At 32.1% G+C, this 72089-nt stretch overlaps 2 protein-coding genes across 2 annotated transcripts in view; one reads left to right on the top strand and one right to left on the bottom strand.

Annotated features, from left to right (window-relative positions):
• Positions 1–41331: 41331 nt before the first annotated feature.
• Positions 41332–43860, bottom strand: LOC108478635 (uncharacterized). Its single transcript, XM_017781105.2, has one exon. The coding sequence runs from the start codon at positions 43422–43424 to the stop codon at positions 41517–41519; it is 1908 nt and encodes a 635-aa protein (XP_017636594.2). The 5' UTR covers positions 43425–43860; the 3' UTR covers positions 41332–41516.
• A 27530-nt stretch (positions 43861–71390) lies between these two features.
• The window catches only part of LOC108477971 (uncharacterized), a 993-nt gene continuing 294 nt past the window's right edge, over positions 71391–72089 (top strand). The window contains exons 1-2 of the mRNA XM_017780425.1: positions 71391–71516; positions 71640–72089. The exon at positions 71640–72089 is cut by the window's right edge and continues 294 nt beyond it. Of these exons, the coding sequence (XP_017635914.1) occupies positions 71391–71516; positions 71640–72089 (576 nt within the window). The remainder of the gene's footprint in view (positions 71517–71639) is intronic.

Here is a 72089-nt window from a genome sequence, read left to right as displayed (position 1 = left end):
GATATCATTGATCTCTTTGGCATAATATCCATTCTCCCAATATGATTTTATTTTATCTCATGGTAACCATTATATCCCCTTTCATGAAAAGTCAATCACTATCAAATAGTTATCAAGTCATCCATCACAAAGACGAATGACATGTGGCCACGTTTACTTTTCATCAACCATGTAATGTCTATGGGAGGATATCATTTACGCATATCTCAGGCTATAAATTCCACTATTGTGATTGATGCTAAAAACTAAAAAAATAGTACACCTAATGCACCAACTTTCGGCTCCTTATCTATTTGAACTCAAGCTTTTACTTACATCAAAGTGTACGAGTCAAACATACATAGTCTGCCATCCACTTAGGATTTAAGTATGCCACATTATAAACGTCACAAGTGAATAAATCCATAAACGAATTCAAAATTTATTCTTCTTAGGTCTTGTCCAATGTACTGTCAGTCCAGTTAGTCACATCTATGTCTTTATCTTCTGGGAGTCATCTGCTCTAATGCCCAAGACAAGGCATCTCACGAATTGGACTCAATAGATGACATATTAGTCTTTCAATTGGTTTGCTCATTTTCAATTAGACTAAGGACATGTTTAGATTCTTCTACTAATACAAGTTATCTTTCTGTACTACGATTCAACCACATAATACCACTTAGTATTAGTTTAAACAATAGACAACCAATGAACAACATTTTCTTCTATTTTGCTTTGCGTGCAAAATCCATTTGAGGACAACAATACAAAGTATATTAATTTTAATAAATGAATTTGTTTTATTAACCAATCTATTCAAAAAAATTAAAAGTTTACAAATGAATATACTACACTCAGGGCACTAGATCTAACCGTCATGACATCAAAGAATGAGTGCGCTACATTGAAGGCAGTAGCATGGTGTCACAACTTCATTTGGGGTGAGTAGAAGCCATGAAGATAGGAACTTGACGTCATGACTTCAACAGGGAAATGTTGCGACCTAAAAGTGTAGCACCCCAAACCCGGCCCAGAAGTTATGGCCGGATCCGGCATGCCACATCAAAACGTAAAAAAAAATTTCCATTCTAAGTCCAGAAAATCGTACTTGATGTTCAAAAGATTAATTCATTAAGGGTTAAAGTGAATGGAAGTGCACCGGTAGGAAACCGGAAAAGAGGTGGTGAGTCCATCGGATCGCTAATACCAAGCTCCCTTCGGATCCAATCCTAGACATGCATACGCCATTGCCACACCTTAACGTCATGGATATTTCTAGAAACCGATTTGATTAAGTCATTTTAGGAAAAGTGATTAATTTTGGAAAATACTTTCATTCGGAAGCTTTGCTTGTTGTCGTGTTATTTTGAAATCAACTGTTGTTTTTGAAAACGCGCCTAAAGCTATCCAGTTTCAACAGTTAAAATAAGTAATACCTATCTTAGTAATACATATTAAAACCATCAAAAATAAATAAGCGGCCTTATTACATTTAAAAGCCCAAAACCTCAAACGTAATTAAAAGGATGTCCAGTTCACGAAGAAAATCAAACTTTCGAGCGGGTGGCCACTCAATTCCCTCACACTCCAAGCCCACTATGGGTAAGGGATTTCCTGCGTGGATGAAAATAAAAGGGGTGAGTTTGGGGAAACTCAGTGTGTAAGGAAAACCCATTCAAAGCCCAAGTCAGCTCAAGCCCATTGGGCCTAAGCCCATTCAGTAATAAATGATCTTGGGCGAGCCCTTTTCAAATTACAATAAACCGGGCCTTAGCCCCTTATTCAGATAATGATGGCCCATAGGCCCATTTCAAAATACATGCAACATCAAGAAACATATGCAAGCCCATTTGGGAGACTACTCAACCCACCAACCACTACACTCCCCGTACCAGCCATACACTCCATGTGGGAATAGCTCAACCCACCCATTTAACACTCCACACAGCTTGACCTTTCACGTCGATTATCGATAAATTGAGGCAAAGCCTCCAAGACGTAGACAAGCCACTTTCAAGACTTCCTCCGTCAATATCCGGTCCCATGCATCGATAATAACAACATGGCATGCAATAAATAACAACAATCAAACATGCATTTAAGTCAATTTAACCCTAGGGTATTTGGAATTATCTACTAGGGGTAAAGCGTAAATTTTCCACTTTTAAAGGTATTTCAATAATTTATCTATTTTAGGGTTTTTCATGGATATTCCTACTTTTCACGTACTAACAGAATTACGTACCGAGGGTTCTTACCAAATTGGGCCCGTTGGCCCATCATTCCAATTTTGGCCCATTAAGCCCAAAAATATCGAGGGCACAGAAATCATGCACTTTGCAGTCCAAATTTTGCAGTTTACCAAAAACATTAATCGATTTACCTCACGAGCATTCGCACACTCGCAAATCTACAAAATACCGATTTTCGGCATTTCGCTTTTCGACTTTTGCCGATCCGACTAAGAAAGAGGGTGTTAGTTACACACACATTTGCGACGATATCTTGTGAGATCCACACACGAACTGCCTACAATTGGATTACTAACACATTAATCTAACTATTCAAATACGAACTACGATTAACCCCTTACAATATTCGGCCAACCACACCTACAGATCATAGTAAGCTTATAAGAAAATAATAAGTAACTCATTAACAATTTTTTGTCAATGTTTACCACATAATCATAATTTCACTGCAAGCTGTCTTCCTGAGCAACAGTCACTAAATTATTTATAACTGGAGCTACGAAACTCCAAATCAAGTGCCGTTAATTTTCCTTGAAAATAGACTCATATATCTTCTATCCATAAAATTTTCATAATTTTTGGTATGGCCAATCAATACCAGATTTTTCTTAAAGTTTCCCATGTTTCATTGTTTGACTAATCTGACAACTCTTCATTACGAATCAAATTTCTCATTGTACAAAATTCAAAATATTTTCTCGTTTATTCCATTTAAAACTAGACTCATTAAGCTTTAATTACATAATTTATTCAGCTTCTAATTCATCTCCCACAATTTATGGTGATTTTCCAAAGTCACGTTACTGCTGCTGTCCCAAGCAGATTTATTACCAAATCACTCTTTCACACCTAACTTGCATGCTTTTTATTTAAACATGTATATCACCAATCAATCATCACATATCTATGATTTTACTTAAGTATAATCTCCATTTCATCATTTTAAAGCACAACATGTTAGCTGATTTTTCCTTTAACATCTAAGGCACATGCATGCTCATTTGTTTGGCTCAACTTCACCTATCTTCCATTTTTCATCAAAAGGACATGAAACAACAACCATTTCCTTCATTTTAATTCATGACTAAATGCTCACAACACAACTAAAATCAAAATATACTTCAAGAGTTAAGGTAGAATCAAGAAGAACTCATGAACCTCAAAATAGAAGCAAGGTACCAAGAACTTACCTTCAATTTTCCTCCTCCTAATGACCGAATACTCAAGAGCTTTCTCCTCTCCTTTCTCTTCTCTATCTTTCAGCTATGATGAACAAAGATGGACAAAACTTTGTTCTTTTCACCCTTTTCTTTTAATAAAACTTCATATTTCATCCATTTAATTCTTTAATACAAAAGACATGATATTCTTATCATGAAACATTTACCTAACCCATTATCATGAAACATTTACCTAACCCATTATCATGGAACATTTACCTAACCTATTATCATGAAACATTTACCTAACCCATTATCATGGAACATTTACCTAGCCTATTATCAATTTGTATCAATTTGTACCATAAATTATGGATATCAAGTGTACATTTTGTCTACAACAACATGATGGTTGGCCACTTCATGTAAAATGGGAGGTTTATCATGCAAATCCTCCTATTTTGCACTCCTATTTATTTGGCCACTTCAATTTAGCCTATAGCATTTTCAAACATTTTCACATAGGTCCTATTTCATAATTTCACTCACAAATGACAAAATCAAAGCATGAAATTTTGTCAACATTCACAGAATTCCTGAAAATTGGGGCGTTACAAAAAGGCAGAGGGTTTAATGTCGTGACACTAATAGGGGGTTGTCGTGACTATGAAGATAATTCCCTTAATTTTTGCATCATTTTCCTTAAACTTGCTATGATCAATATCCAAATGGTCTAAATGACCCAAAAGCTCATCTTAACACATTATATGCAATACCACAAATGTCAAATTAACATTCTTAGCATATCAAACATCTATCAATACATGATTACAAGTATACATACGCGTTCAATTACTTGGCATGTAACACCCCAACCCTTATCTTTCGTCGGAACCGGGTTACGGAGCATTACAGGAGTTTACAAATCAAACAAACAGAAATTTCAAGCATTTCATATCATCAAAACAAGTTATCAAAGCATCATTTTAATCCAAATTATAAACATACCAAATCCAAATCAATTTGCCTAACTCATGAGCACTTAAACATAAAATTAAATTTACATGCACCTATCTAGATTTAGTTCAATTTATCATGCCATAATATGGCTTCAAAAAGAAACACATATTTATATGTATAAAACCAACCAAAATTAAACTTACAACCTCTTTTACAATCAAACAACAAAATAACTATTATTTAGACACTCTAGGTACATGACGACACAAAGGATAAACATCACCACATTTGAGTTCGGGATCGTTGTTGGATGCTGAATCGACGATCAAACTTAAGTACCTAACCTGCGCATGGAAAACAAATCATACATTGAGTAAAAACTCAGTGGTATTTCTATAATCTGAATATTTAAAGATAAGAAATTTCAAATATGCTATTGAAATATAAACACATATTAATATTTAATTATTTCAACAACCATATCATATTCCATTTGTTTTACAAATATCTCAATTCTCATACTTGCTATATAAATAGTTTTTCACAATTTATTTCACATTTCATTATACAATTGCATTATCCTTTCCATATTCATTTCATGAGTATATAACTCAAATATTCCATATATTTGTAACATATTTCACATTTTATTTTCAATTCACTATTTCACTTCCATTTCGCATACCATACCATTTCAATATCAATTATAAAACTTTATTATTCATTTACCCCTATTAACACGACTCGGACTCGGACGGATACATGGATCCAACCAAAACACACCAGTTTGGTACCCAATACCTCATCAGATAATTCGAAGTAATAATTTGACACCCAGTGTCTCATCGGCTAAACCGAAGTAAATTGGCACCCAGTGCCTCATCTAATTAATCCGAAGTAATAAATTGACACCCAGTGTCTCATTAACTCGAAGTCGAAGAAATCCCTGAACTCTTCCAATCCTATGGCATGCCATCTATATCCGACTCAGTCCGATACAGTTAATAGGGTTTAAATTTCACAATTCAATAACAATTAATATCCAATGTCAATTTTTCATATTATCACATAATTACACATATAATCATTTCAATTCAAACATCAATCCATTCAATACATATATTTATCTACCAATTCAAATCATTCAATCAATTATTAAAATATCAATTACTCACCTCAACGTTTACCATAGACATTAAATCAAAATACAACAATTAAAAACTAAGTTCGGATTATAGAAATACAAACTAAGAATTCCGAGCTATTCCACGTCGACTTTATCTTTCCCCTTTTTAGTCGAGGATTCCCGGTACAACTTAACTACGAAATTAAAACAATTAAAATTTATTAATACGATATAATTTAAATTTCATATTGAATATTTCAACTTTTTACTCAACATTTGTCTAAATTTCAATTTAGTTCCTAAACTGAGACTAATTTTATTTCTTCACAATCAATTCTATATTTTTATTCAATTTCCACTTTAAACTAGATTTAACTCTCTAATTTTAATTAAATCCCTAAATTTCAACACAATTTAGTCTCTATTACTCAAAATTTACAATTTATTCTACAATTCAATTCATTTTTCATTTCTAACTTGAAAATCTATCAATTTAGTCCCTAATACTAAAATTATTCAACATTAACAACACCTAAAAACTCAATGATTTCTAAAATTTTGACATGGGTTGGGTAGTTTTTAATACTGAGATTTTAAAAACATAAAAATCACAAGAAAATAGACTAAATTGACTAATCAATTAAGCTTTGAACCCTTAAAACTCTAATTCTCCTTCTTTCTCCTTTTCTTTTCTTTTTCTTTCTTTCCTTCTCTGTTTCGTTCTATCTTTCTCATTTTCTATTTCTATTTATTTTTCTTTTATTATTATAATATAATATAATATAATATAATATAATATAATATAATATAATATACTTAAACATTAAGGTTTATTGTTATAATATTATATTTTTTTTTAACTTTAAATTCTATAAACATCTTCATCCTTATGCCGCCTCATTTAATGCCAATGGCTAATTGCTTATTGAGTCCCTTAAATTTTTCTTTAATCTATAATTCAACCTTCACCTTATATGTAATTTAGTCCTTATACCTAATTACTTTTAATTCAAGCAAATTCACTTAATCAAAACCTAATTAACTATACAACTAGCTTCGTAAATATTTATTAAAAATATTTACGAGTCTGATTTACGGGAATGGAGTCCCAGGAATGAATATTATTTTAATTTGGTCCTTTTTAATTAATTAACCATCGAAACATTAAAATTTCTTAACGAAACTTTATATCACCTTAATGACACTCCGTAAATATTTATAAAAATATTTACGGCTTGGTTTATAAAAATAAGGTCCCAATACCTTATTTTCTAAAACCACTTGAACTTAATAAATCACTTATATAACATAAATTATCAAATAAAAAACTTTTTAAAAAATCACACTTGTCTTGTAAATATTAAATAATAATATTTACGAACTTTCTCATTGGATTTGGTGGCCCTGGAACCACTATTTCTGACACCACTGAAAAACGGGCTGTTACATGGCATGTAAGAAATATCTCAATCACAAGCATAATATGAACAAATGGAAAACAAACAATTAATTCACTAGGTTAATACATATACATGCCACCAACGTAAATGATCATATTCAAAATATAAACATTTTCTACTGCATGGACTACAATAATACTTGGAATACCAAGCTGCATGCAACCAAGAACATGGGAAGTTGGCAACCTGGGCAGTTGAGAAATATGGAATTAAAGACTTCCAATGGCCACAGCCACCCCTTAGGGGCAACCTCTCTAAGACCGTTAAGTTTACAAACCAATTGCAAGCTATCAACAAAAACGAAAAGCAAGCTATATTAAGAGAGGACAACATTCGAGCACATCTTGAATATACGGTGCAGGATATTGCCTACATCAAGCCAATTGCGAAACACTATGCTAGGAGGTACGACATACAAACTACTTCATGGATGACACCATACCCACAACCAGTCAACAACACAACTGCCAATGGGAACACAACAACCCAAATGAAGAGTGTAATTAAAAGATCAACATCGAGCGGTAAGTATACTACAAGGCAAGGCAATGTTACTAGAGATAATAACCGGAAGGAAGCAAAAATAAGGAAGCAAAACAATTGCGTATCGACTCCAAACAAAACCAATAAAAGCGATCATGACAAGCAAAAGAAGAGGAGACTTTGGAAGTTAGTAGAGGAGCCAGAATCTGAGTCCGATTAATTCTGAACATTTTTATATATTTGGATTTTGTACTTTATTTTTGGTATGGTTATCTAATTTAGTTTTAGTTTTTAATTAGTTAGGACTAGTATTTTATATATATATTTGTGTCTTTTAAGTTTTCTTTGTAGGAACCCCGCAATTTTTTACGACACTACCATTGCGAGCCAAAACCGAAAGGAGGAGTAGCCCCACCAATTGCGATGCACTTATCATGCCAATTGGGTAACCTCTTTCCTTTATATTTTTAGTTGCACATTAGGGACAATATGCCAAATAAAGTATGGGGTGACTTTGGAAATTTTTAATTTTTTTTTAGTTATTTTATTTGTTTTAAATTTTTAATTGCATGTTTTTGCTTGAGCATTGGTTAGGAGCATATACCTAGGTTGTTTGTTTAAATTGTAAACTTAACCTGAAATTAAATAATTTAGATTGTTTATAGAGACTAATTAGCTCAGTATATTAGAATGTAAATAGATACAATAGATTAAAAATATTCCCAGTGATAAAGGTAGATATGAATAGGTAATTATATTTGTAGAAATATAGAATGTCCTGTAACACCCCCTAACTCTTATCCGTCGCTAGAACAGGGTTACAAAGTATTACCAAACTTTTCAGATCATCTACGAATATTTCATACCATTTAACAAAAAAATTGTAAATAAATCATATTTTCCCTTTAATGAGCTTCGAGGCCCAAAATATGTATTAGAAACAAATCGGGACTAAACTGGGTAGTCAAAGAAAATTTGTTCGAAACATCAAAAATTTTCATAAAAATAAGGGACACACGCCCGTGTGGCCAGGTCGTGTGACTCACTTGGTCAAGAGACACTCCTATGTCTTAGGCCATGTGGGCATTTCGAAATAGGGGCACACGGTCGTGTCCCAGCCTATGTCCAAATTAAGGTGTATTTTGACTTAAGTCACACGCCCGTATCTGTGCCCGTGTAAAAATACTTAAGCATTCTGTTTTGAAAATTTTAAGTTGCAGAGGACACATGGCCAAACCACACACCCATGTGTTAGCTATGTAGATTCTAAATGAACCTTAAACATCAAGTTTACCATTCCCTACAATCGTTTCTACCAGCAGCAGCCATGGTTAAGGTTGGTGCTCCCTAGCCCCGTTTTTAAATTATTGCTAGAATAAACATCGATTGTAAGTGCTCCCTAGCCCCGTTTTTAAAGTTCTTTACAGTTTTGAAATCTCGGTAACTTGGTTGAGCTTATTCTAGCAATAATTTAACCTAGGGTTTATATTTGGAAAAATACCCATAGGTGAAATGTGTTTATTTTGATGTTTTATGGTAGAATATGAAGCTTGAAATTATGTTAAACAACTTTTACTAAGCGATTTTACGTGAAAACGAGTAAAACGACATAATCAATAAAAATACCTAATGTTCATAAGTACATGTTAGAGTGTGAATTTGATGTTGCTATAGAAGGAAAAAAATGATCAGCATATCATAAAATATAAGAAAATAGGATGAAGTTTAATTTACGATCTAGGGGAAAAATGTAATTTTGACAAAGTTTAGGGGGAAAATTGTATTTTTCAAAAATATGATTTTGGGTTAATTTGAATAATGTGAGTCCTAATTAGGCTATATTTGAAATGATAGAGTAAGGAAAAATTGACATTCGGGCTAAAATTGAAAAATATCAAGTTGTGGATAAAATGGTAAAAATGGCCATTTTCGCATACGAGGTAAGTTCATATGATTTTTAATAATGCAATGTGTAATTTATGTTATTGCCTTGATATTAAATGAGATGTAATTTCATGTGTAAATGTTGATGACATAATTGTCATTTTAAGTAATTTAATGTTATTTATATGATATGAAGATTATTATTATGAAATATTATGCTTTGTGGTTATTATTGAGTAATATGCAAAATTATGTGAATTACTTGATAAATATGAAATGCTACCAAGTATCGGTTCCAACATTCCATGGAAGACGACAAAGATGTGTGATCGAGGAAAATCCTATTTGAACCTTAGGAATAGATTAGGATACAAGTGACATGTCACTAGGATATTTGAGTTCTGAACTCGTTAAGTTGAGTCCGAGTTCGTGAGATGTAACTAGGCATCCGAACTCGTTGAGTTGAGTCTGAGTTCACTTATGGATGTGAACGCCTAAGCTCGTTGAGTTGAGTCTGAGTTCACTTATGGGCGGGTTACATGGTAGCTTGGCTACATAATTTCCGCAGGCTATTGAGTTTGTCTAGTTGCGGGTATGGCACTTATGTGCATGCATTCCGTGTATCTGATTATATTCCGAGTGTTCAACGGATAATTTAGCGAAGTATTCGTTGATGATCCCAATGAGATAAGTCATTGGTGAGTATGTCTTTGAGTTATGTTACAAGTTGTACAAGTATGTACACTAAACTTATGTGTGATGCCTTGACATGTGATGATCTATGATGTATATAGTATTTGGTGAATATTATGAAAATGACATGATTTGGAATAAGTCCTTGATACTTGATGACATTGAGATTATGGATTTATGCTTACGAAGCATAATTATGTGTTCTTACCATTATGAATGAAATGATATTGTATGGATTTGGTGAATAATAGTAATGAATGAGTAAATTTAGCCTTGGCAGTTTTGGGTTACTGCAGTGGTGCAAATTTGGAAATTCACCATAAACTGTGGACATTAAATTAGGGTCTGAATAAAATATGAGGTTAAAGCTAAATGAGTCTAGTTTCACATAGAAGAAATGATATATGCAATCGAAATTTATATTATGAGATATTTAAATTGTTGTGAGACAGAGTCTGAATGACTTCGTGATCCCCTATTCCAATTTGAGAAAATCATTAAAAATTGTATAAAAATAATTATGGGTTGTAATTTATATTATTAAAATCCTTAATGAGTCTATTCTCTAGAAAGATAAATGAGAGCATTATCTGAATTCTGTACTATAAGAAAAATAATTTTTAGTGAAGAGAGGTCAGAACTATTGGACAGTAAAACAGGGGAAAGTTTAATGAATAAACTATGCTAATTGGCTAAACAAAAAATTCTAGAAATTTTATGGGAGAAAGGTATAGAGTCTAGTTTCAAGGAAAATTAATGAAACTTAATTTGGAGTCTTGTAGCTCCAGATATAAATGAATTAGTAATAGTAACTTGGTAAAATAGCTTAACCTGAACAAGGGTAAATTGTACGATTATGATGTTTTACCTAAAAAAAATGTGGGTAATTGCTTATTAACTTCATATGGACTTACTAAGCGTAAAGCTTACCCCTCCTCTCTACTTCTTCAGTTTTGGCAGGTCGGCTCGGGGTTGGAGATCGTTGGAGGCAAAATCACACTATCAAGCTATCATTTTTGGGAGAATTAATTCAAATAATAGAAATATCAAGTGAGTGGCATGTATAGGGCACCAAACAACTCAAAAACCAATTGTTCAACCAATTCAAAACACAATCAAATACATTTCAAACATGTCAAAACAATCAACCTAGGTATCTAACCAATGTACCCTCAAAGGTACTACAATTGTATTATCAAAACTAGTCATTAAAACATACATATAATTCATATTTTAAACCTACCCAATTCAATCAATATTTACCTAACTTATGAACATTAATACACTAAATGAAAACATGTCATTCCATAATTTTGACATAAAAACATATATTTATATATAATCAACCAATATTAACTTATATTCTTATTTACAATCCATACACAAAGTAGTTAACATTTAGACGCCCTAGGTACACGCCGACACAAAAAGAAATATACATCACCACGTTTGAGATCGGGATCGTTGTGGATGCTAAATTGACGATCAACCCTTAAGTACTTAACCTGTAACACCCCTATCCCGTAACCGTCGCCGGAATAGGATGAGACATTACCAGAAATTAGGAATCAGATCAGAACAGTAAAATTTTGAACCTTTTCTTAAATAAAAGATTATTTATTTATATAACTAATAGACACAAACAAGGATCGAATTTAAAACTTATAAAAGTAAACTTCCATAAGATGCCATATTCGCATGGCTTATATGCAATAGTCAAAATATCATTCTATTTATAGTCTATCCTATACATGCCATAAGCTAAGTCCAAATCACATGATTACTACAATAGTAGATAGTGTGACGAAGTCTTGACGATCCACGAGCTAATAGTAAGAGTCAACGATCTACAAAAATAAACAGAGAAACATAACATTCAAAGTAAGCTTTCATAAGCTTAGTAAGTCTTAAGCAATTTAAACAGTTGAACTTAAAAACAAACCAAATGTTCGAAAGGACATAACACTTTCTGAGTACAATACTATTTGGCTGATTATGCACAAACACATATCATTTTACTCCGTTTATACTCAAACTCATATAAACATAGTATTTACAAGCTTCCGGATTAACTTTAATTCTTTCAAATTTCACTAGTGTATCATTTCTTACCCACACTTACTTTCAACATTCATAGATAAATAGCATATCGAAAACTATCTTTGTAACTTTGCATAATAACTGAATGCACACATATACAAATATACATATGAATTTACAACATCTTTTCATATGCTTCTTATTACACATTCTTAATTCCCGTCAGATCAATCTCACATATAATATATATATATATATATATATATATATATATATCACATACCTGAATCACTTAATGTGTAATATGAGTTCAATTTATCATCTTAGCATAGGATCTCATAGTCATATACTTTATCAAATTCACTAACACTTGGCCTGCGAGGTATAAAACCCAAACATAACACCAGCACGAAGCCTACGGGACTTTAAACTCAGGTATAATACCAGCACTAGGCCTTCGGGATTTAACCGGATATATTACCAAAGACGAAGCTCGGGATTTAACCGGATATAATTCCAAAGATATAGCTCATGGGTCTTTAAGCCCGAATACACATCAATATCATGCATATTTAATCATATATTAATACATCTCATTCAACATATCACATTAGTAGTCATTTGCTACATTCGGATATAAGCTCCATATGAACACCATTATTTACATTTCGGTTCAAAAGTCATACATAAATATCACATATCCATTTCGCCATTCAAACTTAACCCATAGTGACCATTCGACTATAAGTCATATACATAAATTATTTATCGCACAACTTAATTCAAGTAGAACCAAACAATTCACCTAATATATACATATTGCTCACCGATTCGTACACAACCTTTCAAATTAACAATTTTAAGTTGGTTCCGCACATAGCCCATCCTTATCGATAATTTACGATGGTTTTACCCTTACTCACATATATGACATAGGCATTTTTACCTATGCTTCTCAATTCACATTCATGATTCAATTCCAATCGATTTAACATGCATAAGTACATATCGCATACCTGACCAACTTAATGTATTGAACGAAATTGATTGTCGATTTAACACAAGGTCTCATAGTTGAACATAAACATGAAACCATTTCTTATATGTTCGATTCACATCAATCATCAAATTCATTTAATTCACATATACTTAATTAGGTTATTCGTACCTAAATAATTTACTTTACGGAACGAATCCACATATCGTATTAGCCCATAGTCTTAAAGCACCACACTTTTAATAGTTTACCTCATCGAAGTTCACATTTAATTGGCTACCACAAAGGACTAATAATAATAATTTTATACACATCATGGTTTCCTTTAGATATTTAATAATCACAAATCGTGATATCTCTACCAACACATATACGGCATAGTTTACTCATTGTAACACTCATTTAGTGCATCAAATTTCCAAATCCAATTCAACTTAAGCATAATAGCCATAATCGGGTTATAGCCTTAAATCATTACATATTCGGCACATTAACTAAATAAAATTTACATTCTCTTTGCCATATTAATTTAACTCTTAGGCATATAAAAAGGAATCAAGCTTAAACACTTAAGAACTTACCTTGAATGTTGCCGAACGATTACAACGGCTATTCGATTACTTTCTCTTTTCCCTTATCCGAATTTGTCCCTTTATGCTCTTGAGCTTAATCTATACATTCTCCAGCCGAATGTCTTAACTCCCTTTTTCTTTTCTTTTCTTTATGGTTTCGGCAAAATGAAAGAAAGGATCATGTAGCTTTGTTTTTATCACCATTTACTATTATAAATTCATTATTTCACAATATAAAAATCATTTTATAATAAAAATGATTATTTCTATATTAATTATATATATAATTCCCACCAATTAAAATAAAAACAATAGGACCCATGATTACATGCATGTTGGCCGGCCATTTACATTCAAAATTGGTCCATTTGACATGCAAGTCCCCCATAATACTAAAACATAAAATGTTTGGCTACTACACATTTGCCTATCCCATTTTCAAGGTTTCTCAACTAAGTCCTTTCAAGTAAAATTCCCATTCATAAGACTAAATTAAAACATCAAATTTTTCACACATGCACTATCACACATAGAAGTTATGCAAATAAATTTTAAATAAATTTTTGACTCGGTTTTGTGGTCCCGAAACCACATTCCGACTAGGGTCAAATTAGGGCTGTCACATAACCTGCGCACGGAAAACAAACCGTACGCTGAATATAAACTCAATGGTATTTCTATAATCTGAATATTTAAAAATAAAATTAATATAACATGCACGTTTAATCATTCAATAATAATAGCCATTCAATTAATCATTTTATAAAAAATCATTCATAACTTAGTCATTACTCATCACTTGTTATCTCCAATAAATTTTCACCAGTCATATTTCTCATTTCCATTTTGCATTCAATGCTTTCAATATCAATCATAGTATCATTTCATTTAGTTACCCCTATTAACACGACTCAGACTCTGACGGATACACGGATCCAACCAAAACGCATCAGTTTGGTACCTAGTACCTCATTGGATAATTCGAAGTAATAAGTTGACACCCAGTGTCTCATCGACTAAACCGAAGTAAATTGGCACCAATGCCTCATCGAATTAATCCGAAGTAATAGATTGACACCTAATGCTCATCGACTCGAGGTCAAAGAATCGCTGAACTCTTCCAATCCTATGGCATGCCATCTATATCCGACTCAGCCTGATACAGTTAATAGAGTTTCAATTCATTTTCTAAGTGCATCAAAATCCAATATTCAATTTCCACATTAATCACATATACATACAAATTCAATTCAATATCAAGATGCTAACACTAACTTTAATTACTTACCATAAACATTTAAATCAAAATACAACAATTAATAATTAAATTCGGATTATAGAAATACAAACCAGAACTTCTGAGCTACTCCTCGTCAACTTTATCTTTTCCTTTCTTAGCCGAATTTTCAGGCACAACGTTAGCTACGGAAATTAAACAATTAAAATTCATCAATACAACACAATTCAATTTTTATTCAACATTTGCCTAAATTCTAATTTAGTCCCTATACCAAGACTAACTTTATTTCTTCATAATTGATTCTATATTTTCATTCAATTCACACTTTAAACTAGTTTTAACTCTCTAATTTCACTTAAATCCATAAATTTTGAAATTTTTATAATTTAGTCCCTAATGCTCAAAACTTATAATTTATTCTACAATTCAATCTTTTTTCATTTCTAGCTAAAAAACTATCAATTTAGTCCCTAATACTCTAATTATTCAACATAGGAAACATCTAAAAACTCAATAATTTCTAAAATTTTGACATAGATTGGGTAATATTTAATTCTAGGATTCTAAAATATAAAAATGACAAGAAAAGGGACTAAATTAACTTACCAATTAAGCTTTGAACCCTTGAAAACCCTAATTTTTCTCCTTTTCCTTCTTTCTTTTCTTTCGTTTTATTTCTCTGTTTTATTCATTTTTATATTTCATTTCTTTTATTTATTTGCTTATTCTTTTATTTATTATAATAATATATTATATTATAATATATTATTATATGCTTAAATATTAAGTATGAATTATTACATAAGGCTTAATTGCTTATTTAGTCACTTTACTTTTTCTTTAATCAATAATTAAACTTTCACCCATTATGCAATTTAGTCCTTATATCTAATTACCCTTAATTCAAGCTAATTCACCTAACCAGAACCTAATTAACTACTCAGTTGACTTCGTAAATATTTTTAATAAATATTTACTAGTCTATTTTACTAAAACGGAGACCCGAATATACACTTTCCCATTATCTGTGACTATCGGGTCGTTACATGTTCAAATTAGAAAGAAAATACTCGATAAAATCCATGGTTATTGAAATAGTGCAATATGACTAGTATAACCCTTATAAAAAGTGCCCAAGAAAAATATTGATCGTATTGGCACAAATAAAAAAAATTAAATCATAGGAGTTACCGGGAAAATATTACTGCATTAGAGTTTAAAGAATGGAAAAAATAAACTTAGTAGAAAAAAAATATATCCATACTTACTATACTCTACAAAAATAAGTATTATATTTGCATATACATTTTGATGGAAATCTATATTTAACTTTCTTTGACTTCTTTACTTTGCAATTTATTGAACTAATCTGTTTAAGTATAAATAACTTTGAATTGTTTAAATTTCTAGCTAGAGTTATATTTTTAGACAAATCTTCAAAGTGTTGGTGCCCCAATCCAATCCCATATATCCAAGCTAGCTCAAGTACATATTATTTTTTTTCATGTTTATTTACTATTTTCAGTTTTAATTTGTTTTCGATTTTTATTTTGTTTTTGGGTAGTTTGCTTGAGAACAAGTAAAGACTTAAGTGTGGGGGTATTTGACCTGCTATCAAATGTAGTAGTTAATTCGGGTCAATTCCACGCTTAAGGAGTTTGTTTTCTAAGTAATTTAGTATTTTGTATTATGTTTTCAATACTTAGGCCTTAAGATTAGAAGCTAATAAAAATAAATATTTTTAACACATTTTTATAGGTGTTGTGACCTAATAGATTAACACGGGCCTTAGGTTGTGCTAATATGTTCAATTGAGTGTGTAGGATGAAGATATAAAGGTCCAATAATGTGGAAACAAGGGTCGAGTGATGCATAAGCTTCCTGGGATGTCAAATCACAAAACAAACAACACAAGGTAGATTTCTGGTGTGGTGTGACACATCGATGTGCTGCCGAAGTTTATAAAGGTTATTTTCGTCCGCGTAATCAAACCTATACGAAGACCTAGTACGTGCTAAGACCTAATTTGGGCTACCAACACCTCTGTAAATAAGATATTAGGGGTTCGATGTAACCAAGTCATCCTAGACACTTTCAAAAACCCTAGTAGTTTAGGAGTAGATTTAGATTGTTTTCTTTTCAGATTTTTATAACTTTCTTATTTTCCTCTTGAAATCAATTTTGGTTCAAGAGATTATTTATATTATCAAAGTATTTCAACTTACTTGTTCTTGCATCGATTTATTTCTTTATTCCAATCAAGAGATTTACTACTCTGTTCGTCATTTGATATTACATCCACAATTATTCAAATATCCTTTTTTGAATTGATCGTATTCTTCACATGATTTATACAATTAAGAGAGAGATTATGAATAACATGAGTAGTTAAATCCCTGAAAGGAAATTAACAAGTGGATAAGGATGTAGTTAACGGAGGATTTAGGGTTTCTTGAAAAGGATTAGTTTATAAGAATTACATGTGCTTAAACCACTTGGGTTGACAACCTTAGGAAGTTATCATAGGCAATACGAGGTCGGGAGATAAGTCGAACTGAGTAAATCGTAATTTATTCTAGTTGAAAAAGTGAGGTCGAGAGATAAGAGAGTATCAACTAATCGATTAGTTAATTAGATTTTAGGAGGTAATAATTGGTTAATTGATAGCTAATCCACCCTAAAACCCTAATTCGAAGTTGATCGCAAACTCTGAAGCGAGTTAATCTTCCTAATTGGTTTATTGATTTATTTCGTTTGTTTAGTTTTCTTTATTTATTTCTTTTTGTTACTTATTTATTTATTTTTACTCATTTAATCTATTTTATGGTTCATCGTAATATAGGAAATAATTAGTACTACTTAGACTTGTTATTGCGTGTTTTCATTATTTATTCCATCCTCCATTGGGTACGATCTTTAGAATACTTCCAAATTTATAGGCGATCACCCGACCCAAATTTATATATTAATTATTTTTAATTTTTTAGGTGTACACTCTATCTCCCGTCCCTTCCCACTTATTCCCAAATTTCAATTCCCAAATCAATTCCAAAACAAAAATTCGTAGCCTTAAGAGGATGTTTGGTTAACTGTAATACTAATACATTATAGTTGAATTCAGTGGGCCCATCACTAAGCCATTGTTTGGTTGGCTGTAATGAGCTATTACAGCCCTATTCCATACGGGATTATTCAAGGAAAAAGTGCCGTTTACAATTCGGTGGTCTCCCCACGGAATAATGATTCAGGGAATGGGTGGATGAAAAATTAGGTCAAACTTTCAACTTTACCCTTCATTTCTTTCTCACATTTGAAGCATTTTCCTCTTTTTTCATTCTTCTTCCTATTTCCTCCCAACATTATCTCCCTCTTTTTCATGTTTTTATCTCACCAACCCTATCTCCCTTTGACAAACCCTAACAAGGCTTTTAATCTAAGAATCGTTTTTGTAATAGCGTAAATTCAATGTTATCGGAATAGTGGTTTCGTAACCACAAATCCGATTTAAAGAGAAATTTATTTCAATATTTTTGCTTGAAAATTTATATGATAGGAAAATCGTATGAAAATATTGATAGGAAAATTTTATCAATTTAGTGATTAGTTAGAAAAAGAAATTATTGAAGAAATTGGGTAAAATAAGGTATCGGGACCTCTATCTCGTAAAACCGAGTTAAAAATAATTTTATAAATATTTATGAAATGTTATTAATATGGTATTAAAATTTCGTTAGGAAATTTTAATGTTTGGGTAGTCAATTAAATGAAAAGGACTGAATTGTAATAGGTGTAAAAGTTGCTAGAGTGATTAAATAACTTATTAGTCTAATGAGAAAGGATTTAAAAGGCAATTAGACCCAAAAGTTATTTGGGCTGGACGGCAAGGGTATGCAATCAGCAGAAAAATTGATAAATTAAGGGTAAAATTGGAATATTGCAAAATTAACTAAATAAAACTAGGACTAAATAGGAAATATCTAGATTTCTCTTCATTTCTCTTCAATTCCAGCAGCTAAAAACGCCATAGGAGGGTTCTCTAAGCTGGTATTTCATAATTTTTGCACCAAGTGAGTTAATCCTTGCCTTTTTCTTGTAATTTTTGTGTTTCTAAGACTTTTACAACTAGATCCTACTATTAAATTCATTAATTTTTGATTTCATGGATGAAATTTAAAGTCACCATGGTTGAGTGCTGTAAGTTTATGATGAAATAGAATGAAATTAAAGCTTTAATTTGTTTATGAGATGATTTTATTAGGCAATTTCAATGGAAATTGATTTTTGGGACCTAATTGTGAAAATGTTTGGAATTAAAGTCTATTGCTGAAATTATGATTCCTAAAGGTTGTAAACTAGTTTAAGGTGATAGAATAAAATGTTAATTGAGAAAAATCAGCTCAATTGAGAGGCTAATTGAGTAGGGACGAAATTATCATTTATTAAAAGCTTAGGGGGAAAATGGTAATAAACAGCTTGCACTAAAACAGTTTGGACAGCAGCAGTAGACTAACTTTGAAAAATCACCAAAAATTGTAGGAATCGAATTAGAAGATGAACAAAATATGGAATTAAAGCTTATTGAGTCTAGTTTCTAATAGATGAAATATTGTAAGCAATGGATTTGTAAATTTTGAGATATAATGAATTTTGTGAGACAAGGTCAGAATGAATTCGGGTTCCCCTGTTCTGACTTTGAAAAATTATAAAAATTTAATAAAAATAATTAGGGACTTAAATTTATATGTATAGAATTCTGAATGAGTCTATTTTTAATAGAAACAAACAAGAACATCATTTGAATTCTGTATAAAGAGATAATTTATTCTTAGTGAAGAAGGGTCAGAACTGTTAGACAACAGAACAGGGGTGGCTTTGAAGAATAAAATGTACTGATTGGATAAACCAAAAATTCTGAAAATTTTATGGTAAAAATATATATGAGTCTATTTTCAGGGAAAATTAACGGATCTTAATTTGGAGTTCAGTAGCTCAAGTTATAAATAATTTAGTGACTATGACTCAAGTAGAAAGCTTTGAATGAACTATAAATAATAGTTGAATTATAGAGAATGTTGCATATGAACATGAAATGTATTAAATTGATAATTAAATTTATTTATTTAGATCCAGAAGATTCAAATACGAATTTAGATCGAGGAAAGGAAAAAGTTCCGGATTAATAGATTTTTACTGTTTACAAACAAGTATCAAGGTAAGTTCATGCAACTTGAATTATATTCTTAAATGCTTGAAATGCATGTTTTGATATGAATATGATTTGAATGTTCATTGTATGAAAATTTATGAAACATTGATATATTTGATAAAATGGGAAGAAATCCGTTTGAATGAAAGGAAAATTTGATGGATTTACGAAAGGAATTGATGAGAAAAGGATCTAGCCGGACGGGTGATCCTATCTGATATAGCCCTCCGAAGAATATGTGTAAAATGGATTTAGCCGGACGGGTAATCGAATTAGGGTCTGAATTTAGCTTGACTGGTAATTCAGATCCAAGCTCATTAGAGTAATTGTCGTTGCGGGATTTAGCCTGGTGGTAATCCCGACAATACTCTATGAGTTTATATTATGAGGATTTAGCTTTGGATGGTAATCCCATTGCAAGGTTGAGGTTCATGAGTGTGCTCTCGAAATGGAAATGTGCGCACATGAATATGAATTGACAGACCGAATTGTACACTAAAAGTGTACCTCTGAAAATCCATCAAAATTCGATAAATTCAACGGGATAAATATGGAAAAATAACAAGGAAATGGAAATCATAGTATATATTATTGGTACATGGAAATTATTGTCCTAACTTGAATGTTGAGTTTGTGCATATTAGGGTAATAATGCATTGAAAGGATATATGAATGTTTATTATATTGTATTGAAAATATTAGGTAAGTATAATTCTTGTTACATGAGCTTACTAAGCACAAAGTGCTTACCCGCTTCCTTTTCCCTATTTTGTAGTGTTAAGAGCTCGGAGGTCGGGTTTGGTGGAGACACATCACACTTTATCAACCTCGGATTTCGGTATATAAAGAAACTTTATTTTGGAAATCAATGGCATGTATAAGCTAACAAAGTAAATGTTAACGTGAAATGAATGTAAAGTTAGCCATTAGTATGGTTAACAAACCTGGTTATAGATATGTGATGACGTTATTTTATATAAATGCATGAATCTATCATGAAAATATGTTGAATTGATTTGGTTGATGTGGATTGGTCTCGATTTAATATTACAGGGAAGGTTAGATATTTATAAAAGGACTATATTGAATATAAAAAAAAAAATTTAATTCGTAAACTCCGGTAATGCCTCGTACCCTATTCCGGCAATGAATACGGGTAGGGGTATTACAGTTTTTCTAACTCTAACCCTCAACAAGGCCTTCTCTTGCTTTCGATTGAGGTGGAAACTTTAGAAGAGAAACAATTGGATGGTGATCCAATATGAGCAATCCTCCCTTAGGTAACTCTTCTCCCATTTTGATTTCCTTTTTTCTAATTTTTTTTGCTAAATTAGTAGAAATAATAGATTTCTTTTCAATTTTAAAGATTGATACTGGTTTTATATTACTGAACTTTAATGTCCCTTTCATGGTGTTTTGATAGTGATTCTTGAATTTTGATAGTGATTTTTTTCTGATTTTTTGTCTTCTTGCTTGCAGTACTAACTGGAATATTAAATATTTACCAAAACCCATAATTTTTTTGAATTTTTTCTCATTTTATTCCGTATCTCATTCTGTACATCTTAATGAGTTCCTGAATTGGTTTTATTCAACTTTACTTTTTACTGTTGGTATGCTTGTCGTTTGAGTCTTGAGTGAGAGCATGTGAATTGAATTCTGATCAGTAGCACTATATTGTATTTTTGGGGCTATGATCATTCTGAGTCTCTGTGAATTATGCAACTGCTTTCATTTGTGTTTATAGATTTTCTTGGAATTATCTGGTTGATCCCTGAAAAAACCCTTTTATAGTAGAAATGGTTTGACTGGAAGTAGTTTTCTAATATGTTTTGCTTAATGTTATTGAAGTTCAAAATTCTAGTTCTCACACTGATTTATGATGGCTCATTTCCTCAATAAGTAGCTTCATTTTACTTATATGAATTTCAAGTTTATTTTCTTTCAAGATTCAATTCTATGTTTTGGCTGGAAACTACAAAATAGTTTGGACTGTTGAGACATGCATAATTTGAGTCAAAGGTTCTTTGAGGGTGGCTACTTTATCTATATGAAGAGGACATGAGCAAAGTAAATTTTGGTCAAGGATTTGACATGGCTTGATTTTTTTATTTTTTTTTTGTAATAAAAGATATGGACATGGATTTGAATAGAAAAATGTGAATTATTAAGGAAAGGTTTACATGCCGAGCCTCAACTACTCAATGACTGATTGCAAATCCAGTATTTGTAGCTACTAATAACTCGAGTTGCTTTTATGGCATTGTTTCAATGAGTTTACTTGATTTATTCTGAGGTTATGCAATGACTTGCACTATAAAAGCCCATATGGAGCAATTGTCAAAAATTATTATGAGGTTCCCATCCTAAAACCGTTTGGTATAGGTGGAAAGGCCCCTTTATTTAAAGACTTGTGATAACCCACTTTTAATTGATATGGTATTTGTTCTCTCATCACTACTCATAGTCCCCCCACACATCTAGAGGCAATAAATTATCACGTGGCATGTACTTTAACATACAGGTGGGTTTATTTTAGCACCACACATCAATAAGCCTAGCTATCATTCCCTTAGTGCATCATGAAGGTTTAAAATGTATTAGTATTTAGATTTAATTGCTGCTACTGTGACTGAATTTTTGGTTTTCTGTTGCTAATTAGGACTATTTTTTCTGCTTGATAGAACTTGTAACATTGTGTTTCTCATTCTAGTCTAGTCATCTATGCAAGCCTTTTTCTCATTAGCATGTAGAAAAATATGAAAAATCGAAATCTAGATTCATTTTAGCTAATGTACTTATAAAAATCTTTAAACTATTGTACCTTCTATTTAAACAAACCAATTATAAGATATGCATAAACAAATATATGCTTTATGCTACCAATTAAAGGTGGGACTTGTTTACCAGTTAAAAGCTGATAATTAATTAATTGATGAAGTTTAGGGTTATTTGCTTATTCTTTTTTCTTGGTAAAATGAATTTATGGTCATAAAAAGTCCAAATACATAATTTAGTGAAAATCAGAAATTAGACAACACATTATAACCAAATGATGTCAATTTGAGTGTTTTGATATGGATACAGTATACCTTTTTACAAATTTGATAATGCATCGATCAAATTTCTATTATGAACTATACTTCTAATATTATTTTTACATATTATTGATTTTCTCATTGGCTCTTTCAAATTTTTATAACCGCATCAAATGATACAGAACATGGTAACAGCTTAGAATAGAAGTAAGTCTATATTTGTAGGAGAAATTATTTTATTTTTAATTAAATAATTGAGATTTATAACAATGTGTTTTTTTAGCTCAATAGAGTATAGTGTAAATTTGACATTATTTTCAAAAAAATGAATCGACTAAAGTTGATACAGAATTAAAGGAAATTTTAGCATATTGGTGCCAAATTTTTAAATACTATTGTTGTTCATTTTTTTACCGTGTAATCTTACGAAACTTGCATTTCTAGTGTGATATACCTTAAACCATTCTTTAAATTGTTTTTTTTTCCATGTTTTATCGGTGTTGCATGTTTGCACTACTTGCTTGAGTTATTTTAGTTTAGTCATATACTAGATGAGTATGCTTTAATTGTTCAACCTTATGTAAAATTATGTGTTATTTTTAGTTTATTGGTTTCATGTTTTTCATTCATTTTGCCTTTGGTTTTTTGTTAAGTTTATTTTTATTTTGATTTTTTAGTTGGAACCATTATGTGTTATATGTGTATCCTCTTGAAATAATGGAATGGTTTGTGTGTTTTAGCTAAAGGAGTGATTGAAGGTAGCAACAAGTAGGAGAAAAATATCACTCAAGGACGTGCTAAGGTAAGAATACCATCCCAATGTCTTTGTTGTAAGTTGGTTATGTGTTCAACTTTGGAAAGATGAAATTTGTTAATGGAAAAAGAGGCTTTCGTAGGCTGTCAAATGTCAAGAGTCAACAACAACAAATATCTTCATTGGAATGAATATACCATTACTCTTTTCTAGTAATACGGGAAAGACAATCTATACATGTTAAACTACATTTATAATTCGGATTTGAGCTTTTTACTTTAAACAAGAACATTTTGGTTATATTTAATTTTAATATGTTTTTATTTTCGATATGTTTTATTTAAAACTATTTTAATCTTTTAATATTTTTAAACTATTTTTATTTTCGATATCTTTAATTTATGTTATATTTAATTTTGGTCTTTAAACAATGTTTTATATTACTTATATTGTTTGATTAAAGATTATAATTAACACTACAAACATATTTTATTTCAAAAAACCTTTATCTACAATTGTTAATTTAGTGTATTTAATTTAGTATATTTTAGACTAAAATTTTAAAATTAATAATACCAAAACGCATGTGAACTCATTATTTTTAATAGAAGAGTTGAACTTCTTTTATTCAATTATAAAAATTATCTCAACAAACAAAACAAAAAATAAAAAGAAAGTAAAATGCTACAAACAATTCATGTTATGATAAGAATGTAATGTATATGGAGTTTTAGATTTTATTTAAATAAAATAATAATCGAATATTTTAAAATACATAATTTTTAAGATATTTAACACACTCTATACCTATAATCAAATTGAGTTAATACAAAATAAAAGAAATTAAGACCTTATTTTCTTTTCTCATAAAAATTATTAAATTCATATTATTTTTTTCCTTTTACTAATTTTAGCTATTCAAACAAAATAATATATATTTTTTATTCACATGTAACGCCTCAAAATTCTTACTTTTTTCCTATTAAAATGTGACATAAATTTGTATCTGTTTTAGTGGTTAAGTGTTTTGAGAGTGTGTGTGGGAGGTTTTAAGTTCAAGCCTTGCAATTGGCAAATTTTGGTATTTTTTTGACTTAAGTCTTTATCTTGTTCAGTGGGCTTATATTGAATTATTTGTAAAATCATATTAGAATGGGTTTGCTAGTCTAGTGGTTAAGATGTATTGGTGTGTTGGAGGTTTAGAGTTTGAATCCTTGCGCAAGCGTGGGAGATTATTTTTGCTCGGCTAACGGTGAGAGTTTTGTTAGAACTTGAACTCTGAGTAATGGGTTAGTGGGAGAGTTTTTAGGGATCTTCTTTTTGTTTTTTTCCCCCAAAATTTCGACTCTCCCTCTTTTTGGAAAAAAAAATCTGACGTTTCATCTTCCTCTCCCTGTGTTTTCTTTTCTTCCTTTTCCTCCATCGGTTTCAATCTTTCGTATCGTAGTCCTTTCGTCTCGTTATTTTGGTCTTTCGCACTATTCTGGTAAGTGGGATCATTGTGTTCGTTTAGTTTTTTATTTCTGGAGATTGAAGTTCAGTAATTGGTTATGTAGGGGACAGTAGTGAACAGTAGTTTCACTTCAACGATTTGCTTTGTACGATTAAACGGGTGTGATTGCAGTAAATGAGTGTGTTTGGCTCGATTTGGGTTTGATAAATTCGAGATTTAATTGCTAAATCAATGTTGGTTAATCTGGTTTATAGGTTCTAGAAGGCTTGGGAGTGGTTTCACATCGTATCGATACCAGGTGTGTACCCGAAAACGCAAAAAATAGGGTTTCAGCGAAAGCCAAAAACCCCACTGTCGACGCCACACTGGCGTGTGGTTGCCTATGTGGTAAGCCGTGTGCCATAACACAGGGGTGTGGTCAACGAGGCCAGGCCGTACGCGCAAGACACGGCCGTGTGATGGCCAGGTAGGCTGTGTGCGACACACGGGTTGGACTAATTTAGGCGTGTGAGCCCATTTAATTGAAATGTGTTCTAAGGTTGCACGGGTCGCCCAAGTCAACTGTGAACCTACTGTAGAGTCGGTAAGTACTACTTAGACCTTTAAATGCGTGAACCATATGTATGATGTATGTACTGAGCATGATGATTATATGAATGAATACTGAACTATATATATAACTGATATTCATGTATTAGTATGTCATATACTGTATGTTGCATTGCATTGGGTTGGGATCTTGATATTTGGAGGAAGTGTACTGAAATGCTCTTAAGTCTATTATCTGGTAGCTCAGCTGTAATTTACTGATTATGTGCCCCATTTGATACTACCTTGAGTGTAAAGATGAGCGGGTGTTGTAAACCTCACATGAAGTGTAAGGATGGACGGAGATGGTGTGTAGAGGCTGGTTGGGTAGGATTTTGTTTACTGATTAATGTATATCTGATATTGTTACTGTGATGGGCTTAGGCCCTAATGCATATCTGATACTAAAACTAAAAAGGGCTAAGGTCCGGACTGCTACTAAAACTGAAATGGGCTTAGGCCAGCCTGCATTTGACTGTTTGTTGTGTTTGATTGTATGCATGCCTTTTGTGGGGATTACACATTGAGTTTTTGTAAACTCACTCCTTTTTGTTTTATCTGTCCAAGTAACCCCCAGACTTAGAAGGATCGGTGCGGCGGAGGACTCGACGGTGACCACATGGTTATTGAACTATTTTAATTTCAGTTATGATATTTATTTCCTATTTATTTTCTGGGTTATTTTTTATATAAATTGGACTTTTGGACTGTGGCTTTTAATTTGGATTTTCACTGTTCATGGATTTTTAAACTGCAAACTCAACAAAAGCTCGGTTTAATTCAAAATGACATTTTCCTAAACGGGAACGAATTCCTTTAAATATCACGGTTTTAAAAGCTTTCGCTACAAAATATGGTTTTAATTGAATTAAATTAATGAGGAAATGGTTTTGAAATTTATGAAAGATAAATAGAAGATATTAAACGGAGACGGTTTTAACTTGATAACTTCGATTTCAAACCCCATTCCATGTGACATTGCCAGATTCGACCATAACGTCTAGGCTGGGTTTGGGGTGTTACATCACAATTATTAATTCAAATAAAACATTTATTAATTACAATGTAAGGATAAATACAAACATTTTAAAAGGTAAATTAAGGATCTAATATTTTAAAATTTTCATATAATATATGTATATTTCTGTAGAACTGGAAACTATGTTATTTGGATGTGGATGTATTAAATGTGACCCTTTTACTATGATTTGAAGATATGTAACACTTTAATATCTTGCAGTAATGGCACATCTGCCTTTAATAGTACAAAGTGTGAGGTGTAAAAGAATTGGTCTTGCATTGACAATATGGTTGCAAATATGTACAGTTGTAAGTTGGTTGTTAGTTACATTGGGTACCATCCATAGCCTACATACTTATAAACCAAGGATTAGATCTTATATTTTAGATTTTTATGCAAAACAAGATTATGTGAAAAGACTTGTATATGCTAGTGACGAGACCTGTATTGAACAAGCTAGGATGAAAAAAATTACATTTTTTAAACTATGTGAGATATTACAAACTTTAGGGGGATTGGAGTCGTCAAGGAACATGCTTGTTGATAAGCAAGTGGCAATGTTTTTACATATCATTTCTCATCACCTTAAAAATCGAGTTATCAAGCATCACTTTATAGGGTTGGGAAAATTGTTAGCAGATCATTTCATAATGTTTTAAATGTTTTCATACACTTACAAGATATTTTATTTAAAAAGGCAGAGCCAATTACAACTAATTCTACAAACCCAAGGTGGAAATGGTTCAAGGTATTGGAGTGAGTTCTATATATAGCTCGTACATAATTTAGTTGAATTAGATTTAAATATAGTATTCTAACTCGAGGTTTTATACATGTGATGTAGAATTGCTTAGGTGTTTTAGATGGAACCCACATCAAGATTAAGGTTCCAATAGTTGATAAGCCTACATATTGAACGTGAAAAGGGGACATAGCAACTAATATGTTAGGTGTTTGTACACCTGATATGCATTTTGTTTATGTTCTTCCTGGTTGGGAAGGTTCTGTTACTGATGGACGGGTTCTTCGAGATGCCATTAGTAGGAGACATGGACTAAAAGTTCCTCATAGTAAAATACAAAATTAGAGGACTTTGAATTAATCTTTAAGATGATACTTATTTAGGAAATTAACCATGACAAATAGTTTTTTTTTATAGGTTGTTATTATCCAGTTGATGCTGGATACACAAATTGTGAGGGAGGATTTCTTTCACCTCTTAAAGGACAAAGTATCATTTGAATAAGTGGCATCAGGGTTACCAGCTAGAGGTGTGCATGGGCCTGACCGGGCCGGGTTCAGGCCGAGCACAGACAAAATTTTAGGCCCATTTTTTAGGCCCAGGCCCAGCCCGGCAGGGCTCGAAATATGGGCCTAAAAATTTTTCCAAGCCCGACCGGAAATAAAATTGTTAAGCCTGAGCCCGGCCCGACCCAACCCATATTAAATTTTTTTAACTTATTTCATTAAATAAAAATTTTAAAATATAATAAATCAAATACATTAAAAAACATAAAACAAATATTAAAACAAGAAATAAATAAAAATGAGACTAAAACAATTCTTAAAACAATACACAAATTGAAAATATAAAAAAAGTTGTTATATTAAAATTGAAAATAAAATGTAAATATGATTAAAAATAAAAATATATATATTTAGTATATAATTCGGGTTGGGCCGAGCCCGAGACAAAAAAGTTTTACCCGAGGCCCGGCCCATTTTTTAAACGGGCCTCGTTTTTTACCCAAACCCATATTTCGGGCCTATATTTTTACCCGAACCCTCCCATTTTTTGAGCAGTCCTTCAGGTCGGGCCAAGTAGCCCGGCCCATGCACACCTCTATTACCAGCTAAGTACTCTGGAAGAATTTTTCAATATGAAACGTGCTTTAGCACGTAATGTTATTGAAAGATGCTTTGGGTTATTAAAACTTAGATGAAGAATACTTAGGAGTCCATCATTCTATCCTGTGATGGTGCACAATAGAATCATTATTGCATGTTGTTTGCTCCATAATTTTATTGAAACCTATATGAGTCTTGATTCTATTGAAGCAGAGTTGGGAGAAGGATTACCTAGTAATGTGATAGATGACGATGAACTGAATATCGTAAATATTCATCCATCAGATACATGGGCTACTTGGAGGATGGAACTAGCCAACCAAATGTTCGATGAATGGCTTAGGTTTAGGGGAAAAGTAGTAAACGTTAATTTGTTTATGTTATTTCATTTATCTAGTTTATGAAACTTTGGTGGTGTTTGAATTGTTTTTTGTATTGTACTAGACTTGTTGAATTGTAATTTATTTTCTTTTGATTAATCATGTGTTATAATTTTATAAAATGTTGACTTTTTGATTCATAATATTGAACTTAATTTTAAATTTTTTTCTTAAGATAGTTATGTCAGGTTTTTCACAATCAAGTGTTTCTTCCCAAAATTCTCGAGGAACCAAAAGGAAATGTGTTTCTAAAAAAGATGTTACGTTGGTTACCTGTATGGTTGACTTGCACAATGTTGGAACCTTTAATGATGATACGAGATTCAAAGCCGGTTATTTAAATGAGTTGGAAAAAATGTTAGAAAAAGTTTTACCCAATGCCATGTTGAAGGCTAAACCTAATCTTGAATCAAGGATTAGGACATTGAAAAGGGATTGGTCTGTGACAGCCTTAATTTGACCCTAGTCGGGAAGTGATTTCGGGACCACAAAATCGAGTCACAAAAATAATTAGATGTTATATTCTGTGCTTATTGTATGTGGAATTTGTATGTGTGAATATTTCACGCCTTGATTTTTATCAATTAGGTGTTAATTTATAAGAAAGGACTCATGTGATAAGACTTGAAAATGTGATAGGTGAATTTTAAAGTGGCCAATTAATGCATGAATTATTGACATGGGGGACTTGCATGTCAAATGGACCACTTTTAATATAGTGGCCGGCCAAGATGATGGGTGATAGATAATATGCCTTTTATTTTAGCATTTTAATAGTTGATGGGTGATGGCCATTTCATGTCTTTTATATTAAAAAATTAAATGGATAAAATATGAATTTTTATAATAGAAAATGGTGATAAAAACAAAGTTACACCTATCCTTTCTTGCATTTTTTGCCGAAAACCATAAAGAAAAGAAAATGGAAATGAAGCTAAGGCATTCGGCTATGGTGAATGTATAGATTAAGGTATGTTTAATGCTCTTTCATTGAAAATCCTTGTATATTTGGAGTGGTCATCAAGTATAGAAGTCAACTCATGGAAATTTTTTTGTAAATTGATGAAGATGACATTCGGTCATGGATGTTTATATTTCTTTGATGTTGTTTTTGATGTTTTGTGTATTGAGGGTTGATAATAGATGGAAGTTGAATGGTTGTTGTATGTAAATAGCATGCATGCTAATAATGTTTTTATTTTCTACTTAATACCTTATTGATTATGAGTTAACATGAATGTTTAGTTGAACATATACCTTGAATTATGTTCAAAAATTTTAATTGATTAGTTGTACTCTTCTTTTTGCTTGTGAATATTCGAAATATTGAAGGTGAAAGGCTGGAAAATTTCCAAGTTGAAATGTTGTCCAAATGCTGGAAATTTAGCATGCATATTCTTTTATTTAAATGCTTTGACCGAATGTTGGAAGTTAACTTGCATGCTGTTCGATTACTGCATGAGGGAGTTAAAATTGAACTTAAGATAGTTTATTACTAATTAATTTGCTGCTGTAATGCTGTAAATTATTGGCTGTCCAAATTAGGACAAATTTATGGTGCTTAGCTAATTAATATGCTGCTGTAATACTTAAATTATTGGCTGTCCAAATTAGAACAAAATCATGGTGTTATGTGCTAGCATGATATGTATGTGTGATTTAAGTGAAAAATGTTTAGATGATTTATGGTAATCGGCTAATGTGTTTTTGTAGAAATAGATGCCGAATGTGGACTCAAGAAATTAATTGGAAAATTTGTTGTTTGTTTAGGTGATAGAAAGTATGAAATGGTCTTATGTGATACGTGTATATAAGTAGATGGAAGTGAAGTGTCGTATATTTTTGTGTATGGGATTAATTGCACTTTGAATTTAATGTGCATGATTATTACTATGTTTAAAATGTGTGAAAGCCGAATATGCTCATGATGCAATGCTTGATTAGTTGATTAACAATAAGTTAAATTTGTGTAATTCAAGCTCAAGACCATAAGGAGCCAATTTTGGATAAAAGGGAAGCGAAACTAGTCGATTAGTCAATCCGTAGTTATCCGATAAAATCCAAGGTAAGTTCTTAAGTGTTTGTGTTTGATCATGTTATATGCTTAAGAGTTGAATAATCATAATTAAGAAGATGTTTGATTGTATATATATATACATATGTTCTTTGTGTTGAATGAATATTAAACTAAAGTTATGAGCCGTATGTGACTAGCATATCTAGTCGACTTTGATACTATTAAATGATGTACTAAGATATGTGTTTCAGTTATACGTAATTGAAGTATAAGTTATGAAAGTGGGAAAGAACAGGCAAATTGTTTATCGAAATATTATATTCGGGCTTCAGGCCTAGCAGGCTATAATGCCGGTGAAATGATATATTATGTGAATTCGGTGTTCCTTGTAAGATAGGGATTTAGCCAAATGTTAAAGATGAAATGATAGTGTATTGTATCATGCTTATATGGCCTAATGGCAAGTATAACATGTTGGTAAATATACAATGTGCTTTTATAATCGAATGATAAGTTTGAAATGAATGTGAGTGAAATGTTATGCATAAGCTATCAAATGCTAAGTGTGAAAATGAGATGAAAGAAAAGTGTTTGAGATGTATAATTATATATGTTTGAATGATGTTAGTACTTAATTGATATGAATATGTTATATGGAACTTGTTGATTTGATTATTCGGGCCTTTGAGCCTAGCAGGCTATAATGCCGGTGAGATATTATTCGGGCCTTTGAGCCTAGCAGGCTATAATGCCGGTGAGATACTATTTGGGCCTTTGAGCCTAGCAGGCTACAATGCCGGTGAGATACTATTCGGGCTTTCGAGCCTAGCAGGCTATAATGCCGGTGAGATACTATTCGGGCTTTCGAGCCTAGTAGGCTATAATGCCGGTGAAAAGATATCGGGCCTCGAGCCTAGCAGGCGAAATGCCGGTGAATGAATTCAGGTTTTTAAAACCTAGCAGGCTAATTGCCGGTGATTTGATGAAAGTCTAAGACTAAGGTACCTCGTGTTAGATTGACAAATGAATACATTCAATACGTTAAGAGGGCCAGGTACGCATTATGTACTCATATGTGAGTTTGATTTGAATTAAATCATAAGTGTGATGTGATACATATGTGAATAAATGTTATAACTATATCTATGACCATGATATATTCAGTCATGGTGAAAGGTTATGTGAATTATGTGAAATACCATTTAGATATGAATGACGAAAGTAATTGTGGTTATGAAATGGTACAATGGTTGAATTCGGTTGAATTAAAGTTGACACTGAAGTATTTAAATACCTATGCCATATATGTGAGTATGGATAAAACCATCGTAAATTATCGATAAGGGTGGGCTATGTGCGGAACCATCTTATAATTGCTAATTTGAATGGTTGTGTGCGAATCATTGAGCATGATGTATTGTATTGAGATGATGCTTAAGTGAATTTATAGATATGTGATGAAATTGATTGGTGATATACATGTTTAAATAATGTGAATGCACAGAATGAGTGAAAGAGTAAATTTGTAATAAATCTGCTTGGGACAGCAGCAGTAACGTGACTTTGGAAAATCACCATAAATTGTGGGAGTTGATTTAGAAGCTAAATAAATTATGTAATTAAAGCTTAATGAGTCTAGTTTCTTATAAAAGAAACCGTGAAAGCATATGAATTTTTGATAATGAGATATTTGAAGTGGCGTGGGATGGAGTCAAATTACTTCAGGGTCCCACGTTCTATTTTTTAGAAAATCATTATAATTTGTACAAGAATGGTTATAAGATGAATTTTATATGCTTAGACTCCTTAATGAGTCTAGTTTCAAATGAAGTCAACGAGAACATATTTTGAATTCTGTACAATGAGAAATATGATTCGTAGTGAAGAGTGGTCAGATTAGTCAAGCAGTGAAACAGGGGAAACTTTAAGAAAAATCTGGTATTGATTGGCGAAACCAAAAATTCTAAAAATTTTATGGATAGAATATATATGAATCTATTTTCAGGAAAAATTAACAGAAATTTATTTGGAGTTTTGTAGCTCCAGTTATAAATAATTTAGTGACTATTGCTCAGGAAGATAGCTTGTCATGAAATTGAGTATATGTTGTAAACATTGATAAAACATGTAAATGAGCTGCTAATTGTTTTCTTAAGAACTTACTAAGCGTAAAGCTTACCCCCCTTCTTTCTCATGTTCTCTAGGATTTCCAGGTTTGCTCGGGTTGGAGTTCGCCGGAGATATTATCACACTGTCGAGCTAACGCTATTGGTGTAGTGATTTCAAGTACTTTGGGTCTATGGCATGTATAGGTGTGTAAATATTAGAGTATGTGATATGGCTTTAACCGTATGGTTGGCCTATTTTGATTATGGGGTTGTAAATCCATTTTAATTATGCATGTATGTGCTATGGTATTACGTGATGAGTTTATAATGATTAAAGCATGAATTTTTCAAGTTTTTCTTAAGTTCTCGGTTTAGTCCCGAACCACCCCGGATGTATAGAAAAATTTTTAATTGTTTGAGATTTCTTGACTTTGTTTAGTATAGAAGCGTTAGTAAAAGTCAGGTAGCACCTCGAACCCTGTCCCGGCTTCGGATGCGGGCGAGGGGTGTTACATGGTCAATCATTTATGACATGCTCGATGGAAAAAAACAATAGCGGTTTTGGCTGGGATGAGCATAGGCAGCTTGTTGTTGCTGAAGATGCAGTGTGGAACTCATATATAAATGTAAGAATTATTTCAAGTCTTTATTATCTTATCTTGACCAAACTTATATCTAATATGAATTCCTCATTTTTATAGAGTCATAAAGAAGCCGGTCAATTCAAACATCGTAGTTTCTCTTATTATGACCAACTTGCTGCCATCTACGCAAAAGATCGAGCCACTAGGAAAGATGTTCAAACAGCCACTGATATTATTGAAGAAATAGATGTTGAAGATGTAGCTACTACAAATACTCATAAAGAAAGAAACGATTTCCATGGATGCGAAGCTGATGTTTCTTTGGATGACATGGATCTTTCAGCTACACAATCGCAACCAGCTAGAAATCAAGGTGATTCCACATTTTCAAAGAAGAAAAAAATGATTTCTGATACAAGTGATCATATTTTCATTTAATGATGTTGCCACTTTATTGGCGGAAAATATACGAACCATTGGCGTTGAAATTAGTAGGAGTATTGCCTCCGAAGTGCTAATTCAACAAAAGTCAGAAATGACCATTCAAGAAAGTGCTCTAAAATTATATCCAACATTATGTGAAGTAGAAGGTTTAATTGAGGATGAGCGCTATCGCGTATTGAGCAAAATTTTAGATCATCCAACACAAATGCTCACTTTCTTTAGTTTACCTTTTTCTGTGTGATTGGAATGGGTCAAAAGATTTCTTACTAACCATTAAAAATCATGGTCGTGTTGATGATATTTTGCTAACTTTTTGTGTTTGTAATATTTGGATGGTATAATGACATGATAGAATGTCATTACAATGTTGTAATTTTTTGGTGTTGTAAAATTTTATAACATATGGATTATGATATATAAACAAATGAAATCATGTAATTGTTTGTTAATATATTGTACAGGCCAATTTTAGGGCCAAAATCCAATACCCTTACAAATATTAAACCCTTAACCCCAGCCCAATATTACTTAACCCGGAGCCCACTTAAAACAAACTGACCCATTACAAACTAGACCCAATACCCCTTTACAACCAGACCCAAACCCCAAAACCCAGAGGCCCAATCTTAAACCCAAGTCAGAAGCCCGCTAACCCATACCCACTAATCTAAACAACCAAGCCCACTAAGCCTAACCCATTAGCAAACCCTAATAGCCCATTTGCTTAAAAGATTTCAGCAGTAAACCCTAGCTCCCATCTTGTCTGCCGCCGCTTCTCACCAGTGGCCAACCATGGGCCACCTTGCGCACTACCACCACCACTCCCCACGCACGTCACATGCCTCCACGCACGCGTCTGGTCTTCCATACCCTGCAAAATAAAACAAATACCAAGACAAAGCAGACGACAGGGAGCAATGGAAAGAAGCTTAAAAAATGTTGTAACAAAATAGGCTATAAAAAGCCGAATGAAACACTGTAAAAGGGTTTTTTTTTCGAAAATCAAAAATAAACAAAACAGTGACCATCAATATTCACAAGCAGCATAGATTGGGACCTAAACAATCTAAAAATATAGAAGCAATAGTGGGTATTTGAAGAAAAACAAAAGAAAACGAAAAGGTTACTCTTTTTATTTTTCTTTTTTCGATTTTCTCATATATATACATATATTTCTTCATTTTTTTCTGTTAATACAAACATAAAATAGATATATATATATTTAAAAAAAAAAACTAAAAAATTTACCTTTTGAGCGACGCCGGCGGCGAACGGCGGGCCGTTGACCGGCCGGTGATCGGCACCCTACCGGATTTCCCCTTTCTCTCCTTCTCTCCCTCTTCTCCTTTCCCTCTCTTTTTTTTTTCTAATCTGGTTGCAAATGAATTTTTTTTAATGTTTTAGGGTATTTATACTAAGTAAAAAACGGTGCCGTTTTAGCTCAAAGGCCAGGCACAAAACGACGTCGTTTTGCCTGGCCGATCCATCCGACCCGACCCGCGGGAGGATCCGCGTGTTTTGTTCGAATGGGATATTTATGCGTACAGTCCTTCCGCTTTCCGAGCATTTACAGTCGAGTTTTTTTCGTTATTTTTAATTTGGCCCTAAAATTTCTTCCATTTTATAAATGAATCCCTTTTCGCTGCACAGCGTTTTAATGACTGGGAATTTTGCACTTTTGGTCCCCCCACTATTTATGCGCATTGAAATTGGTCATTTTCCTTTATTTGTCATTTCAGATTTCTCCTAAAAACTTTATTTTTAATTCGATTTAGTCCTTTTTGTTAGTCTATTGCCTATTTTCGATTGGATTTGTTTTCATTTTCGGTTATTTATTATTATTAATTATAATCTTTACATATTTATTATATCTATCATATTTTATATGTATTAGCGTATATTTTATTAAGTATATATATGTGTATGTATTTAATATATTTATATACTTGTGAAACATTATTAGTAGTCATTTTATTATGTATGCATGATGTAAATATTTTAATATTATATTATATACGTATTTTTATACGTACTATTTATATATGCTTCTAATATTTTATAGGTATTTTTATGTAAATGTTTTAATATTATATATTTTTCATATATGTTATATATAAGTTTTAATATATATTTTATATATATATATATTTTAATATTACTAGTTATATTTTTATGCTACTATATGTATACTTCTAATATTATATTATATATTTCTAATACTTGTTATTTATATATATATATGCATGTATGTATTTGTGTAATATACTAATGGTTTTCTTTTTCATATTATTATTTCTAATGTATGTATATATTTCTATATTTATATATTATACATATATATTTTTAATGTTATTTATTGTATACTTCTTTACTATTCATACATTTTTATGTATGTGTATATATCTTTTATATTATTAGTTATGTATTTTTTTTACTATTTCATGTATATTATTATATATGTATATTGTATATGTTCATATTAAATATATTATGTATATATATATATTTCTCAAGTACGTTACGTGCATACTCTTAATATCATTTTTTATATATACGTATATTTATTGTTTCCTCGTATCTTATACCATTATTACATTTAATCTTGCATGTATTATTGTTGTTTTCTTATATTACTGTCATACTCGTTATTCGCCTCAATATATTTCTAGTTCCTTTAGTTATTTTTATTTCACATCAATTTACTTAGCATTATTTCGAAAATCTTATTCTTGTTTTTAAATAAGCGAGGCAATGTATCGATGTAACATTAGGCCGTAAGTTTCATCGCTATGTTGGATGGAATTTTTAGGCTCGTGTTAAGACGGTATATCCTTCTCAAAATAAAAAAATTGAAAGTTTTCGTCTTTTGAATTGGATCACGATTGAATATTACCTTGAACTTGTATTTTTGAAAATCAAGAAACACGTGTTTATGAGATACCAATTTTTGGGCGTCGCGAGGGTGCTAATACCTTCCTCACGCGTAACCGACTCCCGAACCCTAATTTTTCTCTGGCTTTTAATGTGGACCTAACCTCAGCCTTTTTCTCGTTTTTAAAAGAAATCTAATAGGTGTCCGATCACACCTAGAAAAAAGATCGGTGGCGACTCCCGGTTTATTTTAAAATCAAATTTCAAATTCCAAGTTTTTTTAATCGCCACAATTAGCGACCCCAAAACTATTTTTTTTTTTACGCCGCTACATATATGAATATTATGTTTGGATGTGAAATATAATTCTCAAGTTATTTATTACTTCTAATATTTTGTTTTTATTGTAGAATAATTAAATTATTTGTTTCACTAATGATATTTTAGCATATTAAATATGTATTGCGCTTTTAAAATAATAAAGTTGATTATATATTATTTTTATAGTATTATATATAATGATTTTTTAATTCATATAATAACAATTATATTAAGAATTTTATTAAATTATATATTATTTTGTTAAATTATATTTAATAATAATTATGTTAAAATATAGTTAAATTTATTATTTTATTAAATTATTTTAATAATAATCTTATTAAAATTTAATAACAATAACAATAATCATCTATCTAAAAAATATTCTGCTAAGGTTATTCTGGTTATTTTAGTTTTTTTCCTTATGCTATTACAAGGTCATCCCATTTAACCAAACACAAGAATACTATTACAGTTCTATTCTGTTCCATTTAAGCTAACAATTGAATTACTGATTACAGCTCTATTCCTTTACAATTCTATTCAATTATAGCCTTATTCCATTACAGTGAACTAAACCTATCCTTAGTATTTGCCGCTCACCACCTCCACCTGTCCAATGTCATCGTCCATCGATAGTTGTCTCCACTCCGGTGGCCACTCCATCTGCCTCTTCCTCTATCGTCGGCGCTCACTTGATTTCCTGAATTGACCTTCCCCCAAATTTCCTCAGCCTTAATCCCTGTCGCCTACTTCCAATGTTGCAGCAAGACTGAGAAGTGAGAATCTGAACCCAAGTAGGGTAAGAAATCTCCCTTTTCCTACACCGATTTAAAATGTAAAGAACAATAATTTGTTTGGGTAAGAAAGCTCTTACTTCTCACGAAACTTGTATAAATCCTACTTTTATTTGTATTTTTAACTCTTTACAGCAGCTAAAAACAAGAAAAAGACATGGTGGTTTAAAATGTAAACACCAGTTAAACAAAGTAATGGTGGTTTTGTTATTTTATTACAATAATAAATTACAAAATTTGGATTGAATTTGATTTTCCTCATATACCATTTTTAAATGCCTAGTATCCTTCTGTTTTCAAATGTAGGAATGTTAAAATTTTGAAACAGTGGTGTTTTTGGGTTTATGGCTTTGTGATGTTATATGGATTATTTATTTTCTTTATAGTATCTTTATCCCATGCATATTATGTGACACAGACACGAGATTATGATCCTTCAAACCTTTGAATACGTACTATGTTTACGCATGCCTCATTCATCCTTAAATGAGATGCCATTGCTTGCTTGTTTTTACATGCATCTTTCTTCTTTCTTGTTCATGCAAAATCTCTTGTTCAACTTGTTGAGTTTTCCAACTCTTTGGACTTTGGTTTTCAATTTTCATATTTCTGAATCATTTCGGATCATCAATTTCATATTATTATTTTTTTGTATCTATTTTTTCTCATTTTCAGAATCATTTTGGGATTTGTTCGCTCAGATTCAGCAAATGTTGAAATTTGAACATTAGGTAGATTTGTATTACTGGTAAATGTTGAAATTTAATGCGGGCCGAGTCCAGACTAGATATATGTAAACCGGGTTATTTATAAAAATTCAAACCCATTTTTTGGGCCAAGCTGAGTCGGACCCAAACCTATCATTCGTTGAGGCCCGGCACGTACCATTATTGCCTCTAGCCACGCTAAACCAAACAAAAAGTCAAAAACGCTCAATTAAAAAAAAAAAAAAGGAGAGGAAGAAGAAGAAGAAGAGAATCTGAAGATCTGAAAGCAAGACGGTGAATAAAATCAAACGAATGTGAAGAGTCAAATTTTGCAAATTGCTAGATAAAAAATTCTACCTGTTCTGCCTTTGGTCCTTCACTCTTTTCACCTTTCAGGTTCTAAGAGTGTTTGCCAATAGCTCTCCTCTCCCACTTCACTCATCAGCTCTACTTTTGTCTCAAACTGAAGCTGCATGTCGCTAAACAAGCCCATGGCTGCAATTTCTCCATCTTTGCTCCCACTTCTTCTATTTGCTAGAATATCAAGATAATAATTGCAGCCGCTGTTCTTTATTGGGCAATAAAATGGCTTTTGCTGTTTACTGTCGGAGGAGAAACAATGGCGAATTTGGATTTGGATGGAATTCTCTGCTATAGCTATGAAGAAAGATCATTATCTACCGTCAATATAAGCTTAGTTTTGACTCTTTCTATATTTGATTTGTGGATATATTTTTAGAACTATACCAAGTGCATTAAAGCATCAACTCATTCAATTTACAAATTTAATAGATTATGGGCAATCTGAAACTCTTCCTCCCTTCCCCTTTTCTCTGATTGTAGGGTGCATGATAGTTCAGCTGATTTAAGCTAGTTCTTAAAGTGTTACTCTGCAGCAGTGGATATCTTCAAATACAAACCACATAAGGAGATGAGACCATGATGGTTATGGCCTTTCCCTTGACTAGTTGATTCTTTTATACATTGCCTTTGCTACCACCATTTGGTAGATTTTCCTCCAACATTTATTTTCTTATTTGTCTCTCTCTCATAAAAATAGTCGACATTTATATATATTGCTGGCAAATAGATAGCGATGCCTATTGCAATTCATTTTCAATACCAACAAATAATAACACAATATACACGGTTGTTTTATTACTTTTATACATTATATTGACTTCTCTAGTTCTCTTTATTTCAATAATCAATTAGGATCATTAATATTGCAGCCTCAACTTTGAAGACTTCACAGTTTCATCTTTATTGGGAAATACTAACTATGTTATGTCTGTGTGTATATATATGAACTATGATCTACAAGCTCCGAGGTCTTCACCTCCAATTGGCTATATATAATTTCACAATGACTCAAGTCTGCTACCTTAGCCATAGGATTTAACACTTCAAATATATGTTTTGCTGCATTTGGGATTTCAATCGGCAAGCAATACTTGTTGGAAGCTTTCTTTGTGTGGCCACTTGATCACGTCTAGGTATTTCTCTTGGAATTAAGAAAGATTTTTCTGATTATATTAAGCTTCTCTCGGATATGGTTTTCATTGAAAAAAATCCAGCATCGAGTTGCAATATGTTTTTGTTATGTAAAAGTATTTATCTTCCTCCGAAGTCATATTCATGCTTAATTGTACTATATAGAAAATAATTATTGTAGAAAGTCTCAGCAATAAAAGACTTCAATTTTACGTTCAAAAGAATGGAAAAGAATTCTTACTAGGCTATACTTTTCTTGACAGTTGATTTTATAGAAGTAAACAGTTCAATTTTGGTTGCGTGTTTGTCGAGAGAATGGGATTTTCTCAATCTTACACTGAAGGGGCACGCATGCAAAAGGGGCAGGAGATTTTTGTTCCTCACAGCTATCCTATTGATCAACTTACAAGAGGGAAAAAAAAAAAAAAAAAGAGACCCAGAGTGAAGCCAGCTTCATATGTCAAATCAAAAACCAGAATTCAAAAAGCTGAAAGCAGGGGACTTTGGATCCATTACATATTGCATGAGCAACTGAGTTAAAGCGACTATTGTTTTTATTCAGAAATTAAAGCGATAATGGACAGTATTTGGCTAACATCCTCTGTTCTTTAAAATGGAACCTAGCATAACCCAACCGGTTTAAAGTGAAGAAACAAACGAAATCCAAATTTCCTCTAGAATTAGGTGAGTTGGTTCATGCAATTTGAATGTAGCCGGTACACACACACAATAGTAACATGAAATAACGAAATTTAGACTGAGATTACATACGGAAATGTGTAGGGCAGAGATTGATGATGTATGTATGCAAGATAACAAGAGTAAGAAGGGAGAAAAGTGAAAGAATAAGGTTAACGTAAGAAGCATAATCTTTATTGCCTAAGAGCGATAGTAAGTCTCTCCTATAGAACTACCATAAGCCCATAACAGTGTTGACATCAATGCTAATGTATGTACAGTTCATGGCGGTGGAATAAAACTTTACAAAAACTGAACTATTTCAGAAAATGATGCACGAAATGATTAAAAATTCAAGTTAATGGACTCCTCTTGAACCCCTAGTTTGATAGAGTTCCAATCTACTTTTGGCTTCTGGCAATAGTTCAGCAATATTAGGATCTCCCATTAGATGAGCTTGCTTTGATGCCCACTCCAGAACTATAAGAACCTCTTCTTTTGCAAGGCTGTCACTGTCAGGAACATTATAGGTAAGGTAACACAGCAGGGTCAAAGAAGGAAACTGAACCATTTGTTCTCCGAAGTAAACTAGTTGAATTAGATGCTTGGCGCCTCCCGCACTGATGATGGCTTTTGAATGAATAGCATGGAGGTAATTGTCAGGTGTGGCGAACTTGTTAAGTGCAATGGCAGCCTCCACGGTAATATCCGCTTCCCTTTCATCAAGCAGTTTCACCAATGGCTCAATCATCCTGGTTTCGGTTGCTCGGAAAGTCCTGGCCAGGTTTCCAATCGATTTGATGCAAGGCACTAGGAGATCTGTGTCTTCTGCCTTCTGTATGACTTTGAGCATCTGGTCCACAACAGCTTTGGCAGCAGGGGCTGTAGGCTTGAATGAAGAGCGTCTCAGGTCAGCATTTTGCTCTGCTACAGCCGTAATTTCCATCAATGCCATGGATGAATACGACCGTACATCTTCGGAGCCCTTCTCTAATAGAATTGCAAAGCACAATAGAGCTCTTGATTCCGTAATGGTTCGGCATATACCAAGATTTCCCACGCAAAGCTGCCACAGAGCTCTAGCCGCCATCGCCTTCATTTGTGCTTTGGTGGCTGGGTCCTCAAATTCCCTTCCCTTGATGCTAGTTCCAGATAATGAAACATGGTGTCCTTGTGGATGGTGATGGTGATGGTGATGCTGGTTTGACTTGGCGGGTTGTAGGTTGCCTTTGGGAGGGAGGTGGTGACTTCCTGACGAACTGTGTGGTTTATTTAGCTTAGGACCTTCAGGAACCTGGCTTCTCATAGCCATAGAGTTAACAACCACATTGTGCATCTGGTTAGGTTCCGCACCACCCGGATTACCAGACATGGCTTGCTTACTAGTAATGGAATACTTACTGTGTTCTTGAACGGTCTCAAAGGCGAGATGGCTCACGAGAAACCGGATTATATTGTTCTGTGCAAAATGGTCTTGGCATTTGGGGTAATGCGCTGCTAATTCTGATACAGCCCAAGCCACCAAGGATTGAACCTTCATGTCACCTTCTTTGAGGATTTTCGCAAACACCGAGCCAGCACCAGCATTCACAATCTGTTCCACGCATTCCGGATCAAGTCCCAGCAACCCAATCGCCCTTGCTGCGTTCTCCTGACCTTCTGGCTTCGCTTCCTTCAACAACTTCAATAAAGGAGGGATCCCTCCTTCCTCTACGATCAGCTTACCGTATCGATCATTGTCCCGAGCCAAGGAAACCAAGGAAGCAGAAGCATCAGATCGTTCTTCTACTGTACCTTTATAAAGAATGGCAATCTGTTCCCATATAAGGCACAATATTGGTTCGTTGGCTGCGATAGGAGGAAGCCCGAGATATTCATCATCATGTTCACCATCCGAGGATGACACGCGCAACAGCCACGAAACGTCTCCTATAGAATTCTCGAGTTGTATCGCTAATTTCCTAAAGGCTCCCGCAGGGATAATGGTGAAAACTCGCTTTATGAAACCGGTTGCCCCGCACTTGAGGACAAGAGCTAGGGCCTTCTCCAGGACCTGTTCGGTGTCGTCCACAATCCTGCGTGTCGGGCGTTCGTAAAGTTCGTTGCTGGCACGAGCAGCTTGACGGAGGAGCGCTGATATCTTCTCGGCCTTGGTTTTAAGCTCTAGGCAATCTTGTTTGAAAGATTGTGCTTCATCTGCGGCCTTGACTATAAGGTCTGCCACTTGTATTGGCCTTGCCAAGATCTGTTTCACAATGTCCTCCATGCCCTAAGCGGACTTGGAAACAAGCAAGGGCCTTTCAAATCACAATATATCAAATTATGACCAGGATCCTTTTCCCAGGAAGATAAAACACAAGGACAAGGGTAACGACGAAACGGTGAATGTTTTGTTCCCAACTTTCCTTGTAAAAAGGGCAAGGTTCGAAGGAATGCAAAGAAAGATGGAAAATTCTATAAACGGGGTTTTTGTATTGATGTTTTTTTGTGTATTATTGGAGCTGGAAAAAGAAATATCGGACCAGAAAAAACTAGTTTCGGTAAAGGAAAAGGATCTTTTCATAATAATTGAATTGCATAGTGGCAGGGGCGGTGGCCGCGATGGAGAGGTGGCGCCGCCGGTGTATGCAAAGTGGGAGAGGGGGGAGACAGAAAGATTTTGTAATGGTGAAACGAGATTTTCTCCAACCTTGATGTCCAAACGTAAAACCACCGTTTTTCTTGCGTTATATATAGTAAATCAATTGGTTGGTTCATGAATTAAAATAAACAAGTCCAAGCGCGTTTTCTTCTCCGTGACACTCACGCTCGACGCAAAGCTGTGGAAATTAAAATTACCATTACCAAGGAATGTGGAAATCAATTCAAAGTTGTTTCCCTCCGCATCTCGTGTGTACTGTAATGAAGGAATATGCACCTCTTGTTGGAGAAAGTCATGAATGAAGGCATAAGTGAGACTTATAACTCATTTTCTACGTCATTTCAAAATTCTCTTCACCTCAAATTTTCTAATTAAGTCTCATAAATTTGACTCAAATTCATCCCAATAAAAAATATATTTTAAAATTATCTTAAATTTTTTTAAAAGGTATTACAATTTCAATTAATATATCAGAATAATTATAATCATAACTAAATTTAAACAAACTAACTAAGATATAAAAAAAAAAATTTATTTGAGTTTAAAAGTAGTAAAATGTTTGGCCATTTTGGAGATGAAATAAGGTTGTTCACGATATGTTTAACATTTGAGACTTGGGCTAGGTTTTCAAAGGATTTGTAAGAGAAAGGCTAATTTAAGGGCATCAAAATTAGCATTTAGAGCACTTAAGTTAGTGAGGATTCCCTGAAATAATTAGAGGAAAGCTAAAAAAACAGCGATGGACAGTAGCAACTAGAAAATAATGATGAAGATTCTAAATAGAGAAAATACTTTCTCATTTGAAGGGTAGCTTCAAGCCTAAGAGTACATGGGGATTAGATCATTCCCATTGTCCTTACCCAACAATCCTTGGCAAGCGCAGGTGCAGGCTTGGCAGGACTACAATAGGTCTTGCTTGTTGTACCACTATGTTTAGAGAGCTACGGTTTGCATCCTCATTTGCTGCTAGTCGTAACTTGTTAATTCGATGGGCATCTTGGACCATATAGATCTTGTGTTTTCTTTTATTTAGATGGCCTAAAAGTAGAATAAAAACTCTACTTGCAAACAAATTCAATTAGTGTCAATTGTTTCACGAATTGATGAGTAACAATGAAGAACATACATGTTTACGTAGTTTATTTTCTACGTTTGTCGGGTCTTGCCTAAAAATATAATACGCTATTTTAACACCACATACAAGTGATTACAAGCTTTAATATTTATTATATTAGAATTCTCACTTTCTAAGTTTCCCCTCTAAAAACTTAGGATAAAAACCAAGTATTGTTGGGAAAATAAGTTTAGGAAATAATATTTTTAGGCACGACGGAAGTTTGAAAATTTTCTTTAAAACCGAGCCATTTTGATATTTATAGCAATAAACTTTATTTAAATTTATATTTGTGTTTTATACAATAAGGTTAAGTGGATCTCAATTTTCTATTGAACGACCTTCTCTGCTATTCTCGAACCACCTATTGCTTTGAGTGTGGCCTCAAAGAAAGACGAATCAATTGCACAAAATGAAAATTTTTATTGACTTTCAGTAGTAAAGCTAATTCTCTATTTGACCAGTAACTATGTGTTTTTCCTAAAAAGTAGCATTTATTTTGTAAAATAAATTTCCATGATTTTTTGACACAAAATGACGAAGTAAATAATGTGTGTAATAGTTCAACACATAATACCTATTTATAGAGAATAAATATAAGAGTCCTATTCAAATAAAATCTAATTAAATAATAAAATATTTTAATAGAAAATACAATTTCTATTCTAAGTAGAAGAGGTAAGGGGGAACTACATGCTCTATGGATTACTAGGGTTTGCCGCCCCTTGTGTTCTACAAAGCTTGGTTGGACTTTTCATGTATTGGGTCTAATTATATGTTGACCGACATTGACCACCGTTGATTGTCCACATATCGCTATTAGAACGCATCACATCACTCTCTTTTTTAATATTATATATAATATTTTGTTTAAAAATATAAAAAATCATATATAATATATAAATAATTCAAAAAATTAAAAGTAAAAATATTATATATAAATATTGAAATTTTTAAATATTATAAATATATATTTTTTAAATCAAAATATTATGTAAAAATTAAAATTTGTCATAAATTTTATTTTTTCAAATGTTATAAATAAATTTTGATTTGATTTGATTTAATTTTCACAAATCACTATCAACATTATAGCACTATTTTACGTTATTGAATATACAAATAATTATAGTAATCCAATATGAAAATAAATTTATGTATGTATTCATTTCTTCAAATATGTACAATTGAATCAAAATCAAAATTTTATATATACATATGAATCACAAGTCACGTTTCATTAATATAATTACACCAAATCAAAGTTTTTTATCAAATTATATATTGGATCAACTCAAGTTGATGTTACACTCAATTGGATTCTAATTCAGTTATAAAATTATCAAAAGCGCAACAATAAATATAATTTAAACTGAAGAGTTAACTCAACTTTACATTAATTTCAATCAAAATCATATTTATAAATTAATTACATAATTTTTTCAATCCATAATTTAATTAAAATAATGTAGTAAAGTGATAAGTAATTGAATCTCCCTCTACAACCAATTAAATGTATCTAATTGAAATAACCTATTTTTCATCAAAATAATCAATATGAATCGATGATGAGGACACTGTTGCAGACGTATTTTCCCAAGCTATGAATGTACCCGTTCCTGTGAGTTTGTCAGGCGAGAAAAAGGTGTTTCAACTTCAACTACATTATTCTCCATTTTCGACCAACAAAGACGTAAGTATATCTTCTTGTTTACTATAAATAGATGCAAAGAAAAAAAAATGAATGCATGTTTTCATCATTTTTAATGTTTGAAAGGATTGGAGTTATCCAAGTGAAACAGTAGCTTCATTATTCAATTTCTGACTACATACAGAAGCTTTCAGAATCAAAGATGTTTATATTGTTGTCTCTAATATCAAAAAAATTAGTGTCCTAATCCTCGTGCTTAGGTTGAAAAAGTCGTTTTCATATTTTTAGGTGAAGTGGGAATCCACTTCACTGAGTATTGAAATCCATTCAATGTAAGTAGACGCCAATCGATACATGCCCGTGAATCTAGAGTTCCTAAGTTACTGACATTGTAGGCCAGATGTAGGGAAGGAAATATGGATAAGTCACAGGTCATGCTATCATCAAGAAAGATAATCAAAATTCCCCAATAACTATGGAAATCGCAATGAAGATTCCAAGGAGCAACGACAAATCAACTTTTGAGACTTTGTTGGGGAAGAGGTACCCTAAACCAGTCTGTAAACTTTGGTGGAACCACTTGTGGGGCATCCTGAATCCTACCTCCGAAACTGATATCGCTTGTTCAAATTCCTTCCCAATATTTTTCTTTGAACGAATGTAGTGGGGGATCCCACGGGTTTTGGATATATCTATATAAGTGAGCTGCTGCCGGCATGATAATTGATACGTACCTATTATCTGCCATTCCGCTACTCCTACCTGTTTATTTCCATGTGATAGCAGCATGCACAGATGACAACAGGATGTTGTCACGTCCTAGAACTTTCCCACCTGATTTTCACTTTTGGATTATGCTACACTACAGTGGATATTTTTTTTGGTAATTCAACAAGAGTTTAAGGAAACACTTGTGACAGTAAAAGTAAATGCAGATATAAACATAAACAAACTTAAGAAAATGTTAAACAAAGACACCAATTATGCTTGTTTCCGTATATGCTTGTTTGTTGGGGTTGCCGTCAAGCACCTGGAGTCTTTTATCTTTTTGGCATGATAAGCTTGGTCTTAACATTGAGTTTCCTTCTCTGTTGGTAAAAAGAAACATTCACTGAACACACATTTTACTGAATGATCAAAGTTGTTTTTATACAGTAAAATGTAACAAAAAGATAGCAACAAAATTTAAAAAATAAAAAATCAAATTTAAATATCGCAAAGAAATTTTGTTGCAACGACTGATTCTTAGCAGATTCTTAGACATCACTTTCAACACTCCTCCTTGACTTAGAAGATGCAACACCAAGCCTTTCGCGTAGAAATTCAAATCTTATTTTAGGAAGAGCTTTAGTTAAAAATATTTGCATTTTTTACTTTCAGTATTGCAGTAGATAAGTTGTAGTTCTCCTTCTTTCTAACCTTCATCCTTTTTTAGCTAAAACAGTCAGTGACATTCGTATAGTATCCAAACGAGTTATTGGTGCAAATGTATCTGAAAAAACTACGCCAAACATTTGTGCATATCATGACCAGCCTTGCCTTATACTTGTTTAAAGAATCGTCAGGGTTGAATTTGGTTTTGTACACCCATTTAACCCCGATAGGTTTCTTGTGTGAAGGTCTGTCCACTAGTTCCCAAAGTGTCATTTTTCTCAATAATATTCAACTCCTCTTACATTGCAACCCTCCATTTTTCATGTTTAATAGCTTCAAGAAAATCGGTTGGTTAAAAAACAACTACATTACACCTCTAATAAATATTGGAAAGTGTCCTGATCATGCTTCTAACTGAAAGATCATTTAATGTCTTCATCAAAATACTACTCACATGACTCATCCCAATTCCACTTCTTTATTTCCAAAAACTTCATATCTCTACTTTATCCAATAAAAATCCTTAGTTCTGACTTTTTATCCAATTTGTCTCTTTTCACCAGAGAAATATAAGAGAAACACAAACAACCAAAAGTTTTTAAATTCATTAACAATGGTTTATAACCAAACTATGTTTCAAATGATGTTTGCATCTTGAATGTTTTTTTTTAATAACCCGAATTTTCAGTGATGTCAGAAATAATGATTTTGAAACTCTATTTCTATAAATTGAGTCTGTAAATATATTAAACTCTGGTCTAGTAATTTTGCCAAATTAATAGTTAATTAAAGTATAATAATTAAATTATAAAATTTTATCACTATAAATTTTTAATTAGCCAAAGACTTAGGGGACTTAAATTGCAATTAATCCAAAGTCTAATTTGGAAAATGATCCATCTTGAATATGTTGGAGTGTACGGTAGCTGAATGTTTGGTGATTATGTTATTAAAATTATATTTAAATTAATTAAAAGAATAAAATTTATAAAATAAACAAAACAAATAAAAGTGGGGAGAAAGAGAAGAAAGTTTCATCTTCTCCATTCACCACCGAAAGTCATAGCCAAAGAGTTTAGAGAATCAGCCTAGCGGTTTCAACATTTAGTTGATCAATTGGTGAGTTTAATTAAGTTTTTTTTTTTTTGTAATTTTTACATTATTAAGGTTATGGGAGTTTGATTTAGCTAGCTTATGTACCAATTTGTAAAGCTGTTAAAGTTCTTGAAAGTTTTCATTAATGATTTCTTGAAGAAATTGATATTAAATTAATATATTTTAATATTAAATGTGAAAAAGGACTAGATTGTAAAGTTTAATTGGTTAGTTCTATTCAAAAGGACCAAAGTGAATAAATTGTAAAATTGATGTTAAAATTAGATAATATTTAATTAATTAAGAATATGTTTATATAATAAATAAATAATTGAGTTATTTGAACCTAATAAATTTATTGCGTAAATTCAGTCAAAATTATTACATTTAAAAGATTTATCAATACCAAGAGATTGGATGATAGATAGAATAAGTGGTGTTAGTACTTCAAAACCTGTAAGTACTATAGAATATATGTCATCAGGAGATAGATTATATTTTAAAAATAATGCTATAACCAATCCAAATGATAATTTAGTATTACCTTCAAATACTCAAACAGAGGAAGATAAAGATAATATAAGTACAAGTTCAACATCAATAGGAATGAAAACAGTTCAAATACCTATTTTTCCTACTGAACCTAGTAGAAACTCTAGAAATACTAGAATAGAAGATATACAATCTTCTACAATTATACAACAAATGAAAATGGAAAAAAATGATATTATTATATTCTCAAATTTTAACCTAGGAAATATTATACATATATAGAAATAACATTTCAATTTAGAGAATATAAAACATATTCTTTACATGCTTTATTAGATACTAGAGCTACCACCAGTAGCTGTAGAAAAAATGCCATTCCTGTAGAAAAATGGGAATTAATAAAAAATCCAATTAGAGCCATAGGAATAGATGGTAAAGAAACCATAATTCAATTTAAGGCTAGAAATATACCAATTTACATAGTAATTCCTAAAATATTGTGTTTTCCTGAAATGCATGGAGACATATTATTAGGAAATAATTTAATATATCATCATTTACCATTTTCTATTGATACAAACTTAGTAATATTTTCAGCAGAAAAAACTTCAGAGAAATACCTTTAATAGAAAATCATAAATTTGTGTGTGATAAAGGATTTACACCAATAAGAAAAGAACAAATTACACAACTAGAAACAAGTCATTGGTTGTTTAAAGTTTTAGAAGATAATTTTAGTAAAGAACCATTAAAATTATGGAAAAATAGTCCGAGATATTGTGAAATAAAATTAGAAAATCCTAATAAAATTATTAAAGTTAAACCTATGATCTATTCTAAACAAGATATAGATGAATGTGACACACAAATCAAAGAATTATTAGAAAATGATTAATAGAAAAACTTCCTACATTCTAGTCCAGCCTTTATAGTAAGAAACCATGCTTTGAAATAAAAAGGAAAAGCTAAGATAGTAATTAATTACAAAAGACTAAACCAAAATATTATTTTTGATGGATATTTTATCCCAAGAAAAGATGTTTTAATTAATCAGGCTAAACAAGTAAAATATTTTAGTAAATATTTTTTTTGATACAAATTTTAGTAAATATTTTATCCCAAGAAAAGAGGGATGGATTCTATATTTAATAAATATAAAAATTTTGTGTAGTTTATATAGATGATATCTTAATATTTTCAGATGCACTAGAAAAACATAGAAAACATTTAAATATTATTTCTCAAGAATTCATAAAATATGGAATCATTTTGAGTCCTAAGAAAATAGAATTAGAAAAAATAGAAATAGAATTTTTAGGATTAAATTTATCGCAGATGGTCTTAAACTACAAGATCATATTATAATAAAAATAAAAGAATTTCCTGAAAATATTGAGGATAAAAACAACTTCAACAATTTTAGGAATAGTCAATTATGGAAGAAATTTCTTTCCTAACTTATCTCAAAAAATTGGCAAACTATATGAAAAGTTAAAAAGGATAAACCTTTTAACTGATCTAAAAAGATTCAAAATTATAAAAATCTAAAATCGAAATAAATTATACTCCAAAGGTTTATTTACCTAAACAAGGTGATAAATTAATTTTAGAAACAGATGCATCACAAAATTATTGGGGATGTATTTTAAAAGCTAAAACATTAAACAATGAAGAATTAGTATGTGGATATAGTTCAGGAAAATTTAAACCAAATGAAATTAATTATGTTATATATGAAAAGAATTATTAGCAATAAGGAAAGGAATAAAAACTTTTCTTATATATTTGGCACCTGAAAAATTTATCATAAAAACCGATAATCAGGCGGTTAAACAATTCCTTACTGACAAAAGTTTGGAAACAATATCTAGAAGAATTAGATAGTATAATGAATTATGTACTTTTAATTTTGAAGTTTTATATGTAAAAGGCACTGATAATATCATTGCTGACTATCTTAGCAGGCCTTATGGATAGAGGTAAAAAACCTCTAGAACAAGTTGAAGAATGGACCATAATTCATAAAAATCCCAACAAAGGGAAATCAATAACTCATAATCAAGGATTTATTAAGCCTTCTCGACAGCCATCATTCTATTCTAACCAAGGATATTATATTCCCTATCCAATGGTAAGACTACCAGTTGGATCTCAATTATTTTCTACACCATGTATGGTAAGTCAATACATGCGGAAGATAATTTTTATTAAAAGAAAAGGATGATTCTTACAAAGAGAGAATGTTTACAAAGAGAATACTTAGAGTAAATTTAGAAAAGAACTAAACTCTTTTTTCGATTCTTTGTTTAGGCTTCATACATGGCTATTTATAGCAAAATTCCTAAACTCTATTTAATTTTTTCTTCAATCCCGAATAGTGTTTCTGATAAGGATCAATTTATTGTAGCTTCCACATATCCTGGTAAAATTTATTGTGGCTTCCACGTATCCTTGCATTTATCATCTTTGCATTTATCATCTTTTTGTTTGTACATAGATGCCTTGCTTTGTAAGTTACCTCCTCCCTTTAATTTCTTCCATGTGGCTAGTTATTTTGTCTTTATCCTTCTTGGATGTTATTGAGATTCCAAGTCTCTATTTCATCTAAATGTAATGATTCTAGTGACAGTCTTGGTGAATTCCTTGTGAAAGATAAATTTTAAAATTTGATTATATGTATACTTATGAATGATTTGGAGTTAGTTTGAAAATGAGTATAACTCACCTTGTTGTATTATGTTTTGATGAATTAGGTAAACTTGATTATTCATATTATTTTTACATTCATGATTGTTATTTGAGGTAAGTTAAGTTTTATTTACATATGAGCTTACTAAGCATTTCATAATGCTTACCTAATGTTTTCCTTTTCTGTAGATTTTGATTTTTGAAACGTGCCACTCGGATCTTTGAGAAGCTCACACTATCCAACCCTAGATTTGATAGATTTTCAATCGTTTGTTTTTGGTTATATGTGGCATGTAACGGCCGTGTGACACCTGTAGTTGAAAATTTTCAATTTTCTGGAAATATTTTGATTTGTTCCGATTTGGTCTCTGGTTGTCCGAAAGCTATTTTTAAGGCTAAATAGGCTCGATTTAAGGCTCGTAAATGCGTGATTCATTCCAATTTGAAATTTTTTATGTATTTATTAAATTAATTTGAAAATTAATTTTTATTGGCTATAAATTGTTCTGTTTTGTACGGTAATACTCTGTAACCCTATTCCGGTGACTGAAACGAGCTATGGGTGTTATAGTTATGCATTGAATTGATTATGATTGTATGATTCATGTTTAATTTGAATGTTAATTGTGTAGTTATAAAGTGATTTCATGTTTAATTGAAATAATTGATGTGAATTACATGCGTTTTATTTTGGATTTGACTATAGTACTTTGTAGCTCGAGTTTGGCTACCAAACTGGGTAACGAGTGTTACATACCTATTCAATTTCATTTTTTGAATTCTCTTAAATTTTTACATTTTATTCAATTTAGTCCCTAAAACTGAAATAGCCATAACTTTCAATTTTAACCTTTGGTTTCAAAACTGATTCCAATTACATCCCTTATTTCTATATATGTATTATATTTTCTAGGTTGAAAATTTGAGAATGTAATAATATCATTTTTTTCCCATTTTCATTTGTTGAATAATTGTAGAAGATTGTATATCTTCTATTCTAGTATTTCTAGAATTTCTACTAGGTTCAGTAGGAAAAATAGGTATTTGAATTGTTTTCTTTCCTATTGGTGTTGAACTTGTACTTATATTATCTTCACCTTCCTCTGTTTGAGTATTTGAAGGTAATACTAAATTATCATTTGGATTGGTTATATCATTATTTTTAAAATATAATCTATCTCCTTATGACATATATTCTATAGTACTTACAGGTTTTGAAATACTAGCACCACTTATTCTATCTATCATCCAATCTCTTGGTATTGATAAATCTTTTAAATGTAATAATTTTGGCTAAATTTCTGTAGTAAATTTATTAGGTTCAAATAACTCAATTATTTTTTTATTAATCTCCTTAATTTCTACTTCTGCCGTATTGGTATATTCATTTATAGAAGTCCAACTTATTGCTAGATCTTCTACTAAATCATTAATTTCAGAATTTTTTGTCTGAATTCTTAAACATAAACATTCTTCTATTAGAGGATCTATAATAGAAATAAAATAGTTTGGTTTAACTTTAAAACCTATTACATTAGTATGTAAATTAGACTGAATTCCTCCAATAAGTGCTTTTATTGGATTTTCAAATCTTTTATCTAGTAAACTGCTATTATAGGTATATCATGACCTTTTCTAAATAAAGCTCTAATTGTTATCATAATTATACCTAAATGTATATATTTGACTTGAGGGTATTTCTTTTAATCCTCTTAATTTTATCTTTAGTAAATAATGGAATTTCTATTAATCCACCTCTAGTATCTTTAGCATTGTATTGCCACTAATTTTCTTTATATGTCTTTGACTCCATATTTTAAACTTAGATATTTTATATATTTCTTCTTTAGAAATATGATTTTTATTTATTTTTCTATCATTTCATTAGAAATGTCTTTTTCTTCTCCGATTAAATTTCCTAATTTTAACAAATTACCAGTCTAAGCTAAATATGTGTCACATGTATCTTTGAGTCCATAACAAATGCTGGAGCTTGGTATAATAAAAAATCAACATGTAACCATGTGTAAGATATGTTTACGAAGTTTCATCAAGGTAGTTTCCTTCGTACAAGTTCATAGTTATCTATTTACAAATTAAATCCAAGTCTCACTCATTTTGTACTAAATTGCAATTAAATCAAGGTTCATTAAATTATAGATATTCACATTATAACATAAATAAGGTTCAAAACATAAATATATCATATGATCTTACTTGACAAAATTGGTAGACTCGTTGCTCCACAGAGACTAATTAGTGATTTTCTATTTTTTCTAGTTATCCTCAACTTAAGTCAAATCTCGATCTATATAGTAATTAATTTTAAACTGTAACACCCCTAACCCGTATCCGTTACCGGAACAGGGTTACGAGGCATTACTAGACTTATACACTAGCATTCGTAGAAAACCAAGTCAAAAATTTGCATTCTAAATTAAAACTTTTCAAATTTTATTATAAAATCCCTAATATGGGCCTACGGGGGCCAATATATGCTTTGGAAGTGGTTCGGGACTAAACCGGCAACTTTAGAAATTTTACCTTGAAGATAGGGGCACACGCCTGTGTGGCCAACCCGTGGAGATCCTATGGTCGTGTGGCCAAGCCATGTGGAATTCTAACTTCTAATTTCTTAAGTATCAAAGGGGCACACGGCCTGGGCACACACCCATGTGGCTAGGCCGTGTGGTAAACTGATTTTTCATCATTTTAAGCCATTTTCACACGATTATAACACACGACCATGCTTAAAACCTGTGACCTTCACACGACCAAGACACACGCCCGTGGGCTTACCGTGTATCACACACGGCTTAGACACACGCTCGTGTGTCTAACCATGTGGACGAAAATAGGCTGTTTTAGGCCACTTTTCTCACCCTTTCATCCATTACCTGTACTTAAACACAATTATACACTAATATAGTCCAACCAAACAATTATTTCAAGCCAAAACATGTATAGTTCATTTTCAAACACAAAACATTATATTCAACTTACTTTGCATACTTAATCATTCATACTATTACATTATCAAATCAACCCCTATACATGCCATATAAATCAAAAAGTTGTTTAACAAAATCTACCGGAGTAAATCTGGATAGTGTGATTCTTGATGTAGATCCGATCCTCCGTATGCATATAAGTCAATCTACAAAATAAATAACATACACAAGTAAGCTTATAAAAGCTTAGTAAGCTCATAGGCATAGAAAAATAAATCTTACCAAACATTTTACACAATCATATATCTTATAATTTAACTAAATCTTCCTGTAAATCACAAAATCATTAATAAGTTCATATGAATAATTTCTATGTTGCTATTCACAAATTTTAACTCCCTTTGGCCCATTTCTAATTTACTTTCATAGTCAAATTAGGGAACACTAATGGAATTGAGTACTTCATTATCACATTGCCATGGTAAACCATGGACTTGCACATAGTCACATATCACAAATCGAAGCCATAGCCTTGCCATGGTCTTACACGGATCACATATCATACAGATGCTATATCCCAGATATGGTATTATACGGAATCACATTATCACATCACACCAATGCCATAACCCAGCTATGGTCTTATACGGAAATATGTATCACATTGCACCGATGCCATAGCTCAGCTATGGTCTTATACGGAAGCACATATTACATCTTTTCCGTCAATTCATCATGGTTGTAATGGGCCATTTTTGCTCGGGCCCGAAGAAAAACCAAAATACAAAATGAAAACAAATAATAAAAAGTCCATTGAATGTCCAATTACATAGCCCAAATTCAAAACCCTATACAAGCCCAATATTCAAGACCCTAAAACCAAATTAACCCAAACGACCCAAATACAATGGCCCAATACCCAAAATGAGCCCAAACAACCCAAAAATTTGGTCACCAGAAACCCTAGGGCTCTCTCCTTCACGCCGCAGCCAAGCCCCAGCCCTCGCACTGTATGACACACCAGCTACCTCCGTACGCCAGCGCCTCCGTACACCTCTACGCGCCACGCACACCTGCAATAGACTAACAAACAAAAAGAGCAAATTGCAGCGGAGTAGACTGAAGATAGCAGACCTTATCTCCCTGAAGTTGCAGTGGAGCAGTTGCAGTAGAGTAGATTAAAAGCTACAAGGCTAGTCTCTCTAGAGTTACAACAGAGCAAATTGAAGCAACAATTCCTATATCCCTGAAGTTGCAGAGGATCGGAACAAGGCTACCTCGAAGAAGAAAAACATCAAAGAAGTCATGATTCTGCGAGACTGGGAAAATTAGCCCTTTTTTAAGTCTTTCCTCTATTCTCGTTACACGACAATGAGCAAAGAAGGGCAGCTATAATGGGCCATTTTTTTCGGGGCCCGAAGAAAAACCAAAATACAAAATGAAAACAAATAATAAAAAGTCCATTGAATGTCCAATTACATAGCCCAAATTCAAAACCCTATACAAGCCCAATATTCAAGACCCTAAAACCAAATTAACCCAAACGGCCCAAATACAATGGCCCAATACCCAAAACGAGCCTAAAAAACCCAAAACTTTGGTCACCAGAAACCCTAGGGCTCTCTCCCTCGCGCCACGGCCAAGCCCCAGCCCTCGCACCGTACGATGCGCCAGCTACCTTCGTACACCTCCACGCGCCACGCACACCTATAATAGACTAACAAACAAAAAGAGAAAGTAGCAAATAACAACAAAAAGACAGTAAGGAAATTTGTATTTTTTATTTTATTTTTTCTTTTCTTTTCTAGGCTATAAAGCCGAGGATAATCAAATATAAAAGGGGGGCACACTTCGCATATTGAAATACAAAAAAAAAGAGAATACAAAGAAAACCATCAAAGTTTTTTAAAGATGATTTCTAATTTAAGTTTCTTGAAATTTCTCTGAGTTTTTTTCGATTTATTGTTTGAGATTTTTCGTTATTGCATTTGAAAATATGAAAAAAAAAGGGAAGTGAAAAACTTACCTTACAAATGCCATGGGATTCCTTCTGCTCCGTTGAAATCAAGGCATAAAGGGAATCTTAAGGCCGAAAAAGTAACCCCGAGGTTCGTGCACGCTGGTCGCCATTCATGGTGGCGAATCGGCGTTTAAGAGGTGAGACTAAGGGTTGGCTGAGGGAAATAACAGGGGGCTAGGGTTTTAATTTCAAAAAAGGGCTGACTGTTTCATTTTTTTTGGGGGGGAGGAACTGTTTGCTTTTATAAAAGGAATAAAACAGCGCCGTTTAAGGAATGAGGGAGCTCGCGAGTTGACCCGACCCATAGTCGGATCCACACGTTTTTGCTCAAAAAGGGCAATTTGCGCATGTAGTCCTCCCTCTCCTGCATGGATCTTTAATTAAGCCTCAATCATGTTTGATTTGTTTTTACATTTTCCCTGAGATTTGGACATTGTTACGATTTAGTCATTATTTGAACGCTGCGTTTTGAGATTCAGTATATTTTCGTTCCAAGTCCTTGCTCATTTGTGCCCGTTTTATTTGGATCCTCAGTTTTGTTTTAATGATTTGTTTTATTTGTAGACTATCCTATCGATTTTGTTCTTATTTCAATTAAGTTTAATTTAGGTTTTATATATATATATATATTTTTTTAAGATTTATTTATTTTGTTCGACCTATTATTTTAATATACTATTTTAAACTGTTTTATTAATTTCATTTTGCTTTAGTTGACTTGTTTTATTACATAATTTATAATTTTAAAATTTTCTCATACATTGATATTCATTCTCATACATTGATATTTATATATATACATATACATATTTTATATCGATTACTTATTTAAATCTCCTTTCGAACATGTTCATATCGTTTCTTTTAACTTTATTTATATATTATTCATTTCTTGTAAATCCAATTTTGATATTATATATTTTATTTGGAGGCATAAAATTAATTTGATCTTACATATATCTTAATTCGTGTTATTTTTACATGTAATTGCTTCTAAATCTATCTATGTATATATATGTATGTTTTGTAAATCTATGATGTGTATGGTTTATTTCCCAAGATTATATTTCATTATATATTTTATTATCTTTTCATATTTTATAAATAAATTAAATTCTCCTTTATTGTATGAAAATTGTCAATTTTAAACTAATATTCTTTAACACTTTATATACTATTTGATTTTAAAATATTTATTTTATAACACATATTTTAATAATCACGCATATATCTCTAGTTCGTTTTTTTTAATAAATAGTTTTAAATTCATCAATTCATTAATTCGTATGTCGTATAAATTATGTGTTCATTAATCCATCATTATTTTGGAAAATGTCTTATACCACATTGACTTCTAAATCCCATTTTGTTTTGTACATGTTTTGTTGATTGGTTTATATGGTGCCATACATTGCCGTTGCATATTATTTATTCATTGTTTTGTATTGTTATATTAATTATTCTCCGTACATGCTTGAAAATTAGGTTATAATTTTAGATTAATTATATTTAATTGCCCTTTTTTGTTAGTTGATTAAATAAGATACATTATCCTCATTCATCAAGTATTGTATCGTATGTGTATATTATCTCATATCATTGTTTTCCACTTGGTTTATGAAATGTTGTTTTATAAGGTCCAAGTCTTAAAGATTAATTCCGTTTTATTTCAAGTAAAATTAATACGTTTTAAGTCGGCTTTATAATTATTCATTTAAAAATTCTTTAAAACGAAGGCAATGTTCGATGTTTGGCCATTCGGGGAATCGTGCCCTATCGTGCTGGGTTGCAATTTCCCGTTTGTTCAAAATAATTGAATATTCCTTTGAAATTTCACTCATGTTTTTAAAAATTCTTCAAAACGAAGGTAATGTTCGATGTTTGGCCATTCGGGGAAACGTGCCCTATCGTTCTGGGTTGCAATTTCCCGTTTGTTCAAAATAATCGAATATTCCTTTAAAATTTCACTCATGTTCTCTGAATTCTAAAATAAGGCAATGTTCGATGTCTAGAAATTTAGGGAATCGTGCCCTACTGTGCTGGGTTTCAGTTTTTTCGTTGGACTAAATAATTGGGCATCCTTTTGTGATTTTCGACATATAAAATTTTGGAAGTCGAAATTTATCGTGTTTTCGAGGGTGTAAATGATCGTGTCCTATCATGCTGGATATGATGTTGTATTCCTCTAAAACAAGAGAATTTTGACGACCGACTTGGGCTATTCAAAAAAAGAACAACGTTTCAAAAACATTTTTAAATCTCAAACATAAAGATAATATTTAATCAATTTGGTACCAATTTTGGGTGTAATGAGGGTGCTAATCCTTCTTCATACGTAACCGACTCCCGAACCCGTTTTCTCATATTTACGTAGGCCAAAATCGATTTAAATGGAATAAAATGTTTTATTAGGTGGTCCAGTCACACCTAAACAAAAAAGATTGGTGGCGACCCTATTTTCGTTTTCAAAAAGTCGATTCACGTTTTTTTAAATCAAAAAATGGTTTCTACAATGGTCATAAAATGAAAGCACTCAAGATGATTGTTCCAACTAATTTGTACTTTTAGTTAAACATTATTTAGTAATTAATACAATTTGATAGTATTCATCTACAATAAGATACCTTAGCAATCCTAAGATTTCCATAATAAAACATTGAGCTTTGCCATATGAACTTATGTCACACCCCAAACCCGGCCCAGACGTTATGACCAGATCCGACATGCCACATCGAAGCGTTCAAAATATTTTCTATTGTTGATCCAGAAAAACTTACTTAGTGTTTTAAAAGATAATTTCATTATAGGTTAAAGTGAATGGAAGCTGTGCACCAAGTAGGAAACCGGAAAAGAGGTGGTGAGTCCATCGAACTGCTTAAGTACCAAGCTCCCTTCGGATCCAATCCTAGACATGCATACCGCCATTGCCACACCTTAACGTCATGGATATTTCTAGGAAACCGATTTGATTAAGTCATTTTTAGGAAAAGTGATTAATTTTGGAAAATACTTTCATTGCGGAAGCTTTGCTTGTTGTCGTGTTATTTTGAAATCAATTGTTGTTTTTGAAAACGTGCCCTAAAGCTATCCAATTTCAACAGTTAAAATAAGTAATACCTATTTTAGTAATACATATTAAAACCATCAAAAATAATTAAGCGGCCTTATTACATTTAAAAACCCAAAACTTCAAACGTAAATAAAAGGATGTCCAGTTCACTAGAAGAAAATCAAACTTTCGAGCAATGTGGCCACTCTGAATTCCCTCACGACTCCAAGCCCACTATGGTTGGGGATTTCTGCGTGGATGAAAATAAAAGGGGTGAGTTTGGGAAACTCGGTGTGTAAGGAAAACCCATTCAAAGCCCAAGTTAGCTCAAGCCTATTGGGCCTAAGCTCATTCAGTAACAAGTGGTCTTGGACGAGCCCTTTTCAGATTACAATAAAGCGGGCCTTAGCCCTTATTCAGATAACAAGATGGCCCATAGGCCCATTTCAAAATACATGCAACATCAATAACAGATGCAAGCCCATTTGGGGAGACTACTCAACCCACCAACCACTACACTCCACCCGTACCAGCCATACACTCCATGTGGGGATAGCTCAACCCACCTAGCCCAACACTTCACAGTTCTTGACAAAGATTGCTCGATTAACGATAAATTGAGGCAAAGCCTCCAGTACGTGGACAAGCCACTTTTAGTACTTCCTCCGTCAATATCCCAATCCCATGCATCAGATAATAACAACATGGCATGCAGAAAATAACAACAGTCAAACTTGCATTTAAGTCAATTTAACCTTAAGGGTATTTCGGTAATTTATCTCCTAGGGGTAAAACTATAAATTTTCCACTTTTAAAGGTATTTCAGTAATTTATCTATTTTAGGGTTTTTCATGCATATTCCTACTTTTCACGTACTACAGAATCACGTACCAAGGGTTCTTACCGAATTGGGCCTATTGGCCCATCATTCCAATTTTAGCCCATTAAGCCCAAAAATATGGAGAGCACAAAAATCATGCACTTTGCAGTCCAAACATTGCAGCTTACCAAAAACATTAATCGATTTACCTCACGAGCATTCGCACACTCGCAAATCTACAAAATACTGGTTTTCGGCATTTCTGATTTTCGACTTTTGCCGATCTAGACTAAGAAAGAGTGTGTTAGTTACACACCTGTTTGCGACGATATGCTGACGAGATCTACACATGAACCGCCTACAATTGGATTACTAACACGTTAATCTAACTATTCAAATACAAACTACGTATTAACCCCTTACAATATTCGGCCAACCACACCTATAGATTATAGTAAGCTTATAAGAAATCAATAAGCAACTAATTACCAAAGTTTTGTCAATGTTTACCACATAATCATAATTTCACTGCAAGCTGTCTTCCTGAGCAACAGTCACTAAATCATTTATAACTGGAGCTACGAAACTCCAAATCAAGTGCCGTTAATTTTCCTTGAAAATAGACTCATATATCTTCTATCCATAAAATTTTCAGAATTTTTGGTATGGCCAATCAATACTAGATTTTTCTTAAAGTTTCTCATGTTTCACTGTTTGACTAATCTGACCACTCTTCATTACGAATCAAATTTCTCATTGTACAGAATTCAAAATTTGTTATCGTTTATTTCATTTGAAAATAGACTCATTAAGCTTTAATTACATAATTTATTCAGCTTCTAATTCATCTTCCACAATTTATGGTGATTTTCCAAAGTCACGTTACTGCTGCTATCCCAAGCAGATTTATTACCAAATCACTCTTTCACACATACCTTGCATGCATGTTATTTAAACATGTATATCACCAATCAATCATCACATATCTATGATTTTACTTAAGTATAATCTCCATTTCATCATTTTAAAGCACAACATGTTAGCCGATTTTTCCCTTTTGCATCTAAGGCACATGCATGCTCATTTGTTTGGCTCAACTTCACCTATAGTCCATTTTTCATCAAAAGAACATGAAACAACAACCATTTCCTTCATTTTAATTCATGACTAAATGCTCACAACACAACTAAAAACCAAAATATGCTTCAAGAGTTAAGGTAGAATCAAGAAGAACTCATGAACATCAAGATAGAAGCAAACTACCATGAACTTACCTTCAATTTTCTTCCCCAAGTAACCGAACATTCAAGAGCTTTCTCCTCTCATTTCTCTTCTCTAACTTTAGGCTATGATGAACAAAGATGGACAAAACTTTGTTCTTTTCACCCCTTTTTTTTTAATAAAATTTCATATTTCATCCATTTAATTCTTTAATACAAAAGACATAAAATTCTCATCATGGAATATTTACCTAACCCATTATCATGGAACATTTACCTAACCCATTATCATGAAACATTTACCTAACCCATTATCATGGAACATTTACCTAACCCATTATCAATTTGTACCAATTTGTACCATAAATTATGGATATCAAGTGCACATTTTGTCTACAACAACATGATGGCTGGCCACTTCATGTAAAGTGGGAGGTTTGTCATGCAAATCCTCCTATTTTGCACTCCTATTTATTTGGCCACTTCAATTTAGCCTATAGCATTTTCAAACATTTTCACATAGGTCCTATTTCATAATTTCACTCACAAATGACAAAATTAAAGCATGTAATTTTGCCAACATTCATAGAATTCCCGAAAATTGGGGCGTTACAACTTATCTGGGCTAATTTGCAAAAGTCGTAGAAATTCAGAGACTATTCTTGTAATTTCTCCTTTCCACAATTCACTTCGTTTTCTTGATCTATAATTATAAAATCGTTCCTTCATTACCATCTATTTCAGTTCTATTCTACTTCACAATTTATGCCCTTATTTTTTTGAAATTACACTATTATCCCAAATTTTTTAGTTTTTTACAATTTAGTCCCTGCTCAATTTATTCATCGATTGAGCTAATTCATCTCAAATAACACTTTATCAATACATTATAAACTACTTCAAAGCCTTTAACACTCAAAATTTCATCACAAAATGCTAGTTCCAACAACTTTCACAATTAGATCCTAAAAATTAATTTCTATAAAAATCTCTTCATAAAATCATCATATAATAAAATTAAAACATGAATTCCATGATAAATAATCATAATCTTTCAGCACTTATTCATGGAAACTTTCAAAATTATCCATGAAATCAAAAGCTAATGAATTAAACAAGTGGACCTAGTTGTAAAAGTCTCAAAAATACAAAAATTATAAGAAATAATCAAGAGTTGAGCTTAATAAGAAATAATCAAGAGTTGAGCTTACATGTAGTAAAAATATGAGAGGCTAGCTTAAAAGAACCCTTCAATGGTGTTTTTGCTAGAGAGGATGAAGAAAAATGAAGAAAACTGTAGATTTACCAAATATATCATATTTTACAATCAAATTTTTACCTTATTTCCAATTTTACCCCTTGTTCACACTTGATTTTTATTTTTCCTGCACAATCATGCTGTCAACCTATCTAATTTGGGACTAATTACCTTCTAACTCCTTCTTTGATTGTAACGCCCCAATTTCGGGAATTCTGTGAATGTTGGCAAAATTTCATGCTTTGATTTTGTCATTTGTGAGTGAAATTATGAAATAGGACCTATGTGAAAATGTTTGAAAATGCTATAGGCTAATTTGTAGTGGCCAAATAAATAGTAGTGCAAAATAGGAGGATTTGCATGTCAAACCTCCCATTTTACAAGAAGTGGCCGGCCATCATGTTGTTGAAGACAATATGTGCACTTGATATCCATAAATTATGGTACAAATTGATAAAAAATTGATAATGGGTTAGGTAAATGTTCCATGATGGGCATGATAAGCATTATGGGCATTTTTTTTATTGACATTATGGCATAGGTATGGCACAAATAATATAGGTTATTTTGTGTCATAAAATGTTGGGTAATAAAATAACAAAAGGATGAAAAGAACAAAGTTTTGTCCATCTTTGTTCATCATAGCCGAAAGTTAGAGAAGAGAAAGGAGAGAAGAAAGCTCTTGAGTATTCGGTCACTAGGAGGAGGAAAATTGAAGGTAAGTTCTTGGTACCTTGCTTCTATTTTGAGGTTCATGAGTTCTTCTTGATTCTACCTTAACTCTTGAAGCATATTTTGGTTTTTAGTTGTGTTGTGAGCATTTAGTCATGAATTAAAATGAAGGAAATGGTTGTTGTTTCATGTTCTTTTGATGAAAAATGGAAGATAGGTGAAGTTGAGCCAAACAAATAAGCATGCATGTGCCTTAGATGCTAAAGGGAAAAATTAGCTAACATGTTGTCCTTTAAAATGATGAAATGGAGATTATACTTAAGTAAAATCATAGATATGTGATGATTGATTGGTGATAAACATGTTTAAATAACATGCATGCAAGGTATGTGTGAAAGAGTGATTTGGTAATAAATCTGCTTGGGACAGCAGCAGTAACGTGACTTTGGAAAATCACCATAAATTGTGGGAGATGAATTAGAAGCTGAATAAATTATGTAATTAAAGATTATTGAGTCTAGTTTCAAATGAAATAAACGAGAACATATTTTGAATTCTGTACAATGAGAAATTTGATTCGTAATGAAGAGTGGTCAGATTAGTCAAACAGTGAAACATGGGAAACTTTGAGAAAAATCTGGTATTGACTGGCTAAACCAAAAATTCTGAAAATTTTATGGATAGAAGATATATGAGTCTATTTTCAGGGAAAATTAACGGAACTTGATTTGGAGTTTCGTAGCTCCAGTTATAAATTATTTAGTGACTATTGCTCAGGAAGACAGCTTGCAGTGAAATTATGATTATGTGGTAAACACTGACAAAAATTTGTTAATGAGTTGCTTATTGATTTCTTATAAGCTTACTCTGATCTGTAGGTGTGGTTGGCCAAATATTGTAAGGGGTTAATACATAGTTCGTATTTGAATAGTTAGATTAACGTGTTAGTAATCTAATTGTAGGCGGTTCTGTGGATCTCGTCAAGATATCGTCGCAAATGTGTGTAACTAACACCTCTTATAGACTAGATCGGCATGTCGAAAAGTCAAATGCGTAAAAGCCGGTATTTTGAGATCTTGTGAGTGTGTGAATGCTCATGAGATTAATAGTTTGATGTATATGGTAAATTACAGTGATAAGACTGCAGAGTGGGTGATTCTATGCATTTCGATATTTTTGGGCTTAATGGGCCAAAACGGATAATGGGCCAACGGCTCAAATTGGTAAGAAAACGCTGTAAGTGTTTCGATCGCACGTAAATGGCTATATTATGTATGAAAACCTTAAGAATAGTTAAATTACTTGAATACCCCTATGGATGCAAAATTACCATTATACCCCTAGGTTACTTTTGTTGAAAAGCATGACGATCGATTACGTATGATGTATGCCATGATTATATATCATTGCATGATGACTTGGGTTATACTATGGAGGAAGCGTCCCGTGGCTATACCACAATTATCGATCCGGTGGCTCGCCACATATATCTCATCCCGTGGCTATGTCACAATTATTTGATCTGGTGGCTCGCCACATATATCTGATACGGTGGCTCGCCACAATATTCATATCTGGTGACTTCGTCACAATATCCGCAACCTCACTGCGATTTACGTGGTGTGTAGTGGTTGGGTGGGTCGAGTAGTCTCCCACATGGTGTAAAGCTGATGCAGGGTGTTATGGATGAATCTGGGTTGGGTTTCGCATAAACATGTAATATCGTTACGTTACATTATGGGCCTATGGGCTTTACGAATTTTTGTTCAGGCTAAGTTTACGTGGGTTGAGCTGATTTAGACTATGGTTGGGTTATTTTACACATCGAGTTTCCCCAAACTCACCCTTTTATTTTCATCCATGCGGTAATCCCCAACCATAGTGGGCTTGGAATGTGAGGGAATTTGAGTGGCCACCCGCTCGAAAGTTTGATTTTTTCGGTGAAGTGGACATCCTTTTAATTACGTTTGAGGTTTTGGGCTTTTAAATGTAATACGGCCGCTTATTTATTTTTGATGGTTTTTATATGTTTTTATTAAGATAGGTAATATTTATATTTAACTGTTAAAATTGGATAGCTTTAGGGCGCGTTTTCAAAAATAGTAATTGATTTCAAAATAACATGAAAACAAGCAAAGCTTCCGCAATGAAGATAATTTCCAAAATTAATCACTTTTCCTAAAAATGACTTAATCAAATCAGTTTCCTAGAAATATCCATGACGTTAAGGTGTGGCAATGGCGGTATGCATGTCTAGGATTGGATCCGAAGGGAGCTTGGTACTTAAGCAATCCGATGGACTCACCACCTCTTTTCCGGTTTCCTATCTGGTGCACAGCTTCCATTCACTTTAACCTATAATGAAATTATCTTTTAAAACACTAAGTAAGTTTTTCTGGATCAACAATATAAAATGTTTTGAACGCTTCGATGTGGCATGTCGGATCCGGTCATAACATTTGGGCCGGGTTTGGAGTGTTACATTGATAATATTTTAAGCTATTTAATCATATTTTATAGTTTTGTACTTCATTCAATTTAATCATTTTTCTTCAATTAATAACCAAAATGTTAAAATTTCTTAATGAAACTTTAATATTAACTTATTAACTCTCCATAAATACTTCTAAAAATATTTGTGGCTCGGTTTATGAATTCGAGGTCTCAATACCTTGTTCTTGAGCCAATTATCTAACAATCTTCTTTTAAAACACAAAATTCACTAATTAAAAAAAATATTTCTAAAATCACACCTAACCTTTACTTATAAATTTCTAAATTACTAAACTCACATGTCGGATTTAGTGAACTCACATCACTATTCCGACACCACTGAAATTTGGGTCGTTATATAAACTATCAATTCCAAATATCATATAACATCATTTTATTTACGACTATAAATGTTCACTTTATAGAAATTCTTTAAAACTTTGCATTTTATTCATTTTAGTCCCTAAAACCGAAAATGACATAACTTTCAATTTTGAGCTTCAATTTTGAAACTGATATCCATTTCATCCTTCCATAGCCCTCTAATACTTATAATTATATAAATTTCATGTAAAATTCAAATTATTACACTTTATTCCCTAAGTTCAAAATTAACAATTTTCACTATACAAATTAGTTCATTTTCATAACTAAGCTCAAAATCTAACCAAATAACATCAAAAACTTCAAGATCCATCAATGTGACATTTCAAAACTTTAACATTTTTAGGATCTAATTCCTGGGTTATCTAAATTAAGCTCCTGAGATTCTAAAAACATAAAATTTACAAGAAACGGACTAAAAATGACTTACCAATCAAAGAGTCAAAGCTTGAAACCCTTCAAAGCTTTTCTCCTATTCTAGAAATGGAAAAATCGGTGCATGTAGAAGATGATGAAGGTGTCTTCTCTTTATTCTCATGTTTGTTTTCTTATTTATTTTTATTAACTTAATTTATAATGTTATTTAATGAATAATAACATAATTCATGTATATTAAGCATTCTACCCGTCCACTAATAGCTATAGGCGACTATTTACCATTTAAACATAAGCTTATTATCTAACTAAACCCTTTAATAAAAGAAAATCTATAGTGATTAACTTTTACAGTTTTTATGATTTAGTCATTATATCTTAATTTTAATTGTTTAATAAAATTATCGATGAAATTCAATTACTCTATAATATATTTGTAAATATTAATTAATAATATTTACAGAATCGATATCAGAAAATAGGGTTTTAAACCACCGTTTCCAGGACCATTGAAAAACAGACTATTAAATTACATGACTTTAAACCTCAAAATGAATAGATACTCAAAAAATTTCAAGTAATAAAGAATTTTTTTAGGTTTTGGTCATGGATCCCATTCTAAGTAAAGACATGCAAACAACCAACAACACATGAAGTCCTTATGTAGTGCAAAAGCTTTTAAGTGATCGAACTTCTTTGTACACGATGATTATGTTTATGAAATGAAAACCATTAAACATGAAGAGTGTAACGGCCTAATTTTCAGTGGTGTCGGAAATGGTGATTTGAGATCACTAAATTCGACAAATAAGATTGAACAAGATAGTAATTTAATATTTATGAGTCAAGTAAGAATTTAGAAGAATTTGTGAAATGGTGAAATTAGTGAATTAAAAGAATTTATTAGGTCAAACGGGTCAAAAATGAGGTATCGAGACCTCAAAATTGAAAATCGAGCTATAAATATTTTTATAAATATTTATGGAGTGTCATTGAGTTAGTATTAAAGTTTAGTTAGAAAATTTTAACGTTTGGATGGCTAATTAATTGAAAAGGATTAAATTGAAAATAGCACAAAATTTGTTAAATTGTGAGTAAATAGCTTAAGTATTTAAAAGATGGATTTAAAGAGCAATTAGACCCAAAGGTTAATGGCTGGACGGTTTGGGTATGAAATAAGCAAGAAAACAATGTGAATAAGGGCAAAATTGGAAATAGATAAAAGTTAATAGTTAAATAATGATGTAATTGAAAAATCTAGACATTTTCTTCATAATTTCTCAGCCAAAACGCCATAGAAGGTCTGGAGAAAGCTGGTTTTTCATATTTTTACATCATGTGAGTCTAATTCTTGCTTTTTCTTGATAATTTTATGTTTTTATGACTTTTACAATTAGGTCCACTTGTAGAATTCATTAGTTTTTGATTTTATGGGTGAAATTGGAAGTTACCCTGGATGGATAAGGGAATTTTATGATGAATTATTATGAAATTTAAGTTCTAATTTCATATTAAGGTGGTTTTATTAAGTGATTTTGATAGGAAATGATATTTAGGACCTAATTGTGAAAAAGTTGTGAATTGAAGGTTGCTGTTGAAATTCAGAATATAAAAGGTTTTGAAATAGTTTATAATGATAAAATAAAGTGTTAATTGAGAAAAATTAGTTCAATTGATGGGTGAATTGAGTAGGGACTAAATTGTGAAAGCTGTAAATTTTGGGGTAAAAGTGCAATTTCGAAATTTGAACAGCATAAATTGTGAAGTGAAATAGAAATCAAATAAATGCTAATGAGTAGAAATATTTTATATTATAGATCAAGAATCCAAAGAAGAACGAGGAAAAGAAAAAGTTGGAATAGTCTCAAAATTTCAATATCTTCTACAAATTAGCGGGTAAGTTCATATGGTTGAAATTAGATGTTTATTTGTGAATGATTGAAGTATATAATGTGTTATTATATACGAATTTATTGTGGGATTGTGTAGATTTTGTTAATGAAAGAATAAATGTGGAAATGCAAATTAGGAAAACGCAGGATTGAGTACGTTCGTATCGTGACGTGTGATGAATTGATTGGATAAGACCATGGTTGTTCCATGGCAAAGTGTGAAATGTAGGTATGGTATCATCCATACTGAGTTGTGAAATGTAGGTATGGTATTATCCATCTTGAATGTGAAATGTAGGTATGGTATTATCAAATCCATCTTGAGTTAAGAAATGTAGGTATGGCATTTCCCATACCGAGTTAAAAAATGTAGGTATGGTATTTCAATGAGGAAAACCATACTGAGTTGTGAATCGTGGCATTGAGCAACAGCGTACTCAATTTCGTAAGCCGTTTCCTAATTTGATTATAAGAAATAAAAGAGAAGTGATCCAAATGAAAGAGATTGAGTAGTTATTCTTGTTGAGCTCAACTATGTGAATTATTATAACAATGGTTGTGAATCGCAGGAAACTTTAGTAAATGTTTTGGTATTGTTTGGAAATATTATGTTTGGTAAGCATTACTTTTAACCTATGAACTTACTAAGCTTCAATAAGCTTACTTGTGTGTGTTTAATATTTTTATGTAGATTGACTTGAAGTGAAGTGGGTAGATCGGATCAACACAACAAAGCACACTATCCAGATCAATTCGGTAGCTTTTTTTTATGTTTGAAGATTTATATGGCATGTATAGAGTTTGAATGAATTGAAGTAAAGATGTTATAAACTAGTTAACAATATTTGTACTAAAATAGTTTTCGTAAGTAGCAGTAGTTTGACTTTGAAAAATCACTAAAAATAGTAGAAATGGAATTAAATAATGAATAAATTATGGAATCGAATCTCGATGAGTCTATTTTCATATGGAAGAAGCAAAACAGGTATATGAGCTATATTTTATGAGATGTTTAAATTTTTGTGAAACAGGGCCAGAGCAATTTCTGGATCCCCTGTTCTGACTTTGGAAATTCACCATAAATTTTACAAAGATAATTAGAAGTCATACTTTATATGTACAGATTCCTTATTGAGTCTAGTTTTATTAGAGACAAACGGCATAGTCATTGAAGCTCTGTACAGAGAGATATCTGATTCGTAATACACAAAGGTCAGAGTAGTCAAACCCTGAAACAGGGAGATTTTAAATAATAAACTGTACTAATTGGCTTGACCAAAATTCTAGAAAAAATTGGTAAGTATATATATGAGTATAAATTCAGAGAAAATTTACGGATTTGGATTTCGAGTTTTATAACTCGAGATATGAATTATTTAGCAACTATGACACAGTTGGACAGCTTGTCTGGAAAGTGTGATATAAATTGTTTGAATTTGTTTAAGTGCTCAAATAAGTTTAGTAATGCCTCGTGCTCGACTCCGGCGATGGTCTCGGGTAAAGGGGGCGTTACAAAGAGAATGATCTACTCGCTTAAGAAGACATTACACACAGTGTTATTTCTAAGCTCTAGAAGAAAAAAATTGTGGGGAGAGTGGGAGAAGAGGAAGAAAAAGAAAAAAATAATTAAATTAATTTTTGCCACATGCATCATTGGATTTATTCAAAGTGTCAGCCATGTGTTTTTTTAGCATAGTTATAATTCAAGGGCCAAAACACATAACAGAAGAAAACATTAGGGATTACTTATGAAAAAAAAATTAAAAACCCATCGTATTGTTGGATTGGATAAATAGAAAAGTAAAGAGAAATAAGGAAGAACTTGGATAATTCCATTGTTAAGATAAAAAAAAGTCTAAATAAGGATAAATTTGGACATTTCCAAATTTATTGGACAAGATGGAAAAAGAAAAGTAAATTTTTTAAGATTATGATATAATACATATTAAAATGTTATAATTGAAAAAAATATTATAATAAATTATTTTCACTATTTTTATTTTTAATTAAACAAGATACATTGAAAAAAAAAAGTAATTAAAAATGCTTTCGACTTCTTCTGCTAGTTTTGCGAATGGGAATGGAGAAGATATCTCTATTGTTGAAGATTCAAATACAAAGAAAGTTCGTTTTAAGGACACGGATACGGCTTTGGAGGACATGATAGTGGTGGATCCTTTACCAATGTCTCCGTTGTCGTGGAAGGACAAGTTATTGGGGAAGGATAATCTCAACTAAGATCACAAGAACAAAGCCCAGCCTACTGCTGATAGTTTTTTTCTTTTTGATCAGGATGTGAAGAAGTCTATTGCAGATGGTGTGCCCTCTATAGACTTCTCTGATAAAGTGTACCAAATCTTGGAGAAGGAAATGTCTACTTTGATTATTCTCAAGATACTGGGCAGGAATATTGGAATTTCAACATTACAAAATAAACTCTATGGGATTTGGAGACCGTTGAAACCATTTCAATTAATGAACATTGAAAACGGTTATTTCCTTGCAAAATTTCAGAATTCCATTGATTATGACAAGGTACTCTCTCAGGGGCCGTGGGTTATATTCGACTATTATCTTACTGTCCAGCCATGGTCGATTGACTTTAACTCCAATCTTCATTATCCTAACTTGATCCAAACTTGGATTCGTTTCCCCAGACCTCCTAGTCACATGTATAAAAGACAGATTCTCATGGAAATTGGGAGTCTGATTGGCAAGATTACAAAGCTGGATATCAACACG

This window comes from Gossypium arboreum, chromosome 12 (assembly GCF_025698485.1).
Source record: "Gossypium arboreum isolate Shixiya-1 chromosome 12, ASM2569848v2, whole genome shotgun sequence".
Lineage (NCBI taxonomy): Eukaryota > Viridiplantae > Streptophyta > Magnoliopsida > Malvales > Malvaceae > Gossypium > Gossypium arboreum.
Note: the sequence above shows the minus strand (reverse complement) of the source record. Positions and strands in the feature narration are given on the sequence as shown.

Excerpts from the sequence above, each read along its gene's own strand:
- LOC108478635 (XM_017781105.2), bottom strand. The coding sequence starts at position 43,424 with ATGGAGGACATTGTGAAACAGATCTTGGCAAGGCCAATACAAGTGGCA.